Here is a 58,058-nt window from a genome sequence, read left to right on the forward strand (position 1 = left end):
ACTCAAAACCAGCTTTCCCTATGTGATATGGAACCTTGTAGTACAATTTCATAAAGATCCATACACTTACACACAAGTTATTGTCCTGAAACTAGAAAAATGCCTGTTTTTTTGCCCCTTTTTGCCCCCTCATTCCTACAATTTTGAGGCAATTACCCCCAAACTCAATTCCAGCTTTCCCTTTGTGGTATGGTACCTTGCAGTACAATTTCATTAAGATCCATACACTTACACGCAAGTTATTGTCATGAAACTAGAAAAATGATTGTATCACCCCTTTTTTGGCCCCTTATTCCTAAAATTTGGAGGCAATTACCCCCAAAATCAATCCCAGCATTCCCTTTGTGAAATGGAACCTTGTGGTACAATGTCAGAGAGATCCATACACTAACACACAAGTTATGTCTGGAAGTTACAAAAATGCTTATTTTTGGCCCCTAATTCCTTAACTGTTGGTACCATAACCCCCAAAATCAATCCCAACCTTCCTTTTGTGGTATTGAACCTTATGGTAAAATTTCATAGAGATCCATTCACTTAAACTAAAGTTAGAGTGCGAACACCAATGTGTCTTTGGACGACGACGACGACGACGCCAACGTTATACCAATATACGACCGAAATTTTGCTGTAGTATTAAAAGAGTGGGAATCAACTTAGATATATTAATACACATGTTGACCCAAATTTCATTGAACAATAACTTAAACAAGCATAAGATACTAATATAATACTTTCAAAATTCTTATCAACTGATTCAATTGATGTACAAATACTTTTTTCAAATTAATTCATAAATAGTAAATCATTATAAATTTTGATTTACAAAGGAACTATATGCAAGTGTACATCTAAAAGAAAAGGGTTGTTTGACCAATCTTTTCTTAATTTAAGGGCAAATAACATGTCAAAAGTTGGCAGTTGATGATTAAAATGGTGTAGAAAGTTTCTGCAAGTCATAAAAACACATAATTAGTTTCATGATATGTCTTCAACTTAGTATTCTGCACTATCTCCAAAACCAGAGTGATCGCATAGATCCAGCATGGCTGAATCAAAAATTACTTGTTATTTAGAAGAAAATAAAAATTTTGCAATTTTTCCATTTATAAAGGGGTATAACTCTAGAACGGTTAAAGTGACGCCACCAAAATTCAAACTTGATCTGTGTTTTGTGGTAATAAGCATTGTGTATAAGTTTCATAACATTTGGTTGAGGCAAACTTAAGTTAGAGAACGGAAACTAAAAATTTTGCAATTTTTCCATTTATAAAGGAACATAACTCTAGAACGTTTAAAGTGACGCCACCAAAATTCAAATTTGATCTGTATTTTGTGGTAATAAGCATTGTGTATAAGTTTCATAACATTTGGTTGAGGCAAACTCAAGTTAGAGAACAGAAACCAATTTTGGGAAGTACAGACGGATGTACCTAGGTACGTACGTACAGACGGACAAGGGTAAAACTTAATGCCCCGACCGCTACGGCGGGGGCATAATTAACCTCTTAAACGGTGTATGAATTATCTCAAAACTATGGACATCTGTTTGGATTGAACGGTATAAATTTGATTTTTGTTTTGAAAATCATATAGATTTCTTATGATAGACCATTGTATTTATAATTACATTGTTTTAAATTTAAAAAAAATAACATACAGTTATATCATCATATGCATTAATACATTGATATATATATAAAATATTAAGTGAAATTTACTAACGGCTGCTATTCATAACCCATATTGTATGCCGTGTGAAATCTGAGCATTGAAAAGACCTTGGCTATTAAGGTTTGTTAAACAATTTCAACACGTGTATTCTGTAATAAATCTATATTAGCATATGCAAATTACTTACAGGATCCAACATAAAACCATTGACTCCATTTCCTATAGATAAAACAATCATAGTAGCACTTCCATACAGAGCATAACCAGCTGCCACCAGTTCTGTTCCTGGTTTAAGGGCATCAGCTGTGGTCACTGGTTCATCATCTGTCTATAATTAATATCAAATATGAAAAACATGGCCATGAGAGATTGCATATCCTTCCCCACTCTTCCAAATACTGTAGATTCAGATATTATTGTGTGCATTTCTTATTGTGATTTTTGAAGAATGGACAAAATACGAGAATTACCTATTGAGATTTCAGGAAAATCTGCATTTAGATATCAGAATGTGAGTTCTTATTATGGCGATACTTAAGCAGTTGCAATATTTGAATAACAAGAATGTGTCTATAGTACACGGATGCCCCACTTGCACTATCATTTTCTATGTTCAGTGGACTGTGAAATTGGGGTAAAAACTCTAATTTCGCATTACAGTAGTACTTTCTTGCAGTCCTTTTTGTTGTTGTTCAGACTTCTTATTCAATCCATAATTATAACCAAAGTAAACTATACTACATTTTGTGATAACCAACTTCTGTATATTTAGAAATGGTAAAGTCTGTGTTTTGCATTTTGAGACCCAAAATAAGTCTGAAAAATAGAGGTTGATAACAATTAACATTTTGTTTAAATTCTGTCAAGTCTAGTTCCATTCTGATGTAAACTGTTGCATATTTTATGCTGACAAACTTTAAAATGTGTTCATGTATCAATGGTTAAGTTAAATGTTTTGCAAATGTATATGAAAAAATAATGTTTACTTCCATCACATTAAATTTGTATTATGCTGAAACCTTACCTTCCTGTAGACTCCAAATATAGATCCTATGGAAACCAAACAGTCAATGTTTGATGAACCATCTAATGGATCAAAACATACAATGTATTTTCCCTGGAAAAATTTATTCATTGAAAATTTAATTACAATACTTTTGAATTAAGACAGTTGTCATTTGGAAAAGATTTACAATTTATTGTTGATATCAATAAAAATATTTATGATAAGAAATAAATTAAACAAAAACCTCAACATAAATTCCTTACAAATCTGAAAATATTCAATATATTGCAATCTAGAATATTTCATCAAACCAAATAAAGGTTCTGATAAATACATTTACTGCTTTACTTTTCTAAGACATTGTATCTGTGAACATGTATATATATGACATGTGTATAAAGATTTGCACATGTATACAAACATGTATATAGTATTCCTGCAACACATTAACGAGACAGGCTTTTTTACTTTTATCCAGATAATAATTTTATTTGCTAATTTTCTTTTCTTGACCATACCTGTTTCTCTGGTTCCACTACAATAGTTGTATCGTTTTCCTCTGACACTAACAAACTGGTTAAATATGAAGATTTTAACATATTAATGAACAGATCATTAGCTAAGACATCCAACTTCTTTTGTTCATCCCCTGATGTGTTTGCTACTCCAGAGATTCCAAACCTGAAAAAAATCAAATAATACAATAAACACTGCTTATACTTATATTGTAACTGTAATTAAGCTCAATCTTTGAAATGAAAAATACCTTATATTAAACCAAAGTGATCAACTACAGCTTTTTATGTGTTACTTATCAACATCTATTACATTTTTGTTTTTTTGTGTTGTTAGGTTGCTCCATTTCTCATTTTTTTTTTACTGATGTGTACTACCCCAAATTTCAATTTCTCTCATTCATAGTTAAATTCCTTAATTCATTCACATACATTTATCAAAGATGATCATGGAAAAATGTGCTTCTTTAGATAAAATTTCGAAATTATTTTACAGTAAAATTCAGCTGGAATAATACTTCTTTGACTGTGATAATGTGTGCAGGGTTCTTTCCTCGTGTGTGTGAGGATGAATAAGCCATCTTCATGCCTCATTATGTAAGGATGGCCATCATTATTTTGCACCAACAGCTAAACTTTGTATTTGTCAATAATGTACCAAATAATAAAGATAAATGGTATACATTTCATCAACAGTCATAAACCCATCAGTTTTAATGATGAAATTTTTGCACAGGTAAAGTAGTCCAAGCCAACAGTCTGGGCTTGAACTACTTCCAATTTGAGAGGAGAGGCCTTCCTTAGCTGCATTGATGAACAAATTTAATACATGAATGCCTCACTGTTAATTGGGTCAATATACGTAATGGGCCTCAAAATGAGGAACACAAAAGTAGTGTTTTAACAAAAATCTCTTTGCAGTGATATTGGACATGTTTCAATTTTTAACAAAGTGACTGAACTTAACCATTTGTGCAGATTTAGAGAGCAAAAGACCACAGAATAAATTTGTAAAAACTATGGAGTTATAAAATGTATGCAAAGAACAAAATCTCGAGGTAAAATCTCTTTTTTTATACAGAAAAAAGAATATAATATATTTTAAGGGAAGGAAGGATATATACATGTATTTATATTTGCTTGATAATATAAACTATAAATTAGATTTTACGTCTACCATTCAATTTGCTTGATGGTATAAACTATAAATTAGATTTTAGCAGACAAGTCCAAATACTTGTACATTTGCTTGATGAATGACATATTTGTTGCAACCTTTATAACTAACTTTTAATAGCCAATTATTTCACAATCAAAACACTGCAAATGGGATATATTTTTATAGTACACTTGTTTCCAATCCTTTGCATGATGTGAAAGGGTATTTGTAATATGATAGTCCATAAAAAAAAATTCAGCAATTTTTCCATTTGTAAAGGGGCATACCTCTAGAATGGTTAAAGTGACGCCACCAAAATTCAAACTTGATCTGTGTTTTGTGGTATTAAGCATTGTGTACAAGTTTCATAACATTTGATTGAGGCAATCTAAAGTTAGAGAATGGAAACCAACTTTGGGACGTACGTAATGACGGACGTACGTATAGACGTACAGACGGACAAGTGTAAAACTTAATGCTCCCTCTGCTACGGCGGGGGGCATCAAAATAAAACTTTGAAAGTGCTACATACCTTAAAAATTATTCCTTTTTAGTCGAAAATATACAAAATGAGCTTATGTCTTAACTAAATTCCCAAAAATGTGTCAACTGGTTTTTATGTTCAATTAGACTGAATTTTACATAGCTTTACCAAACAATACATGGTAAAATTCAGTGAAATGAATTTTAAATTAAGGAAGAAACCAATCAGCATACTTCATCTGTTTTTGCATGTGGGTGTTCATACGTTGTACTGGTTGAAATTGTTAGAAATATTTACATGCTTTATAATTTTTATGTGAAAAACAATATCAATACAATTTTCAACTAACTTCGTGAAAATAAAATCATTATCTTGGCCTGCAAGTGCATCACATAATCATTTTTCAAGGTGACTGATTTAAGGGTATATTTCTAGCGATATTGAAGAATACAAATGAATGAAAAAGCACAACGTGATGATATATCACTTAATGGAAATTTAATTTAGTTTCCGTAGTTTTTTTGTCTTTGGTGCCTTGAAAAAATATCTGATTTATGGTAATAAACACTTGACTTGGATATATTATCATTGGAATATTACATTATCCAGTTTTACTTTAAAAAAAATTAAATTCTTTATATTTTTGTAACTCTTTATACAGTAATGTTAGTTATCTTCAATAAGTTTGACATAAGTTAACCAAGGATTTTTAAAACTGACTATCAAAATCCGTGAATTAACACACATTGACATTTGTGCAATATGAAAAGGATATGGGAATGATATCCTGATTAAAATCCGGATCATTTTAATCTTATCACATGTGCACTGCATGACATTTGTTAAATGACATAGTAAATAAAAGAGAAAATATAAAGATTGTCAAATTAATATAAACATGTGTTTAATTTTCACAGATGATCTTATGTAGAAACTTACAGTCTGTGTATTCCTGCTTTTCGTACGGCTGATGACACGGCTTTCACTGCAGTTTGGATAAAGTTCATAAGAGCTGTAAAATCTCCAGTTGCATGGGGATGTTTCTTCTGTTCAGCCAAAATGAACCTAGTTAATGTCAAAGGTTCAACATCAATCGCTTGACCAGACGAATTGCTCATCTTGACAATTTCTATTCAGCTTGACTGTGTACAATAGTTTTGAGACTGCGTTGTGTTTTTACCAGAACGGCCTTGACCGGATGATTGACGAATGTTATGTTTTGATTCGTTAAAAATGACACACCTCCATGGACTGTTCTAAATGCGGAACACATCCGGCCTTGAACTCAAAATAGTTTATGATAACGGACTGGACTTTGAGGGAAAACGGTACTATTACATTTTCCTAGCATTAGGTTGGCCTTTTGTGTACCCAAGGCAGGTGAAGGAAGTCAGCTTAGGAGCGCTGTGATTAGATGTAAGGGTACAATATATTTTTTTATTTATCTATGAATAACTGCAGTGTGTATATTTACAATATAAATTTTGAAACCCCTTGAAATATTTTCTAGAGAATTATTCGAAAAGACTTCCAAAATTTCATAAATTTAATGTAAAATGACGGTGGGCATGGATAACATAAACAAGCTCCGTTGGAAGTTGGTCATGATACTATTTGGCTGCAATTTTTAAAACAGAGTAATAAAGTACTAACACCACACATAACTGTTTTGTCCAGGTTTTTATTATAAAAAGGGGTAAATTTAGAAAGCGTTAGTATTGTCGACTATGGCAGAATAAATAGTACCGTTTTCCCTATACTGAAGATAGCAAGGGACATCAAAATCAATCAGACTTCAGTTATATTACACTATTTTGAAGCTTTTGATTAATACGTTTGATTTTTATCACCAAGAATAGAAATTTTTCACTGAGACCAATACTGTGTTGAGAAAAGTGCTGAGTCATCATAATAAGTCAAATTGATGGGTAATGATATAAAACTTCATTCTAGGATTTCAATATTAACTATATTGTATAAAATGCACCTAACTCTAGTTCTTTTGTATTTGTTTTCACCTTTCGCAATGATTAATTCAATTGGAAACACCAGAATTCAAGTCGCGACAAATATTTTTAACTGAAATATTTGCCTTTTTTGCTTTGTAATTCCCTAAATGTATCCCTTGGGTATTTCTCAAGACATAATCTATTAAATTGGGAAATTGTCTGGTTAAGTTTGTACTGTTTATGGAGTAAGGCAATATTTGGTCACAAAAGAAGCATTTTCAGTATAAAATTTGTCCATCTAAGAAAAAAAGAGGCCCAATTGAGGCTAAATTTAGGTAGATTTTATATTCTCCTGTGTAAAGAATTGATCACATTCTTGGCAATTCATGCAGCAAATGTTTGAATAGTGCTTCATTTTGTAGTTTCTATCTTTTATTATATCAAGCATATATAATTTTTCATTTTCTACTGTTTGAAAAGACTTTTGTTGGAAATGAATACTCCCAAGGGACATAATTCAGCTTTTTCATAGACTGATACAGGCAAGAAAGGCAACTTTACAGCTGAGTATTTTGCATATTTAATGTTATAAGTGTCTAATATCTTTGTTTTTATCAGCCCAAGACAGAATAATGGATTTTATAACAAGTTCTGAAATTTAGAACCACAATATGGCATATACTAAAGCATGGAATGGAGATTAGTATGAAAAATCTTGAATTTGTGCTTATGTTGTAAATTTTGGATAAATGGAATACAAATTGAATGGAATTGTCATTTTTATCTGTTTGAATGGTACTGTTTATTATTCTTTTTAAATAAGATAAGATATGATTGGATACAGGTTGTTTATTAAGCCTTATCTGAAAGAAGTACAGAAAGAGGTAAACCAGCATATAGGGGTGGGGACATGAAATGGTCCATGTTTCTTTAGGTAATGGGGACATACAAGAATTTATTATAGCCAAGGTTTTCACAATAACCCAGTATAGCATTAATGGTGTCATAAGAATTCTTTATATCCTTATGTCACAGTATAGGGAAAACGGTACTATTACATTTTCCTAGCATTAGGTTGGCCTTTTGTGTACCCAAGGCAGGTGAAGGAAGTCAGGTTAGGAGCGCTGTGATTGGATGTAAGGGTACAATATATTTTTTTTATTTATCTATGAATAACTGCAGTGTGTATATTTACAATATAAATTTTGAAACCCATTGAAATATTTTCTAGAGAATTATTCGAAAAGACTTCCAAAATTTCATAAATTTAATGTAAAATGACGGTGGGCATGGATAACATAAACAAGCTCCGTTGGAAGTTGGTCATGATACTATTTGGCTGCAATTTTTAAAACAGAGTAATAAAGTACTAACACCACACATAACTGTTTTGTCCAGGTTTTTATTATAAAAAGGGGTAAATTTAGAAAGCGTTAGTATTGTCGACTATGGCAGAATAAATAGTACCGTTTTCCCTTTGAACATCCCCGTATTTACTCACGGTAGGTATAGTGTCCGGCGTGGATCGTTGTTTTCGAGTGAATCTGTCCATTTTTTTCGAGTGTAAATCGGGCTTTTTCGACTGATAAAACATGCGATCAGGTCAATTAATTACTATATAATTCGTAATTATAGTAGTTTTTTACGTGACTACCCATCTTATTTTGAATACTATACATGTTTTGAGTAACAAAGAAGCACAATTTCCTTGTATTTAACCATTAAATTCAGTGTTTGGTATTGTCCGGGCTTTTTCGAGAGGAACTGTGAAACCGTCCGGGTTTTTAAACAAATGGTCCGCGTTTTTTAACGAAAATTTTAATAAGAAAAAAGTTATTTCTGACTTTAAAAAATTACTTTTCAAGTATATAAATGTAATTTAATGAATGAAAGCAAGGATTTGTATAGTGAGAATATACAAATCCTTGATGAAAGTATCATATATTCTCAATAAATCACCAAAACATATAACTACGTTGATCAAAATTAACCTTTTTCAATTTAATGCAATTTTTCTGTTCGGAAAACGTTCTATCACAACTTTCCAGTGTTAAATTAGAAATTATTGGATCCTTTATAAAAAGGTCTTAAGAACATAGTGCAGAAGACTCATAATCTTTTCAACTTCATTTTATGGTATTTTTGTTGTCACAGTTATTAATATTTTTCGTGGTGAACCCCGGAGTTTTTATACGGAACGTATTATGGTATACCGTTGTCCGTCCGTCGTCAGCATGTCGGACAAAACTCAAAAACGCTGTAACCAATTTACATGAAACTTCGTTGATTTTTTTTTTCTATTGAGTTATCCTCCCTTTCGAATTTTATAAATTTCAGATTTTACGTTTTCGAGTTATAGGATTTTATTTAACAAACTAGAGGCTCTAAAGAGCCTGTGTCGCTCACCTTGGTCTATGTGCTGCAGTGCATATTAAACAATGGACACTCTTCTACATTAAAGACAAGAATATAATTCATGACAAAATTCTGTGTTTTGGTGATGGTGACTTGTTTGTAGATCTTACTTTACTGCACATTCTTTCTGTTTACAGTTATCTCTATCTATAATGAACTTGTTCCATAATTATTAGAGGAGAAGATTTCTGTAAAAAATGTTTGCGTTGCACATGATCCGCTATCTTTAACATTAAAATACAGTTATTAAGCTGCTCAGATTGTGATCTGTTCAACAGCAATTAAAACTCTAGACGTATATATCTGAGCATCACGGGACGACACAATGTAAAGTTAACGGACGACGACGGACAACGACGGACGCCAAGTGATGAGAAAAGTTCACTTGACCCTTTAGGGCCAGGTGAGCTAAAAAGGGGTGATTTTACAGTTTTCGGACAATATTTTTAAAGTGCTTTGAGGAGTTTTCATGAAACTTTGGTGACTGCTTTATATAGATTAAGGTTACCTCCCTTTTAGTTTTTTTTTTATAAATTTTTTATATGACATTGAGAAATTATTTATAGGTTTCATAACGAGTGATAATGGATATCGCTTGATATCAACTCGAGTTATTTAATATCAATATAATATTAAACGATGCTCCGGCGAGTTTGATATCAAGCGTATCATGCGCCCATGGCGCAGCTGTTTATTAAAAAACGGAGTAAGAAACCTACTGGACAGCAGAGAAGAATCAGAAAAATGCATTTGTTTTTGTTAGATGTATTTCTATTTGTATCCATCTGATGAGTTAAGCCTTTTTCAGCTGATTTTTATAGTTCGTTCTTATGTTGTACTGTTACACCACTGTCCCAGGTTAGCAGGGGCGTAGTCGGCCTAAAATAAAGTGCAAGCATAAGTCTTGTATCGCCGAGCGGAGCGATGCGAAAAATATTTTGGGACCTTTTTATGCAGAAAATGATAATTTTTCGGTCATTTTCCAGGTATGCCATGCTTATGAAATTCACATTACTCCTTATTAACATGGTTGTTTTCAAATATAAAATAAATTTTATAAAACGGGAAGATCAGTCGACAAGTCAACCGAAGCGTTTATCAATAGAAGGGCAATCAATGGACACATGACCAACCCGGGAACAGATAAGACACAAAAGAACAAACAAAAACATTCAATATTGAAAACTAAATACAGATAAAAAAAAACACGAACCCCGAAAAAAAATGTGGCGACCTCCAGTGCTCCGGAAGGGTTAGCAGGTCCTGCTTCTTGCAAGACACCCGACCGTAGCGTTTCTCACTAAGGTCATTTTCGAATCAAAGGAGCCTGAGGTTTCTACGACAACGGTAGAAGGTCACTTGGGACACAGATACCCAAGGTGAATTAATAGTCTTTTGGACGAACGGACAATGGGAATACGAAATCAAACGGCGACTTTTAAGTCTTGACTTATAAGTGAGGGATATAAATCTTAGATGTTTTCAAGGTTATTGTATTGAGCCTGTATTATTAAATGTTAATACTCATGTAAGACTTTAAGTAAAGTTAATATCCAAAGTCCATATATCTATTTTTTGCCAAGGCAAAAGATTGCAGAACTCTCTCGGTGTCGATATTCATTTCTCTGTGAACATGTATGAGCGCCAACGAAGATAGTCTGTCCTATACCATGGTTGAACGGGGATAAGTTTTAAGTCGCCGTAATGCACTAAATGACCGTTCAGTTGTTGATGTAGTTACTGGCATTGTAACTAAGATTGACACGATTGCAAACTATTGAAGGATATAGTTTCTTTTTAGTCACTGCTAGAGACGACATCAGAGATTTGGGCTACTCCATAACATCTGGACCCGACCAGCGTCTCTGCCATCTCTTTACCTCGGAGTTGAAGGTTTCTTGATTGTCCTTCAAGTCGTGTCTAAATGTTTCGTATATTTTGTCTATACACTCTGCTGTCAAAGATTCCAAACGTGCAGGTATTTAATTGAAATTAAGGTTCTGGCCTTGAAAACGATCAGAATTATCCAGTAAACGTCCTGTGAGTTCTTCAATGAAATAGTCAAGAAAGGAGAAATACAAGGCTCGCTTCCAATATTGACTTGGAGTGTCAGCTGGATAGTTAGCCCGGTTGACCTGTCTTCCTACTCATTCGTAATTTAATTTCAGAATTATTTTTTTTTTGTGACAAAATGTGCAAGCAAATGATTTTTTGCGTAAAGGCAGCTACGCGCCTGGTTAGGGGGAGGGTTGGGATCCCGCTAACATGTTTAACCCCGCCACATTCTGTATGTATGTGCCTGTCCCAAGTCAGGAGCCTGTTATTCAGTGGTTGTCGTTTGTTGATGTGTACATATTTGTTTTTCGTTTATTTTTTTTACATAAATTAGGCCGTTAGCTTTCTCGTTTGAATTGTTTTACATTTGTCATTTCGAGGCCTTTTATAGCTGCCGATGACTATGCGGTATGGGCTTTGCTCATTGTTGAAGGCCGTACGGTGAGCTATAGTTGTTAATTTTTGTGTCATTTGGTCTTTTGTGGAGAGTTGTCTCATTATCTTCTTTTTTTATATGTAATACAAAATATTCTACTAAAAGACACTTTATCCGACCAGTTTTTATTCCCATTGACAATAACATATGAATTAAATTTCATATATACTAGTAGTTAACAATGAAATGAATAATTCATCAGCTTAATTCACTCTTTGTACGTACGTCTCACTCAAAATTGTCTATGCTTACATTAGATTGTTGACATCATGAATATATACTGTACATGTAATTTATTAGATGTGACAAACAACAATATATACAGATGGCTGATACTTGTTTATAAAGTCTAAGTGTTAGTACACCTTTATTAAACTGATGAATGCATTGGTTTCGTGCCTTAAAAAGTACACAATTTGAACCCTTTTTTATTGTTTTTAAACGTAAATACACTGACACACAACATTCTAAGCTATAGGAAATTTGTATAATCACTCGCCGATAAAACACGGACGCACTCGAAAAAGCCCGGACTGCTCTCGAAAAAACCCGAACACATAGAAATGAATTTAGTCCAAAATATCGTTTTTCAATGCAACAACAAGAATTTTTGTAAAGTGTCTGTATATCTAAGGATATATGGATTCCAGGTATGCATTTCCATCGACGTTTTCATTGGTATGTGTATAAAAATGGCTTTATTCTGTTTTTTGGAATAAACGCATTGTAAGGCTAAATTCAACTTTTTGAACGAAAAATAATGTCGGATTGATAATATCTTTTTATCTCAAATACTAACACACCTTGTATATCCTTGTATATTAAACTCAAGCTTCTATATCACGTCTTTTCAGAAAGTAAGTCTGTTTGTTTACATTTTTGATCATATTCACTCGAAAAAAAGTGGTCACACTCGAAAAAACCCCGATCAAATCACTCGAAAAACCACGATCCTAGCCGGACACTATACCTACCGTGTTACTTTGCCGTTGTTTAATAAAAGATAGTGATATGTGTTTTCTTCAGCCTATTTCTTTTTTACTTATTAACCCATTTCTCTGACGTCAGTCTATTGTTCTTACTGCAGATTATTTTTTAAGAATCCACTGACCACAGTATTAACTTAATAGAACTTATATTATAACTTTAAACCTTTAACTTACGATCTTTTATCCTCTCAAAAACGAGTGGCATGTGTAGGATTCGAACCCGCGCGTAATTTCTTCATAATCAATAGAGTCTTCAGTCTATGCATGATACCACTAGACCACGATGGCTGACATCAATCATTATATGAATAGTACTCTTAAAGCGCTTACTTGTCAATACATGTCATTTAACTGTATTTCTGTCTCATTGATAATTCGCTTTTGTAATCTAATGAAATAAATATATCTTGGTGTGTTCATGTTTATTGAATTTGTTTTATTTTGGGTGTTATTTTTTTTTTAAGAAATGGGTTAAAACTACTTCTTTGACAGTAAAAACAGAAACAAAATCATCGCCATTGTATGAAAATGAAATATACAATACTTCTACATGTTCTAGGATTCAAACAATATTTTGGTCCAGAAAAAAATTACAATGAAAAATTTCATTCCGGATACAAGGTTCGAACTTTGCACTGTTAATATCACCGTTATGACGTTCGTTACCAACGGCTAGACGATCACGTCTATGAACAGCTTGAAGGTAAGTTTATAAAATTAGCATAATTATTCATTGTACATTCGTAGCAAGAGCAATTTTGATGGGGATTCAGAATGCGTACAACAGATAAAACAAGTGTATTGACCGGTGAACGATATATGCCAAATGTAATAACGTTAAAATAATCTTAACTAAATGAAACGGAAACAGTTTAAACATAATTTAAATATAGTTCATTTTAAATCGTAAGCACATAATTTTAATACTTTAGGAAAGCAACACGAATTTGAGCATTAAGAAATGGCAGATGTATGGCACCAACGCTAATAATATTTATTTGACTAAGAACGGCTTAACGGTGTTCAGTCTTCAATATACCAAATCAAGTTGCTAAATATTATATATTTAGATTTTGAAGGTTCTAAATTTTGGTAATTAAATTTTTTTAACTTTTCAAAACAAGATAAATAAATTCTGTATATTAATATATGTCTTTTTGAATAAATTAAATATACCAAAATCTATTCAATTTAAATAATTTGTAATGATTAAACATTAAATGAAATATGTTTATACAAAAATAAAATCTGGTGTTAAAAAGGGGAGCTTACATCCCATTTAAGTTATCTTAAACTTATGTTAACTTGTCAAATGTCCAAATATAGATGCGAACCGTGTGGATATAATCATTTCCAGCTATTATAGAATAAAACAGACAGTCGTTTTACTAGAAATGGGTTAAGATAGAGAATTGATAAGAAGTAGTGGATTCGGAAACGATAATCAACTTGCGACTAAAGTCGCTCGTTGATTATCGTTTACGAATCCACTACTTCTTATCAATTCTCTACTACATAATTAATTTTAATAGTTCTTAAGAGTTTTATTTATAAACAGATTTTATATCTCTCATTTTCAAATGGGGAATTGGTGGCAAATAAAGCCAAGAATTTTGGAAAAAAAACCCACAGACTTTATTACAGAGATTTTCGTTATAACATTGTAAATATGGATTATTACTTGTTTGTTCATGGTGTGCTAGCATTTATTGCCTACAAATAGTCTTTAAGTAAAACAACATTTACAATAAAAAAAAAACTCGTGTTGAGTCACAGAAGTCGAGCGCACGTTAGGAGGTGTACTTGAATAAGTCCATTTTTGTCGAGCCTGCGACTTCTGTCGCAGAAAGCTCGACATAGGGATAGTGATCCGGCGGCGGCGTTAACTAACTTCTTAAAAGCTTTATATTTTAGAATGTTGCAGGATAGTCAACCAGTTGACGGTGGCCGCTTACTGGAAGAAGAAGAAGACATGGATGCTTCATACTTTTAGAATAGATGCCTTATGTTATGAAGTTTCCGTCTGTCATATGTCCAATGTCCTTGACCTCATTTTCATGGTTCAGTGACTACTTGAAAAAAAGTTAAGATTTTTTGTAATGTTAATTTCTCTCTTATTATGAGTAATAGGTTAACTGTATTTAGTATGCGCATACCTTGCAAGGTCCTTGTGCCTGTCAGACAGTTTTCACGTGACGACTGGCGAGCTGCCAACATTGTACCAGTCTTCAAAAAAGGTGAAAAACACAAATCCTCAAACGATCGACCAGTCTCATTGACTTCGATCTGCTGCAAACTATTGGAACATATTGTTCACAGCACCATCATGGATCACTTTGACCACCACCAGATCCTATGTGACCATCAACACGGTTTCAGAGCAAAAAGATCTTGCGAAACCCAACTCCTGATAACACTAGATGAAATTGGCAAGAATTTAGACCAAGGAGAACAGACAGACATCATCCTGCTTGACTTCTCCAAAGCTTTTGACAAAGTGCCGAGGGGGCGGACAGGGGGGTACCTTTCTCCCTTCTCTCCTTTCTCCCGCCCCTCTTCTCCTTTCTCCCGCCCCATTTCTCTTGACTCCCGCCCTAAACATGAAAAACTAATGTATAGGAAGCTCACTTTAAAAGAAATCGATCAAATGTCTTGTTTTTTATGGCTCGTCCCGGTCTTATCCTTTCACAAGATAGAAGTGTTGTTTCTTCTACTTCAAGAACCTCAATAACTTTTTCACTGACTTATATATTTACGTTTTATGTTTTGGTCTGTTTTTCTTACACTATAAGCAGTAGATCAACTATATTTGGTGTATTGAATGATTGTAAGGTGTATATGTCTGTCTGGCAGGTATCATTGATCTTGACCATATTTTCATGGTTCATTGGTCATTGTTAAGTTTTCTTGGCTAAATTTGTTTCTTAGATACTATAAGCAATATGTCAACTATATTTAATGCATAAGATTGATTGTAAGGTGTACATGTCGGTCTGGCATGGTTCACCTGACCTTGACCTCATTTTCGAGGTTCATTGGTCAATGTTAAGTTTTCCTGGTTAAGTTTGTTTTTAAGAAACTATAGGAAATAGGTCAACCTTGTTTGGTGTATGGAATGATTGTAAGGTGTACATGTATTTTCGGTTTGGTTTATCTGGCCTTGACCTCATTTTCTTGGATCATGTTAAGATTATGTGATACTTGAAGTAAAGCTTTTTATCCTGCAATCAGCCAACTATTGTACAAGTAACAGGTATACAAATAATTTTTTGCTTTATCTTGTACAAATAAAGTCTCCTGTTACCCCTCTTCCAAGTTGAGCAAGCGGTAATGTGGATATTTCTTTTTGCGTACCAGTTCATTTTTGGGTCCTCTTCGCGGTCCGCGTTTAAACTATGTCGATTTCTTTGAAAAATTAGAGACAATGATTTAGATTTTAACAACTAAAGTTTCAAGTGTTGGATGTAAATTTCAGGATAAAAACAATATATGTACATTGTCGGAAAATATAAAAATTATTTGTACTCGCTGCGAAACAGGAGAAAAGCTCGGCGAGACTCGCTTTTCGTCCTGTTTCTAAAGCTCATACAAATAAATTTTATATTTTCCGACAATGTACATATATTGTATATATATTTAGGACTATCAACATAAAATCAATGGTCAGTAAAGCAGACGAGACATTTCAGCATGTGCACTCTTTTGTTATACTTATTTTACTAAAAAGTTGCTTTCTTTAAAAAAAAAGAAATGCAATCGTGAACCTAAATGCATGTTTGGAATGAAAGATCAGATAATAGAGGTAGCTTCCTTGCTGAAGTCGAAATGTAACAGTCTTTGTTGTAAAGAAGTTTAATGAAATGAATCATGATTATTAGTTTTTGTAGCCAGTTTGAAAATAGTTCAGACAATATTTTTGTTTACTTCATATAAAAATAAGAAGATGTGGTATGATTGCCAATGAGACAACTCTCCACAAGAGACCAACTGACACAGAAATTAACAACTATTGGTCACAGTACAGCTTTCAACAATGAGCAAATCCCATACCGCAAAGTCAGTGATAAAAGGTCCCGAAATGACAAATGTAAAACAATTCAAACAAGAAAACTAACGGTCTAATTTATGTATAAGTTTTAAATAAATAGAGAGTCATCACCTCAATTAACTCCAAAAAATATCACTCAGTGTCTGTAAATCATTTCATATCTATAAAATTATTTTATGGACTCAAACGCATATTCATTTATGAACTGTTTTGATATGACATATAATTTCTGCATTTAACACACCTAAATGGTGCCTTTAAATTTTGTCATAATTTTCAGGGTTGACTAGTATTTTAAAATAAGATTAAGTATAAAAAAGGAAGATGTGGTATGATTGCCAATGAGACAAATCTCCACCAGAGACTAAGTGGCGTATTGTCACCATACGGCCTTTAACAATGAACAAACCCCATACCACATAGTAAGCTACAAAATGCCCCGAAATGATAAATGTAAAACAATTCATACAAGAAAACTAACTGCCTGATTTCATTGTGTTGTCTTTTATTCTAATTATTGCCTTTTTTCCCTTATTTATATTTTGATACAAATGTAGAGCCTTAATTAATATAAATAGAAATTCATTATCTTATCTCTGACTGTATCTATCATCACTCAGTCCCTATAAAAGACAATCTTTATTTTATCTCTGACCCTGTATTAATATTTCACTCCTGCTATTGCATAATTTATGCATAATCAACTTTTCTATTATCCAAAATCTCAGACATCAAGTCCTAAAATTTAATTATTCTTTCAAATCATCATCAAACTGCTAAAAATATTTAATAAGTTAAATGTTTATTAAAAAATGAAATGTTTCGTTGTAGCATCTCATATCTGCATTTTACACATCTCAACAATTCTTTAAATTAAGGTTCATAGATATAAGAAGATGTGGTATGAGTGCCAATGAGACAACTCTCCATCCAAGTCAAAATTTATAAAAGTAAACCATTATAGGTCACAGTACGGTCTTCAACACGGAGCCTTGGCTCACACCGAACAGTAAGCTCAGTTTGTTTTTCTTTAATATATTGTCTTTTTATTTCAATTTGTATTATGATAATGATAAAAGATATGTTGTTCCAATATTTTACCAATTAAATAATATGATTATAATAATTCCATTTTTGCTATTTTAATTAAAATAGGAACAATTTTTAAAAACTCCTTAATTACTTCATAAACGGACTTAGCTCTTTTTTAATTTCGCTAAAATGGCTCAGTTTTAATATCTTAAAAACGCCTAACCATTGACAGTAATTTTTACGCTTTAAAATCTAATGTCTAATGTTTACACAATTTGTATTTCAGAAAACTTAACATATGCGACTATAATTCAATTAACTACTGATGTAAAATATCAATCAGTCTCGATTAACACTTATCTCTTTAGCGACTGTAAGACGCTTATACATATTCATTAGGTCAATTAATTACCTATTATGCAGGTGGCCACAGAAAAGAACAGATGTATTCCAAAAAGACAATAGGCATTTCGGGTATTCCGAAAGACTACAACATCAATTAATATATATGCGTGAACCCTCAGGGGTTCATGCAATTACTTTATTCATAAACCGGTACTTGTTTAACTGTTAATTAAGCACCAAATTGTCAAATACAGGAGTACAAGGGGAAAGGCTGTGGATTTTTTTATATAATTTCCATATGTTTAGCATTGATACAAAAAAGGGTACAGTATCCTTAATGTTCAAATACAGCGTAGTATAATGTACAAAGACTGTAAAAGAGAAAACAAATATGTGATAAATTGAATTAAACTCTGGTTTGCATGAAGAGGTAATTGACAAAACCTTCCTCCCTAAAAATCTTTTACAGATCTGAAATAAAACTTTGATATAAATTCATAAAAATCTGACAAGTAATGTTGACTTGAGAGCACTAAATATTCAATTTCCATTTCCATAGGACATAACTCAAATAAATTGAGAAGTGCTGCTTTTTTTTTTTAATTCAGCCCAAACATTGCTTATAAAAACCTTTGATATCAATTTCATTACAATCCTACAAGAAATGTAGATTTGAGAACACTTACAATACATTTTTCCTGATGATTTATATTTCCAAGGGACATAACTCTTAATCAATTAAATAAAAGCTAATTAACATTTAATTAATTCTTCCAAAACATTGCGGATATAAAACTTTGACATACATTTTATAAAAAACTAGTAAGAATTGTACATGTAAGAGTGCTTACAATACAAGAAAAGACTGAGGAACACCCAATATTGCTATGTCCCCAACATGGGTAGGTGACAAAAAACTCTTAAAATTTATATTTTAACCCAAACAAGAGACTCTCAAGAGCCTGAATCGCTCACCTGTAATTTTTTGCTTAAATCTTTCATCAATGATTATTTTTGCTTTTCAATATATATTAATGAGTGGCTTAAAAATGCCATTTAAATGTTCTTTGTATCTGTTATATTTTCTTCAAAAGCAAAAAAATGCATTTTACCCCTATGTTCCATTTTAGCCATAGTGGCTATGTTTCTTGACATACAAGGAAATAAAATACAAAATTTAAACAAGATACTCTGAAACTCATTCAGCCCAAGTTTGGCTAAAATTGATTCAGCAGTTTCAAATGAGAAGATTTTTTAAAGTAAGCAAACTAGATTAGATTAAATTGTCTTTAAAGAACAATAACTCCTTAAGGGGTCAATTGACAATTTTGGTCATATAAAACTTATTTGTAGATCTTACTTTGCTGAACATTTTTGCTGTTTATCTTTATCTATAATAATATTCAAGATAATAACCGAAAACTGCAAAATTTCCTTAAAATCATCAATTCAGGGGCAATAACCTAAAAATCAGATACCCAATTTGGCTGATAATTTCAGGGCAGGTAGACCTTGACTTAATAAATACTTTAACTTCTTGTCTGATTTGCTCTAAATGCTTTAGTTTTTGAGATATAAGTTAAAAACTGCATTTTACCCTATGTTCTATTTTTAGCCATGGCAGCCATTATTTTTGACGAAACAGAAAATAAAACACAAACTTTATTCTAGATACCCTAAGGATCATTCAGCTTAAGTTTGGTTGGAATTGGTTCAGTAGTTTCAAAGGAGAAGATGTTTGAAATAGTTTACACCGGACAGACGTCGACGCCGGACATCGCCGGACGCCAAGTGATGGCAAAAGCTGTCCCAATCATCAACATTGTGCAAAGAGGTCATCCTCTCCTGAAGCATTCAGTTATTAAGAATTATAGAATTTAGCGTTTTTATTGTACAAATCACTTGAAAATAAAACAAAAGTGCACATGCTGAAGTGTCTCATTTGCTTTACATATTGTTATTGAATTTATGTTAGAAGTCTGGAATATGAATGTTTTACTACAGGTATCACATACATTTAATATTATTTATGGACATGAGTTCTAGGTCATATCCAGTCAGATGCCAGGCAGACATGTTCAACTTTATACAATAATACCATACATCAAATATAGTGAGTCTATTGTTTATATCATCTAAGAAACAGACCTAATTATGAAAAGTGAACATTGACCAATGAACCACAAAAGTGGGGTCAAGGTCAGATGAGCCCTGCCAGACAACATGTTCACCATGCAATCATTCCACTGTGACACCAAATATAGTTGACTTATTGCTTATAGTATCTTGGAAGCAGACATAACTATGAAAAATTAACATTGATCAATAAACCATGAAAATGAGGTCAAGGTCAGATAAACCCTGCCAGACAGACATGTACACATTACAATCATACCATACACCAAATACAGCTGATCTATTTCTTATAGTATCTGAGAAAAAGACCAAACCACAAAAAATTAACATTGTCCAATGAACCATAATAATGAGGTAAAGGTCAGATGAAACCTGTTCACTTACAATCATACCATACACCAAATATAGCTGATCAATTGCTTATACAGTAATATTTGAGAAACAGACCAAACCACCAAAACTTAGCTTTTATCAATGAACCATGAAAATGAGGTGAAGGTCAGATGAAACCTTGACAAGTACACCTTACAATCATTCAATACACCAAATATAGTGGTCTACCTATTGCTTATGGTATCTGAGACACGGGATTGACCACAAAAACTTAACCTTGATCACTGATCTATGAAATGAGGTTAGGTGAACTCTGTTTGACAGACATGTATACCTTGCAAGGATCCCATATACCAATTATAGTGTTCCTTTTGCTAATAATAAGTGAGTATTTCACATGACAAAGAAACTATAATTTTTTTTCATTCAGCAGCTGAAAAATGAAAATGAGGTCAAGGACAATGGACATATGACAGACGGAAATATCGTATCATAAGGCATCTACATACTAGGTATGAAGCATCCAGGTCTTCTACCTTCTGAAATATAAAGCTTTATACAAATAGTTTAGACTGCCAGATTGTAATCCCTTTATCTCGCACTCAGCAATTTCGTTGCAGGCGAGACAAAAAACCATGATCCTCTCATAGTGAATTAAGTTCAATGAAGATTGACAAAGTGATTAAATTTACCACAATATGCCTTAGATTAAGGTTATAACCTGCACATTTGATTTATGTCTGATACCTTGTTCAGTATTGAAGATGCACACATTTGAAGTATTAGTATGTTGATGGGTTGGAGATATTTCATTGTTGTGTCATTTATTTTGTATTGCATTATTAATAAAAGTTTGACAAACAACCTACACACACAACTTCAATAGGGTCTATACAAAATTGAAAGATTTGACATTTTCATTACACATTTCACACAAGTTCTGAGCTTTTCCTCTTATCTGAATATTCATCAACACGAGTTTTCCCCCTGACAAGTCCTCAATTGCCATTAAGGAACTTATTCTGCATAAACAAAGTTCAGGACCACAGTAAAACTTCAACAAATGTAATTTTTTATAATAATGAAATATTAAAATGGATTTATAACATGGTAATATTCATTGGTGAATGATTTTTTCTAATATCATAAAATATTTGATTTAATATTAAATAGCTTAAAATTATCAAGGTTATTGAGTGAAATGTATGTATTTTCTTTTTTTTTTGGTACAAATCTGTTGTTTAGATTTCAAGTAATTTGAAAAAAAAACAATTAAACCAAATGTCCACAATTTACATAAAATTTCGACTAATGCAACAATGCTATGAATCAGAGAAGTATGTTTACTCACTTTTGTCTTGAGAAGGTATACAATTCAAGATGGTTAACAATTTTTGATGATTTTTAGTTTATTTTAATTTTTCCTCAGACATAATGTTTTTCTGTACAAATCTATTATAATCATATACCACAGCTCTAGACTTCTTTGAATTAAACATACCCTAATTAAATCCAGTAATAGTTTAAAGAGCTTGTAGATACATTAATTAGCTGATTAAAGAAGTTCTTGTTTTGTTTTGTTTTATATTGTAATATACAATGGACAAGGGAAATAAAATTTGATGTTTTGATTCAAATTCAATGTCTTGATGACAATGAAGTTATGAAATATGTAAAAATAAAATATCAAAAAAAGTTAAATATAATGATTACATGTTGTAAATGTCCATTGTTAAAGACCAACCAACTATAATGAAGAGCAGCAATAAAAGCCTTTTTCCTTTCACATGTTGATTGTTTCGAGGCATTTTTGTCTCTTGTATATCAACCCTATATCCCTTCTTTTTCAAGAATGCCGTCATGCCACAATACATTTTACAATTGTGTTTAGAATTTCATGCCATATTTCCACAAAAATTCACCTTGAAATGGAGTATTGTGTGATAAGAAGCTATTGCTACCACTGGGACAGTTTAAATCAAAGCCACACAGTAACAAAAACATTTAAAGAAGGATCATTCTTTTAGCAATACTAAGTGATAAGGAAGTAATTGTTCTGTTTTCAACATTTTTCATTTGCAAGCATTTTAATGTTGTAACTTTTATTAGAGTCTTGCATATAAATATGAGGTAAATACATTGTAATAACTTCCATCTCAATTTTACATGTTTAAATGAATCACATATAATTTTTCCATGACTGAAAATACTGTTTATATGAATAAAAGGAGATTTTGCGTATACTATAAATTCAAAAATTTTTGCATGCTTTAATTACTGTTGAACAACTGAAAAAATGGGAGATTAATTATTGTGATTTCAAGAAACACTGTATACAAATAACGGTTTCAAAAAAACAAGTTTTTATTTTTACAAAACATATACCTTCACAATTTTTGCATAAAAAAAAACATTGCAAACATTTCTGAATTTACAGTACAATAAACACTGAATACAAATAATACTTTCAGAATTCAAAATGCAACTTTTTATTTTTGAAAAACCTATCCCATCACAATTTTCACAGTTATAAAATGATACCTCAATGAGATAGCAACAGAGGACACCAAAAACTAAAAAATGGGCATCAATAACAGACAAGTGTCTACATCAAATCATCATCATTAATCTACTTTCAAATATCATAAAGAATGTATATATATCTTACATAAAATATATAAATCACACCTAGCTTTCTTAAACCTATGAATTCGCAAATTTTATACTTTGTTAGTGCTATACTAAAATTAACAGTATGTCATGTCAGACAGAATTATCATCTGCTCTATTTTCAAATCTTCATACAATTGTACATGTACCATAATTACTCGTTTAAAATCTTACAGCAGCTGTTTTAAATTTTCAAATATTATACAAATAAACTCATCATAGATACCAGGATTGAAATTTTGTATTTGCGCCAGACTTGTGTTTCGTCTAGAAAAGAATATAGCTGCCAATATCATAATTTAGTATGTTAATAATCATTTTCCATCATTTTTGAGTCAATAAACTAGCTTTAGTTTTATTTTTTCTTCTGTTTTGCTCTTCCATCATTTTTGCTATATACCGATCCTGTTTCTTTTGAATTTCTAGTTCATTCAATTTCTTCTTATAAACAACCTCCTGTTCTTTTACTTTGCCTTCCAAAAATTTTAATTCTTCCGTTTTTGATTCTAAATCATCTTGCTGTTTTTCACACTGTTTTGTTACATCTGTAAAAATAAATTTGAATGTTAAACATATCATCAACTTGTGTAATAATCATTTAAGATTTCTACATACAAGATACAAGAAAAAAGTAAAATCACAAAAATACTGAACACCAAGGAAAATTCAAAACAGAAAGTCCCTAATCAAACGGCAAAATCAAAAGCTCAAACACATCAAACGAATGGATAACATATTCCTGACTTGGTACAGGCATTTTCTTATGAAGAAAATGGTGGATTAAACCTGGTTTTAAAGCTAGCTAAACCTCTCACTTGTATGACAGTCGCATCAAATTCCATTATATTGACAACAATGTGTGAACAAAACAAACACAATAGGTAAAAATGTCACAAATAGGGGTACAACAGCAACATGAACCCCACCAAAAACTGGGGGTGATCTCGGTGCTCCGGAAGGGTAAGCAGATCCTGCTTCACATGTGGCACCCATCGTGTTGCTCATGTTATTACAAATTCAGTAAATAGTCTAATTCAGTAGGTCACATTCGTGAAAAGGGAACGGGATTGTAGTTACGAAAAAAGGAACAGATCCGATATCATCTGTGAATGGGTATTCCATAACGGTCAACCAACTCGTAATGGCGTCCGTAAAATTTACGAAGTGATGATTTCAACTTCACCATTTGGAACTAAAAATGGAAAGGTCACAATTGGGAAGCTAAAATCATCTCTTTTGTCGTAAAGTTTTGTTTTTAACCGACCCTCATTGTCAATTTCTAGATGTAAGTCAAGATATGAGGCAGACTTAACTGTAAAACGGAAAGTCCCTAATCAAATGGCAAAATCAAAAGCTCAAACACATCAAACCCATGGATAACAACTGTCATATTCCTGACGGTACAGGCATTTTTTTATGTAGAAAATGGTGGATTGAACCTGGTTTTATAGCTAGCTAAACCTCTCACTTGTATGACAGTTATTCCATTATATTGACAATGATGCGTGAACAAAACAAACAGGCATAATAGGTAAAAATGTCAAAAATATGGGTACAGCAGTCAACATTGTGTTATAATCTTAATCACTATAAAAACAAACAAATATGTAACAAAGAAGCACAAATAGGCATATATCAAATTTAACAACTCATTCATTGCTTTTTTATTATACGATTTTATTTATCTATGTTAAATCCACCCATAAAGGATTGAAAGATTTTAAGTACTGGAACCGAATCCTTACCATGACAGGCACATGGTTAGGTTAACATTAACTCTGACGTAGAATTGCGCATATGACGTACATCAGTTGATCAGCATGTAAACGTCACACAGGTAGAAATAAAATAATTTTGTCGTTCAAAGTATGAACAGAATATAGTCTATAGTTCTTTTAGGCATATCCTCTGCAGAATCTAAATTAAAAGTTTCCCTTGTCCTTCTTACCACTTGTCTATATGCTTATTATGAATTTCTTATAAAAAAGAGCCATGTCATTATGTATCAAAGAAACACAAAAGGGCATAAAGACAAAGCATTAGCAAATATGAAAGACAAGAATACAAAAATTATCATAGAACAATAACACAATGGCGGGATGTATAAGTACAGAGCCACGTCATATGTATCAAAGAAACACAAAAAGTCATATAGACAAAGCACATTAGCAATAAACTGTTAACACAGAGATATGTCTCTACTTTTTGTTATTTTGATAATGCAAATGTTGAAATTAAAATAGCAATACTTTAAAATGTAAGTTATGCAAATATTCAAAGTCAATGAACCATGACTGAAGGTACAGGGCTTAACAATCTCCATGGAAATGAGATGTGCCAATGCTAATACAACTGCAAACCAAATACCATTGACTTCTCATAAGTCGTTCCCTTTAAACAAACCTAAACACAAACATTAACTTGTAAACTATGATAAAGTTTCAAAGTCAATGAACCATAATAAGGGGGTGGGGCTATATAATCTCCATGGAAATGAAACTTGCAAAAGCCAATACATTTGCATACAAAATATCATTGACATAACATTAGTGGTTCATCTTAAACTGACCTAATCACAAACTAATACATATAAACTAAGCAAAAGTTTCAAAGTCAGTAGACCATGACTGAGGGATAAGGACCAAATATTCTCCATGGAAATGAGATGTGCTAATGGTTATACAACTGCATACCAATTATCATTGACCTACCACTAACGGTTCCCCTTAAACTGACCTAATTACAAACTAATACATGAAAACTAAGCAAAATTTTCAAAGTCAATAGACTATGAATGAGGGAGCGGGGCCAAATAATTTTCATGGAAATGAGATATGCCAATGCTTATACAACTGCATACCAAATATCATTGACCTACCACTAGTGGTTCCCCATAAACTGACCTAATCACAAACTAATACATGTAAACTAAGCAAAGTTTCAAAGACAATAGACCTTGACTGAGGGAGCGGAGCCAAATAGTCTCCATGGTAATGAGATGTGCCAATGCTAATACAACTGCATACCAAATATCATTGACCTACCACTAGTGGTTCACCATAAACTAGACATAATCATAAACTAATACATTGTTGACAACGCCGCTGCCGCCACCGCCAGAAACAGCATACCTATGTCTTGCTTTTTGACTCCGTCAAGGCAAGACAAAAATGAAATATAAGAATACAAAAATTATAGAACAATAACACAATGACGGGATGCATAATTACAGAGTCACATCAAATGGATATCACCAACAACAGACTAAACAGTAAAAGTAATATTAATAGACAAATAAAAGAATACAGGTTATTAAGATGATAAACAACGTCAGTACGCAGAATCTATACTTCAAGACCAAGATGTTTGTTTTTTGACAGAGGGCCCAATTTAACATAACAGGAAAAAGACAAGCTACATAATAACAATGCCACAATGTTACATAAGTCATTGACAAATTTATTTATTATTGGATGAATTTTTATTTGTATAATCTGTTGACATACAAGAAAAAGTGTTCCCTGTGAACTAAGCACATGGACAGTGATTAATTGCATATACACAAAGATAAGCAAGAACAGCTGCTTCAGAACTAAAATAAATGGGGAATGTGTCCATGGGACACAGATGATGCCCCCGCTTGCATATCATATAAAGTTATAAAAGGACATAATTGAAGAACGGTAAAAGAAACGCTTCCCAAATTTGTACCTGATCTGAGTTTTGTGGTAATAAGTATTGTGTATAAGTTTCATAACATTTGGTTGAGGCAAACTTAAGTTAGAGAACGGAAACAAAAAATTCAGCAATTTTTTCCATTTGTAAAGGGGTATAACTCTAGAACGGTAAAAGTGACACCACCAAAATTCAAACTTGATCTGTATTTTGAGGTAATAAGCATTGTGTATAAGTTTCATAACATTTGGTTGAGGCAAACTTAAGTTAGAGAACAGAAACGAAAAATTCAGCAATTTTTCCATTTGTAAAGGGGTATAACTCTAGAACGGTAAAAGTGACACCACCAAAATTCAAACTTGATCTGTGTTTTGTGGTAATAAGCATTGTGTATAAGTTTCATAACATTTGGTTGAGGCAAACTTAAGTTAGAGAACGGAAACCAACTTTGGGACGTACGGACGGACAAGGGTAAAACTTAATGCCCCCTCCTCTACTGCGAGGGCATAAAAATATGTCTGCTGACAGCATAACTTTAATGAGAGTATACACAATACACTGTTAAATAGTTTAGATTTATACATATCATTATTTGACAATTACTTTTATTATAGGATTAAACTCATTTTTGCAAGGTGTATTGATGTGTACACTGAATTTATTTTTGTTGTTGTTTAATTATTAGTTGATATCAACTGTTTTGAAAATGTGCAAACTTCGAACACAAAACTGTTCCAAATGCTCTTGTTTAAAACATATTATCCAATTTTCTATCCCTTACTAAGCTGTCAATACAACCGTGAGGGGTCCAAAAGGCCAAAGTTCAAACTCAGAGGCAAGATCAATGGTAAGCAATGAAACATCTGAAGATGATGCACCTAAATACCAAACAACATAAGTCAGGTGAAAATATGTGGAAGTTCTGGCTTGGACAAGTTTGTACAAAAAGTAACTCAGTATATTTATAAATATTGTAACCTTATTCTTTGATCTAATGACCTTAAAATAATCCAATTTTTCTTTTTTCAAAAGGGCATTACACTAAGTTTGGTCAAAATTGGATGCACGCCTTTAAAGATATCTAACCTAAAACCAAGACTTTCTCTATTTGGCTAAGAATGATGAATGGTTATTTTGCCCACATTTTTAGGATTTTTCATTTCTTGTACCTGTAAGTAAACTGTTCGGTGTCAAAAATTAAATTGACAATATAAAAGTTTCAAAGATTCATACAATTAAACATTAGACTGGTGAAATGGTTATAAAACATTATAGTTTCAATCAGGGTTTAAGCTAGGATTTTGAGGGCTTTAGTCACTTTTGTGTGGGATGAAAATCAACCTTATTTTGGGTTGCAGTAAGGGACCTAGGATGTATATTACTATCTATACATCTTTGTCAGACTTTGAAGGACTTAGGCATACTAGGCAGTTACTGCATGATTTGACTGATGTGGCACTTTAATACGAAGATTAGGATATAAGATCTAGAAATCTAGTTCACAATTTCACTTCAGTTAGTTTCAGGGTACATTCCTAAGGGAGCCACCATTTGATTTTTATGGGGGGGGGGGGGGGGGGGGGCTAGGATGAAAAATTTTGTCCTGCCTTTTTATTTTTCCCTCTATTCAGTCCTGCCTTTTTATTTTTCACTCTATTCGGTCCTGCCTTTTTTTTTAATTTATCCTGACTTTTTTATTTAACTGGCATCCACTAGATATATAAAAGTTAAATCTATTTTGCATATCAGAAAGATAAAATCTTTTTTTGAATATGATGGGCATTTTTTTTCCTTCCTGCAGAAGGTGTAAAAATAAACAAACACCTGAATTGCATTTGATACTGTCCACTCAGTTACTACCTTTAACTCACCTATAGATGTGTAGATATCTATTGTCCATGCCAATCAAGGACAATCAATACAATACAAATCAGTTGTTACCTGAGATGGAGCATCTCAAAGTTATATCCCAACTTAGTTTATTTTTACACCTTCAGCAGGAACGGAAAAAAATGCCCATCATAATCCAAAAAAGATTTTATATTTCTGATATGCAAAATAAATTTAACTTTTATACATCTAGTGGATGCCAGGCCTTAAAACTTTCCAAACTGAACAGGTAAGCCTGTACACAGAGTAGTTTTTGAGGTGAAAATACGGCCATATTTGTCCATTTGTTATGATGAACCTTAATTGTCATCCTGCCTTTTTTTTTGCAAATACTCTCATCCTGCCTTTTTTTTTACTCAAAACTCTTGTCCTGCCTATTTTTTTCAAATTTCATCCTAGCCCCCCCATAACAATCAAATGGTAGCTCCCTAATCAGCAAAAGTTGGTATCCATTTTTTTTTTAAACCAGGAATCACACCATTAACGAATTTGTAAGGACTATTTCACTGCATTATTCATACTCATTATCCTTAAAAACATTTTAAAGCGATATTTATAATTAATTCTATATGGTTGGAACCAAGGATTTGTACAAATTCTTATTGGAACAATTCTAATGACTTTAAATTGTAAATTTATCATGAATAGATCACGTTTACTTTCGATTTAGAAATGAAATTAAAACGGGAAGTGACAAGTGGATAATAAATTCAGAATGAATCCGGATTCATTTACGGATTGGTTCGTGTTTAAAAAAGGCACGGGAAATTATCATTTTTTAAATTAAATTTGCTAAATAAGAACTATATTTGTCTCTTTCGTTTAGTTTGATACTTTATTATTTCGTATTTTACGTTTTAGTGTCGTTATAAAATTCATAAATATACTTTCGCGCATGCGCAGTTCATCGTAAAAGAAGCACCTGTTTGACTCATGAAAACATTTCTGAATGTTATGAATAAAGTTCTATCTTTTTAATCGAAATTGTCGAAAGTTTTTGATTAAAAGTTATATCAAATATGACGAAAATACGTTCATTTGACGAAACTACGACAAGCGAACTGCAAATTGTGATCGTTTGAGAAATATTGAAATTAAAATGCGAACTGTCCGAGGGAAAACTCAAATGACGAAACTACGACAAACGAACTGCAAATTGTGCTCGTTTGATAAATATTGAAATTGAAATGCCGACTGACTGATTTTACTGGGGAAAATAATTATGATAATCAATTATGAGGTTGATAAATAATTAACAGATTAGTGACCCATCCGATGGCGATAAGCGGATTATCTGTAATCACAACTTATAACACCTTTTGTAAATGTTAATTAGCTGAGGATCATAAACTTGTCCGAAACAATAAGACAGGTAGAATTATAGTATTTTCATGCGAAAATATTTTTACTCTTTCCAAATTTAAGTGACGAAATTGATTTGGAATACTTTCGTCATTTTGAAAACCGTTTCGTAAATGACGAAAATGACGAGCGCTAACAAAATCACTGGTTTCAATGATTAAAACATAGCAAAGTTAACAATAGTTTTATAATTTCCTGAAAATAGGAGTTATTGAATTATCACACTCACTGACTACTTTTAAAGTTCCTGCATCATCTTACCTGTATATTTGCGTTCCAGCTTTATTGACTTTGATGTTTCTTGAATGGCTTTGTTCTGAACTGTCCCAAATCTTTAAAAAAAAATGTTTGAGTAAATCACAGTTTCATTGTTCATGAACCTCTCCCAAGTGGGGAACTTCTTCTTCAAAACTCAATATTTGTTTACCTTTAAGCTAATTTGATGTTGATTGCAGAAATTTAAATGTCTTTGTCAAATTTATATGTATTCACAACTTTTCTAGACATGCAGATTAAAGTGTGACATATCCCAGATCAGTTTTTTTTCGTATGTGTTTAATTTTCATATTGTTCACAGCAGCTAAAAAAAGTGAGAATTGACCAAGTTTAAATTTCAATTCATGTTGACAAAATTATATAAAATTAAGAAGATGTGGTATGATTGCCCATGAGATAACTCTCCACCAGAGACCAAATGACATAAAAGTTTACAACTATAGGTCACCAAACGACCTTCAACAATGAACATAACCCATACTGCATAGTCAGCTATAAAAGGCCCAGAAATGACAAATGTAAAACAATTCAAACAAGAAAACTAACGGCCTGATTTATGTACAAAACAATGAAAGAAAAACAGATATGATATACAGCAACAAACAACAACCACTGAATTACAGGTTCGGACTTGGGACAGGCATATACAGAATGAGGCTAGGTTTAACTAGTTTGTTGGCGCCAAACCCTCCCCCTAACCTGGGACAGTAGTGTAACAGTACAACATAAGAACAAACTATAAAAATGTTTGCTTCTAGGTGTCTTGATTTTAAAGTGTTGCTGTCTTGCTGACTCATTGAATTATAATTATATCCTGTTTCTCCTCTTGTACATCTTTTATACAGAATTATTGTGAAATGAATTCCCTTAACCTTAACCTTAATTCTCTCCGTGCCAGAAGTCGCATAAGGCCTCCACGCTGCTATTCCACCCTTTTCTATCTTTTGCCGCTGTTCTGGCTACGTTCCAGCTTGTCCATCCTTGTTGGTTCCTTTCTTTCTCTGTTGTTCTTCTCCATGTAGTTTTTTGCCTTCCTCTAGTTCTTCACCCTTCGGGAGCCCATTGCAGCGCTACATAACTGTTGTTGTCTCTTTAACGCCTTAATATGTGTCCTATCCATGTCCACTGTCTCCTTCTGATTTCACAACTGATGTTTCTGGTGTTAGCAATTTCGTTTACTGTTTTGTTTGATGTTTTACTTTGCCATCTTATTTTTAGGATCTTTCTTAGGCATTGGTGTTGTGCAATATTCAGTTTCTTTTCTTCAAGGTTTCTGAGTTTCCATGTTTCACATCCATACAATAATACAGGTCTAACTAATGATTTATACAGGTGTGAAATGAATTACGTATATATACACACCAACAAATTTACTTATCAAACTTGTGCTCTGTATTCCATTTCATCGTCTTGTAAATATGAAAAGCATGATACAAATTTATAATATTCATATCTACTTTCAATTGACAATAGTTTTATGTAAATTTGATCTGTAAGTCATTTTATACTCTGATTTAACAAAATAAGCTCCAGATCTACAGGCATAACAAACAAATGTTTGTAGCAATACAATTTTCAAGTAAAATTTTCAAGGGCCATAGTTCCACTTAAATTCAATCAACCATAAAGAAACACAGAGAAGATATGTAAGTCATCTTCATATGAAACTAAAATCAGCTCCAGATCTACAGTCATTACAAAATAAAGTCTGTTTGACAAAACTTAATTGTGATGAAATTTTCTATGTCCAAGGGCCTTAATTCGGTGATGTCAAGCAATTGGAACAACACACAAACTTGATATGTCAGATATCATTATTACAATATTTATTTACCAAATAATCAGCTCCAGATCTGCAAGCATAACAAAAAAAGTCCTGACAGGAACATTTTGCATGAATTCCAAGGGACATAATTCAGCAAAAAGTTAATCAACCAGAATGCAACACAAACTTGATCTGTAAGTCATCATTATACACTAATGTACTAAAAATCAGACCAATATCTGCTGGCATCAAGAAAAAAGTCTGACTACTGTTTGATTTCAGATGGACAGAATAATGGATGGACAAACATAGGTAACGCTATATGCCTTGGCCACTTAGTGGCAAATCTTTAAAACATCATTATAATTACCAAATAAATGACTTAAAAAGTTCTTACGCTTTCTGAAAAGCTGCCTTTTCTCTTTCTATCTGTTTAGTTACAACTTCTATTTCTCCTAGTGCAAATTCCAGTCTGTCAGATACATCATTCAGTTGTTTCTTGGTATTTAAATGAGATAACCTCTCCTCCTGATAAAATTTATAAGAGTTAGAATTAAGATCAGTAAAATATCTCGCATACATATGAGATTTAACCTAAAACAAATTGCCATAGGTCCACAGCCTACTTATAATTCATAGTAACAACAGTTATAATAGTAACATAAGTAGAATAAGATAGTCTATATAAATAAACAACCACAGGTCCATTTCATTGGCAGTTGGTTAAAAAAAAACTTTTATTGAAAAAGACCTGATCATTGTGACTGTTTTAACCCATTTATCTATTTTGATAAAGAAGAACTGCAGATCAACAAAACAAATGTTTAGTGTGAATGCCCTGTCATTTGGTTAAAACAATCTTTTGAAAATAATTTAGTTGTTAACCCATCATACCCAACTATATCAGTCCTATTCAGGACCGATAACTCTGTCTATAAATATTGGCGGGTATACAATGTTGAAATGTATGTCTCATTGGCAATCATACCACATCTTCTTATAACATATTTTTGTACACAAGTTAAAATTTCAATATTGATTTTTTTAATGCCTGGATTTTGCTTAAAACATTGAATTAAAAATTAAACGACAAAAATCATATGCAATGAAGTCTCATTTAATTTTCTATGAAATAAAAAAATCTATTGATTATAAAATTTGAATTAGAGTATTTTTTTTAAACAATTTTCGTGAAACATTAATATTTGGTTATTTTTTTAAGCAAAAATCAACTTATCGAAGAAGTTCTTTATGATATATATTTCTTCGGTAGTGTAGACGGGAAAGAGAATTATATATTTGTACATTTTAGAAAACTTTTGTATATCACTAAAATTAAACTCTGGAAATACATGTGTAGACGGGATGTTAATGTCACCTAATGGCTTTTGGTTTGACACGATTCCTTTGCATTACCTGACAATTTGTTGTTATGTAACATTATAACTTAAATCTGAGTTAACCTGTTCGTATATTAGTCATATTGGTCATAGAAACTTTATAAAGGGACATTAACTTTAATAGGTACAGAGCATTTATCTTTTGTTGTGCATGGTTTTTTTTTCTCTCCAGACGAAAATATTTTTTTTCTAAGAGAATATATTATTTTTCTATATACCGGTAAAGATAAATCATACAGAAAAAAAAAAAAAAAAAATCTTTAAAAAAATGAAAAATATTTTTTTTATAAATTTCAGTGGTAACCATTTTTTCACTTCACACTTGAAATAATTTATTTTTTATCAAGATGTTTAGAAATCAAACATATCAGAATATCAACGAAGAAAATAACAGAAACTGCACAAATTCTGCATGAAAAATACTAGGTGTTTAAAAATACATGCAACACTTCCAAACACATCCGCCATTTTGAAAAATCCTGAAAAATTCACTTTTATACATCGATGTGGGACGTAATTTCCCCTCGATTTAAACTGTTAAAAGTAGCCTCTTTTGCTAGATATATGCTGTGATATTTTCAATATAGCTGCGAAGTATTACTTTTATCTACAGAATTTGTGAATTTGATGTACAAGTAGACATGAGATTGCTAGATTTACTACTGAGTCAATGTGGAAATGATGAGAAAAAATACAATTTTTATGAATAACCGTAATTTAATAAAAAATTAAACTGTCAGAATCAACATTTTTAGGTAGAATTATGTTCGAATACCAAGGATGTAGCTGCAAAAATTAGAAAACGGGTCAGATTAATGAGAAAATTAAACTTTATTGAAGCACTTATGCATTTTATATGGGACAAAATGACACAAAATGGTGGCTCGCTACGGCACCAAAGTCATGTGATGTCTTATTTAGTTGGATATGTTCTCTGTTTTAATAGAGAAGGGATTTAGTGGGTCAGCAGATCAAAAAACATATTTTAGTGGGAATGTGCTATGTATTGTTCAGACAAGAAATAGAATTGAAAGAAAGTTAACAATTTTTTCTTCTTTAAAAGATGATTTTCAAAAAGTGTCTCTTCTAAAGTCAAGACCTCAAGATGGCAATAACTCATACCAGATTTGAAATAGATAAGCTTAAAAATTCAATTTATTTTCAAGAAATGAGGCCATTAAATCTTCATGAAAACTTAGCATAAGCAATGAAAATAAAAGAACACTTCTACCTGAAAATAAAAGAACACTAAAAAATTATACATTTGATTTTAAGGTATATTAACTGCCAGTATAGTTTCACAAACTGTTACATAACAACATCTTTCAATGAGTTAGTTATTTTTTCCTATAATATCCATGTGTGTAAGTATATCACTTGTTTTCTCAACCATTTTCCTATTCCCTATCAATACAAGAACCTGAATAATATCAGACTTTGAAAGAAAATATATTCAAATATTAGTCTGATGACACAATCATTCTGTATCAAAACAAGTAACTTATATTTAGATGTGACAAAATACAAATTCACCTGTAAGTCATTCTCTGCTTCTTCTAATTTACTTCTAGGAACATAGTCATCTCTAATACTTTTCTGAAGAAGAAAAAAAGTTATCACAAGATAATCCTATCTGGAATTTATCAGGAACAATTTATTTTTTATTGTGAATATTTAATAGGAAGGCTTTGTTCTTTTACAATACCAGTTGGCTAAAATTTGTTCATTTGAAAAAAATTTGTACAACAATGTTTAAAACTTGATAAGAAAAGGGCTAATCTTAGTTGTGTTTGTTATTGCCATTACATATACTAATGGCTGTACAATTATCTCCCCTTGATATCAGAACATTGGTTATCTTCAAATTACAGGTCAGCAGACATTTTTTTATTGTTAAAAAATAAATCAACAACTTATTGCCTCATAAAATTTTGTTTAGAATTTAAAACTACTTAAAAAATGTCTTTATGATACAGATAGAAGTTTTCTTTTTAGATTCATTCTTTTTTCAAATGGTGTTGCTGAAATTGACTATCTGTCAACATTCTAAAACAAAAAGACAGAGTCAATCACTGGAATTGTATAGTAAAATGATTTTTATTACACTGTTCTTACTTCATACTAACAGCCTTTCACTTGTAATGGGCTTAAACTTTTTACAAGTTGATTAGTTTGAAGAGTGTTTCTATTAAGCACAGTTATGGTGTGTGTGTAAAAGGTTCAGAGTAAAAACAAGATTTTTATGTTGTATTCTCATAATAGATAGCATATATTTAAACATTTTTAAAGGTAGAAAATGCATTGATAATGCTTATTCTCAATATCAAACTCTCTTTTGTATAAAATCACTCAAAAGGCTCTTATGACTGTGAAGCGTCAAGCATAGAACCCATTCTGCCATTTTATAACCATTAACAATTACAGTGAGAAAATTCACCAACCTGTAGGTTCTTTAACTCTTCTTCATATATGGACTTTGAAGCAAAACTTTCTCTCATGGAATCTTCATGACTGGACAACTGAAAAGAGAAAATATATAAAGGATACACATAAAAAAAATGGAGTCAATTACGGTTATTTGAAAAAATAAAGAATTTCACAAATTTAAAAAGAGAGGCGAAAGATACCAAAGGGATATTCAAACTCATAAGTCGAAAACAAACTTGACAATTCCATGGCAAAAAAAAAACAAAACGAAAAGACAAACAACAGTACACAAAACACAACATTAAAAAACTAACGACTGAGCTGCACAAACCCCCCCCCCCCCCCCCCCCCCCCAAAAAAAAATGTGGGTGATCTCAGGTGCTCAGGAAGGTTAAGCAAATCCTGCTCCACATATGGCACCCTTCTGGTTGATCATATAAGTACAAACTTGGCGATAAGTCTAATTCAGTAGGTCACATTCCAGGAAAAGAGGGTGGACAATGGTTACCACAATTGGAAAATATCCATCTTCATCTGTGAAACAGATATTCCATAACAGTCAATCAACTCGTGATGGCATCCGTAAAATTTGCTAAAGGATGATTTCAACTTCATTGTATGGATCTTGTATCAATAGCTTCCTTGTAAGCAGCAACCCTCTATCAAGGAAATCATGATAGAAAATGCAAGCTCTGGAATATAGTATCAACTGGGAGATATATACTCCATATGCAGGCTCTGTCTGAATGTTGCTACATAGAAATGGAAATTTCACAATTGGGAAGCTTAAATCATCTCTTTTGTCGTAAAGTTTAGTCCTCAACGAACCCTCATTGTCATTTCTAGATGTAGTTGTTTGTTGAAAAACATGTCCTCCAAACATAACAAATATGTTGTCAATCATGAAATCAAGCATCTTGCTTATGTCAATTTCAGAGAATTCATTGTTTGATTCAGAGTGAATTTTTACAAAGTACAATTTATCCCTCCCTAAGACAAGATACTTGTATCTACATTAGCCTTTTTTTTTTATGAAACAAAGCAGGATCAATTCATTCAATTGTCCTTTATTTGGAATGGGGAATACTTGCATTGTGAAAGGGTAGAAAAGTCAATTGTGTTAATACTATTACAAGAAGAAAGAGACTTAGATTGGATGTACTCTAACAGATATCTGTAATTTTTAAGTATCCACATCTGATTAAAAAAGCATCTAGAGTAGGTAGTTTAACAATAACCGTGAACCCTGGCTACAATGTATGATTGCTGATAAAATTGATATAATAATTTAAAAATGAGTGAATGGTGTGTGATGCAAATGACTAAGTTACAGTTGGATCTTGTTATAACTGTTCACGATTGTTTTCAAACTGTTTAAATGTATCAGTAAAAATTAATCAGGGCGAACAGGTATTATGACGAACTGACCTAGGTTGAACAGGTATTAGGGCGAACATGAATTAGATCGAATGGACCCCAATTCTCGCGACTAGATAATTAAAGATCTTATACATCATGACAAGTCTAGTGCGCAGTCTACAAAACGATAGTGGTGGACAATTAAGTGTGTTCAGCATGTAAGATACACTACTTGTATTATTGTACCTATAACAGACACAGGTAACGTCTGTCTCATATTATGTAAAAAGAGTATTGACAAACAGACTTTCTGTTTAACAATAATCAAGAAGAACTGCGAATTTCGGACGGAATTTGCTACTCGACCAGTACTGAAACAAATACAAATGTAACATGTATTTTAGCCAGACGTAACATCAACTGGATACTTAACGCACATCTTGAGATAACTTTTCGATCACATTCTTTTGAGTTAGAATAATGTCTTGCATCTGATTTTGGACCAAAATATGACTTGGTAAATCTACTGTCTCAGTAACAGACACGGAACGTTCCATCGTTGTGAGTGTCAACAAATTCTTTCAGTGTCATTTAATTTCTTGTATGTAGTTGTAAACATTTGTTGTATCAAACGTCTTAAAGAGTTGGAGAAAATTAACACTAAATTTAAAATAGAAAACTGATCGAGGGCTTTCTTATTATTCCGTACTTACTAAATGAATTTTGTTTTACTAGAGTGTATCCGTTTTGAGTTAACCAGAATTGAAACATAAGTTTTTGAAGAGAAGAGACTTAAAACTACATTTTTATTGAAGAGAATATTGAATAACGACCAAAATTTATCATGGTCAAATTAAATTCATTGCCAAAACGGTATTGCTTTAAAAAGTTAGTTTTATAACTTCCGGTTAGCAGACGATAACCACAGACTGGAGAAATTTAGTTATATATTGATCCCTTTTGCTGAGAATTAAACATATGACAATGGGACAACAGATGTGCAAATTTAAAATCAAACGATTTTTCTGTATGAATCTATTTTTAAAACCTGTTATTCCAATAAAATGTTATTCAGTGAACTATAGTATATATAAGTATTTAAAATTTTGTGTAGCTATATACTTTTTGTGTGACATAAAAAGAATGTAAGTTTTAAAAATTTTAATTATATTAATATGACTTATTTAACTATGATATACTTAATCAATTAAATGTATTATAATTTCATACGAATCATGTTGGGTGAATTTTGGTAAAAATGTCATAAAGTAGTTATTTAAAATTAACAAATGCCTTGAAATGAGTTTAGCAGGTTGGGATACACCTTATTGCTATTTGTCCACCATTACTCGACATCACAAAGGTCAAGTGGCTCATATTCCCAAATAGAGATAAGGTCTATTATTTCCCAAATGGGTCAATATAAATATGGATAATTATAGAATAACTAATCCAAAGATTCAAATATAAAAAAAACATTTACTCACTAGTAAATGTGCTTTGAAAAATATTCAAAAGTTGAAAATTTTTCGATATTTTTTTATATTTGGATCAGTTGTCTTTTTTATTACATTGACCATAGACTTAATGGAAATAAAGAAGAAAATGAAGGGAACTTTAATATCTTTTTCTACGCTTTCTCAACTGCTTAGATGCAAAGTCATCGACAACGTCTTGACAACACTCATTGTTGTAAGACGTCAGAGGAGTGAAATTATCAGATTTATTTCAGATGTAAAATAATCAGTTTTTATTTCACTGGGAAATTGCTGTAATTTATTGCAACCATTGTAATAAATCAGCTTTATTTAGAGTTGGTATAGTATACATAAGCAAGCCAAGGACATAACATATTAAGCTCTATTAAGCTTTTAACCGATATTTGCAATGATAATTCATTTGGGAGATAATCCCCAACCTGTTGTTGAGGGCACACTCGGCACATAGGCTCTCTAAAAACATGAAGAAAAAAAAATGTTTTGAAGGTACAATTACAGCCAACTTTATTTATATACAATCCATTTTCATTTCCACTTGAAAAGGAATCACAGGCAAGCTTTCTTGTATCTTTTCCTTTCTTGTGAAGCAAAAAGTATTGTTTTTTCCCTTCACTCAATAAACATAATTTTACGTTTCTTAATTTACCGTCCAAATTAAGCCATTAATTATTGATTGACTCTGTAATTTCAGATGATTTGAACATAATTAACAAATCCCATGGAAGGAAGAAAGTTGAAAGATCACATTATACAGTTATATCAGTCAATAAAACAGGTAAAATTGGCTTGTCTGAATTTAAGATACTTTTCCTAAGAAAAAGATTGTTTTAGTAACTATTTCATGTTTTGTTGTTAATTGTTTTAGTATAATGATTCTCAGTGGAAGATCAGTATGGTAATTTATAATTGGACAGATGTCTTTTATTTGTGTAAGCTTACTTATCAAGAGGTAATGGTATAAGTAATTTTTTAACAAGTAATTTCCAATGAAATTTTTTTGTTAATGGCAACTAAAAGAATCACTGATAAATATTTTTTTTTTGAATGGCAACTAAAAGGATCACTGATAGATAAAGTCAGAATAAAATGTAAATGTTTTTTTTTTCTCAACATAACTGAAATGTCATGTATTTTATTTTGGACTTTACAATAATAAAATATGCATTTCCTTTTTGTCATTGACAGGTACTTTCAAATGAAGAAAGACAGTTTTTATATAAATCCTTAAAGGAGTATAAAGGCTGTCATGATACAGATAAATTAGCATTACAATTGTGTAGACTCTGTACTTCATCAGAAAATGTAGAGATAGTCAGATTTGTGTGGACAGAAATAATCCATGGCCAGTCAGCAGAATTTGACCAGATTTTGAAGGAATATCCAGTCGAACAATTTCAGAATCAACAGATCATATTGAAAGCTGATAATTTAAGAAGAGAAAAACCTTTTAAATCTCATACAGGTACATTGCTTTGTGACATAAAAAGAAAACAACAGATTAAATTGCTTTTTAGTTGATTTTTCAGTCAGCTGATACCTTATAATATCTATATTCAAACAATTTTTGGCTCTTATTCATCATTTATTATTTGATGATTAATTCCTAAAATTGATTATAATTTAATGAAATTTGTTATGTATTGAATTTTGAATCATCTGTTGCCTGTTCATATTAGATGATATCAGGTAACATGTTGGATTAACAATTTTATATGTATAGGTATCTTCAGTCTAAATGTATAAACATGTAAACAGAAATTGATTTTAAGAAAAAGATTTTTTTTGTATTTTTAAATGACGTAATACTTCAGAGGATAAGCTATTATAACTGTTTTAATTTTTTTTATATATGAAATTAAGGTGAACTATAAACAAATGTAACTTTTAATTTGTCCTGAGTTAAATGGTGAAAACTTTTCGAAATTGAACTAAAAGTATCACAGGTGACATTTTAAATCAAGCCAAAAAATGTGGGTGAGACATAAATGTACTTTTACCCACCCCTTCATCTCTCAGGATGTAGTCAAGTTCTGGGTGTAAGTTAATATTGCATAATCCGTTAACATATATTACAACATTTTAGTCACACTGATCTACATTTAATGTTTTGATGACTATGAAAAAATTTTGCATTCAGGTTCCTTTCTCACTAAACTATCATTCATTGTATGTATATATATATAAAAATGATAATTGATGTTACAGTTTCCTTAAACATTCCAATAGATTTCTAAAAGTTTTGGTCAATTTCTCATATCAGGGACTTTGGTTAAGTGTTTATGTCCATTTTATCTGAAATCTTTGATGGTACATGTATAATATTTTTCTGCTATGTATACAATCCTTTAAGATAGTATGAAATAGTTCTGAAAAATCAGTCATCAAGACATATTTTCTGCTTTAGTGCCTTTTCTTAAGTTTTTTATGTAAGTCCATATCTCTGAGCTCAAACATATATTTCACAGTAACAATGATATCATGTTATATAATGCAAAACTATTCCATGGCATTAGGATCGCATGACCTACTTTTTATGCTTGATTGCCCTTGATCTATATTATAAACATCCGATCTGATATCGGTGATATCTTACAAATAGAACTTTATTTAAGAATTAATGCAAATTTTGAGGGCCATGCATTTCTCTGACTATACGATTTATCGAAATACTTTGATGTCAATCGGATAATAAAAAGATGACTTGTTAAATCAAGTAAAATTTGGCAATTGATATTGTTTGGCTTAGAATAGATACAAACTATAAAACTTGGTCTGTATTTAGTATGAGGGATGTGTTACCCATGTAAATATTTTGTACACTTACATTTGTTGTTATTTAAAAATTTCATCTGACTTCACATTATGCTCATAAGAATACCTAAAGAAATCTCTCTTCATCTCTCCATTTATCTAAAAGTTATCTTTTTTTAGGAAGACTATTTGATGAGGATAGTCCAACTGGTAATCTGCATCTAATTAAGATTCATAAAGCAGAGGACAACAATATTGGTTTCTGTATCAGAGGTGGACTGGAGCATGGACTTGGGGTCTATGTTAGTGGAGTTGATCAAGGTTCAGCTGCAGGTAAGAAGATTGGTTTGAGTTGGTTCTGTGTCAGAGGTAGACGGGTGCATGGACTTGGGGTCTATGTTAGTAGAGTTGATAAAGGTTTAGCTGCAGGTAAGGAGATTGGTTAAAGTGGGTTCTGTGCCAGAGGCGGACTGGAGCATGGACTTGGGGTCTATGTTAGTAGAGTTGATAAAGGTTTAGCTGCAGGTAAGGAGATTGGTTAAAGTGGGTCCTGTGTCAGAGGTGGACTGGAGCATGGACATGGGGTCTATGTTAGTGGATTTTATAACGGTTTAGCTGCAGGTCAGTTTGAATGGGCTCAGTGTCAAAAAGGATTGGCTTTAGCTTGAGGTGTTAGTAGATAATAATAAAACATTCAGTAGCTGATAAGAGAAATAAGTTTGAGCATGTTCTATATCAGAAAGGGTGCACTTGCACTTGATCTTGTACTTGATATCTTTTGAATTCAAGATAAGAAAAGGTTCAGTAGCAGGTATTGGAGATAAATTTGAGCGGACTGTATCAGAAAGGGTGGACTTGCACTTGACCTTGCACTTGATATCTTTATTTTCTTCTGATAAAGGTTCAGGTTATAGTGATAAAATTGTCAGTGAGTTCAGTATCATAAATGGAATGTAACATGAGCTGGGTACTGATATCAGTGGGGTGGACACATTGCACCATATATTAATGCATTATTGAGATTTGGAAGGTGCCCAGACTTTTAATGCTGGGGTGTATAAATGATTTAAATAGAAACTGAATATCTTTGTTAGAATAAGGCAATTAATTTATTTATTCAACAATCAGCCTACTTGCTGAACTAAGCATTGATTTATAGTGAACAATTAAATTTATATCTGCAATTACTTGATTATTAAAACAAATGATATAATTTTTTTGACTATCAAACATTCTGAATTAAATTTTTTCTTTTAGCATGCTCATCTAAAGTGCAGGAGGTTAGGATGGGTTCATTTCCCTACTGAATCAAACTAAAGTCTTCGAAATTGGTATTTGCTGCTTTTCACTTAGCATTTTGGAGTTAGTTGCTTACAGTCCAAATGATGTGCTTGAGTTGTGTGACACATCTTCTTTTGAACTGTTACTTTGTTAGCTAGCATGTTAAAATAATTATTTGGTGTGTTATTTAAGTACAAATAGGGGTATATCTATATGATATTGAAATGTTTTCATTTCTGAAAAAGCATGTAATAATTGCTGCTGGACTATAAACATCCATCATTCAATAAATCAACAATGCTGTGTACCTGGTAAATTTTTCCTGATATCTTAAATCATGTATTCATCACTGCCTGATTCTTAAGAAAAATAATATTTAGCACTAAGAGAGTTTGATTTAGAGGAGTATAATATATTTTTACACTTTCAGTGACCAGTTCAATAACATGGGCATTTTAATTTTAATTTTCAGAGGAGAGCACTCTACAGATTGGAGATAAGATTTTGGAAGCCAATAACATATCTCTTCAAAGACTACCATCTAGTTCTGCTGTAAAGGTTTTAACAGGGAGTAACCAGTTGAAATTATTAGTAGAGAGGACAGGCATGATACCAGAATGGAGATTGTCTAGGGAAAGGACTGTTTGGTATTTATGTTAAATATTTGAATCTGGCACTACGAGAAACTTTTCCATTGAATACCTGAATCTTTAAGCTACCATACCACAGTTTTTATTTGAAAAGACTTTTTCATTGTTATAATTGATCATGTTTTTGAAATTCAAAATTCTGCTTGTTTTCATTGAGAAAATGTAATCTGGTTACAAAATGTCTTAGTTACTATAATACAATAAAAAAATAAAATGTAGTTTTCTCAATTGAATTGTTTCATATTTTTCATGTCAGGGCCTTTTATAGCCGACTATACGGTATGGGTTTTTCTCATTGTTGAAGGCGGTACGGTTGCCTATAATTCCTTACATCCACTTTATTTGAACTTTGGTGGATAGTTGTCTCATTGGCAATCATACCTTATCTCCTTATTTTTATAAGACTATTTGTACAGTCTCTTTTTAGCTCACCTGGCCCATAGGGCCAAGTGAGCTTTTCTCATCACTTGGCGTCTGTCGTCATCGTCGTCGTTAACTGTTTACATTTTGAACTTCTTCTAGAGAACCACTGAATGGAATGAAACCAAACATGGCATGAATGTTCCTTATGAGGTGCTGACCAAGTGTTGTAACTTTGAAGCCAATCCATCATCCAAGATGGCCGCCAGCGGGGGACTAAGTTTAACATAGGACCCTACGGGAAATATTTACAAATGTCTTCTTTTAGAGAACCACTGAATGGAATGAAACCAAACATGGCATGAATGTTCCTTATGAGGTGCTGACCAAGTGTTGTTACTTTGAAGCTGATCCATAATCCAAGATGGCCGCCTGCGAGGGACTTAGTTTAACATAGGACCCTACGGGAAATATTTACAAATGTCTTCTTTTAGAGAACCACTGAATGGAATGAAACCAAACATGGCATGAATGTTCCTTTTGAGATGCTGACCAAGTGTCGTTACTTTGAAGCTGATCCATCATCCACGATGGCCGCCAGCGGGGGGACTTCCTTTAACATAAGACCCCATTGGAAATACATACAAATGTCTTCTTTTAAAGAACCACTGAATGGAATGAAACCAAACATGGCATGAATGTTCCTTTTGAGGTGTTGACCAAGTGTTGTTACTTTGAAGCCAATCCATCATCCAAGATGACCGCCAGAGGGGTATTTATTTAACATAGGACCCTATGGGAAATACATACGAATGTCTACTTTTAAAGAACCACTGAATGGAATGAAACCAAACATGGCATGAATGTTCCTTATGAAGTGCTGATCAAGTGTTGTTACTTTGAAGCCGATCCATCATCCAAGATGGCCACCAGCTGGGGGACAATGTTTAACAAAGGACCCTATGGACAATACATACAAATGTCTTCTTTTAGAGAACCACTGAATGGAATGAAACCAAACATGGCATGAATGTTCCCCTATGAAGTGCTGACCTAGTGTTGTTACTTTGAAGCAGATTCATCATCCAAGATGGCCACCAGCTGGGGACAATGTTTAACAAAGGACCCTAAGGACAATACATACAAATGTCTTCTTTTAGAGAACCACTGAATGGATTGATACCAAACATGGCAGGAATGTTCCTTATGAGGTGCTGACTAAGTGTTATTACTTTGAAGCTGATCCTTCATCCACGTTGGCTGCCAGCGGGGGGACTTCCTTTAACATAAGACCCCATTGGAAATACATACAAATGCTTCTTCTAGAGGTGCACTGAATGGAATGAAACCAAACATGGCATAAATGTTTCTTATGAGGTGCTGATGAAGTGTTGCTGCTTTGTTGCTGATTTACTGTTCAAGATGGCCACCAGGATTTTTTATTAAATTACAGGGCCAATATTAAACCAAATTTGGCCTCACTCATTATTAGGGTATCTGTTATGATTTTAATCTATTTTAACATGATTTCCAAAACCAAAGTAGAATCAGGTGAGTGACACAGGCTCTTAGGAGCCTCTATTTCTTTTTTTTTAAAGTGAACAAGTCATTGAAAACCTGAAGATATATGTAGTAAACAAGTAAATAAAAATTTCAGTGTAATTAGCATAAAGACTTCAGGGTCTAATTTCAAGATACATTTGTAAAATATTAAACTGCCTTCTTACAATGTGAAAGTTTAAAACTATGAATTACAAATTAGGTATGACTGTCAGATGAAAAAAGTAACAAATGGAGAATATGAAGAATATGGTGCTACAAACTATTTCCGTGGTATAGATGTAGACATACCAGAACGTTGTGTCACTTCGTCAAATGTTACAGATGAAGAAGATCTGGGATTAAACATCAGAGGAGGAAATGAATACAGACTTGGTATTTATGTATCAATGTAAGTAATTTCTGTAGCTAAATTTTTAAAAGATGGTATTAATTTTTAACCCAGATCTTTGGAACATCACAGAAAGTTTGCAAACCTATTAATGTTGTGTGCCTTCCATTATGGACTTGTTTAAAGTATTTTTCCCATTTTTCCACTTTTTATTTCCTTAAATTTGAGAGTTCAGTATAGACCATTGTCTATGAATTTTTTTATCCATTTTTCATCATTTTTTCGATAAAATCCACAAATAAAGTTCACTTACAGTAGAAAAGAGAATTACATTTTACTATTTCATAAATAATATCAGTGCTTAAAGTAATATGTATTCTCTTACTCAAAATGTTCTCTTTGGTATCAATATCATCTAAAGCTTCAAAAAAACTTATTTCAATAACTTTTAAATGTCATCCAGTAGTCATGTGAGTGACAAAAAAGGGAGCAATAAGATGTATTTATGTTTGGATCATATTTGTTCATTGTAGTGTTACAGATAAATTTTGGCTGTGAACATTTTATTGCTCTTTGGTCGGGTTGTTGTCTCTTTGACATATTCCCCATTTCCGTTCTTGATTTTATTTGTGTACTGCATCAGGCATGTTATTACAAATGTTATTTAAATCTTCCCTTTTTATAAAAAATCTTGTTTTTTAGTGTTGAAGAAGGCAGTAAGGCAGATAAGACTGGTATACAGATTGGGGATCAAATTATAAATGTTAACGGAATACCATTTGATAATATATCTCATGCTCATGCTGTGGAGACATTGAACAGTGACACACATCTAATCATAACTCTAAGGGTAGGTGTTAACTGGCAAGAGTGTGACAGTGACACACATCTAATCATAACTCTAAGGGTAGGTGTTAACTACATTTCACTGGTTAGAGTAAATAACATTTTAAAGAGGGGGGATGAGGTAGAGTCCCATATTGAAGGAGGGTACTGACTTTGTGTTTGAATTTGAAAACAAATACAGTTTGAATTTCTTTATATGAGTTATGCAAATGGAAATATGAATATAAACACTATCTGGATGGAGTATAAAAGCCAGTGCTGAAAGGTTTATGGACTTTATTGCCCTTTTAGATATAAGCTACGTGATAATTGCCATGCTCTCACTTTTGCAATTCTTGATGGATTTTTCAGAAATAGATGTGCAAGGTCTGTATAATGATACCCCCATACAGTTAATAAATAAATGGTAATGCAATTATTTCATGGGATTAATGACCATTGGAAATGTAGAAAAATTTCTGTAGTTATGTCCCAATGTAATTGGAATTTTAGCTTGGTTTACAATAATCAAATAACATTGTATGCATATTAATTACTTGACTGTCAACTACACCATGTGGCAGGTTTTATTGAAACACTGTTCTTTTTTTAACTTGTGTCCAATTTTGAGGTTAATCTGAGGTTTTCACATATTATTTGCCATGATTGATAATTTCAGCAAGAAGATTCTACATGTAATTGAAAATTTCTTCAAAGCAAAAATGCTGTTTGAAATTTCTAGTAAGAACAGTATGTTTTGGCAGTCAAGATTAAAGGGATTAACGATGACTATTGGGATTAAGCAAAAAAGCAATAACAGAAAACTTGGAAATTTTCATGCAGGTTTTTTTCACCTTATTTTGCAATCACTGAAAATGCATGAAATATCCCCTGCGCAAATGGTTTTTACAAAGCAGCAATAATATAAAAGGCAAAACTTAATGTTCATTCATGAATTTAATCCCCACACAAAAAGTTTATTGATTGAAATCGTAAAAATATCCATATTTACAGTAATTTGCTAAAGTCAGATTCAAATGCATTTATTTCCATTAAATAACAGAGTAAAAGCTCTGCTTTGTATTTTCAATAGATTTTCTGTAAATCTTACCATTTCTTATCATTACTGTTTTAAACGTAAATTTGCTATAAGCGTGTTCATTATAATCGAGTTTTACTGTAGTTGTTTTTCATTTTATATTATTGACATAAATTAATTGATTATCATTTTGGAATTTTTTTTTGTGAGCTGTAGAAGTTATATTATCTTAAACCTTTTTACCATAGTTTTATATATGGTATATATTTGTTTTGTTTTAGGATGTGGGAAGATTTCCAGTTTACAAAGAGATTTATGCAGAGTACACTTGGACTGGAACATCAGCTCCTGAGGGGACTGGAAGTAAATATTATATTTATACTTTTCACTAATGTTCTTTGAAAGGAAGATATTGGATTGATGTCCACTAGACAACATCAGATGAAACTTATGAAATATTCTTCAATGAAACATCACATTATTTCATTTTCCAAGATTTTTGAAAGGTTTTCAACATGAGTAGTAAAGTCTGTAACGTATTAGTAGATCAAAACAATATGTAAATTTTACTTGGGTAGAATGATTTGAAAATCTTATAATTAATCAATTAACATGTTTTGAAATCACACAGATATTATCATTTGTTGCCAAACTAAGATTTAACTCAAAAATTTGTCTGTTTTTATTGATCATTTTATTCATGAAATACTGTGGTTTGCAGAACCTGTTTTGGTAGTAAATTTTACTTGCTTTATTTATTTATTTCATGCACTTCCTTACAGTCATTATCACAGAATTCAATACAGATTTCAGAAACAAAGTACAATTGGTATTTAGAAATAACTGTAATTGAATAAAAAGAAAACCACTGTATCCAAATAAAAAATTATTATTAAAATGTTTAGAAACAGTTAGAAATGTATGGCTTACTGAGCAATTCTATCCTGGTTTATGCCAAGCACATATCAAAATAACTTTCTACTCAGAAAATATTTGTTATGAAAATTTTGAATTTGTATATGAAGCTGATCGATGATGTCAAAATGTATGAATCTGTATTCCTTTCCACCATCATAAAGAAAATGTTACAAAACCATTTTTAATGTCAAAAAGAAGCCTATACACAGTCATTCTCTGCTATTTTTCACCTCAATACATTTTGAATGCTCAGTTAGCACATCTGGTGGACAAAATTGTATTCTGGTCTCATCATGATTTTCTGTTAAATATTTGAAACTGGAAAATTAATAATGATATTTTTATTTGAAAGGTATTTATGGAGGTGAAAAGCTGATTGAAAGAAAACTTCCAGACACATGGATAGAGCCTGATGGACATAAGAAAAGAAAAAATTTACATCTTAGGGTGCCAGTAGAAGTGATATCTACTCATGATCAGCATGATGGAACAGATCCATTACATCAAAAAATTTATCTTCCAGAAGGTGATGAAATATCACATGGGTACCAACATGGTTCCTCTTCAAACTCTGAATCACAGTCCCTTATCAGGAGTGATAGTATTGATATGAAGCCAGTAGACACTTGGATCAGAGGCAGTGGCCATACTAATCCCACATTCCAGCCAGATGATATGGGAGACAACTCTAGTGCTAGTTCTGGTACTTATGGAGACTATACTGTAACCATGGAGGACATTATAGCAAAGAACAATAACAGAAAATTAAATATTTATGAAAGTATGCATCACAAAAGTGAAGATAATGTAGATGGTGGTTCGATGAAAAACAGTGGTAGGAAGTCAGTAGAGAAGTATATTTTTGATGATGATTTAGAAAGTCTGACAGGGACAGGATCTAAACAGGGTAGTGTAAGGCTTGATGTAAATGACGATGATATCAGATCAGAGACAATTTCCCGCCATTCTCTGGATATTGACGATGATGAATCACAGAACTATCTATCTAGTTCTACTTTCTCATCCTTTACTCAAAATTCTCAACAAAATAAAATGATATCCCTTACCGATTGGAAACAATCTGTAGAGAGTATAGTTCCACACATGGAGGCCGATTCAACAGAAATGAGAGAAAGTCATTCAGATGATATTGATGAGAAAAGTGATCAGAGTTCAAGTGATGATAATGAAAAGGAAGAAAATTTCTCCATTTCAATAGTCCCTGGTTCAGCATATAAAACAAATGTTAAAGAATCACGCTATAGAAAGAAGGAGGACAGCAGGCCTAAAAGTTCTAAGTTTAATTTTAATATTAATAAGACAAGATATAGTTCCACTGAATCTTTACAGCAAAAACAAGGGCAGATGACTATGTATGGTATCACATCAGAATCAACAGATGACCCAAACAACCAAACAACTAACAATCTGAATGATGAAACAGCTAATAATTTTATGAATTCACTACATTATAGAGACTTTCAAAATGACAATGAATTAAGCCAAGGTGTAAATAACATTAATATTATTGATTCATCAACAAGAAAGCAAAAAAGGAGTCATGGTACTTCCCCTGTTGAGAATTTAGACCAGGGTGAACTGTATGAAACAAGGAGTCAAGATGATATAAATAGTCAGACAACATTAGTTCTCCACGATTTTGATCGTCATATACAGAATCTTGAAGACAGGAAAAAAGATTTGGGCATGTTTGAAATGTCCAATCTGACAGCTGAAGAAAGTGAGTCAAAGGAACCTTCAACGAAGGAAAGGAGAGGTATAAATAAAATAATAAATTGCAAAAATAAATTGGAAAAGTATTTTTAAAATTTTTCACAAAATTACCAGATTTTTGTGAAACTTCCCATACGTAGGAAACAGGGTTTGTCTGTTAAACTCATAAAATTATATCATCATATAATTCATATGGCATGCAGGGGCTTGAAATTTGTCTGTAATGTGTCTTACCTGAAACAAACATAAATATAGAAAAATTTTAGATTATATCTGACATGGTGTTTAGGCACATGCTTAAACTTAAAGTGCATTACAAAAGCCATATTAGGATTAGATGCTATATATATATATAAAGTGCAGAAGGAAATAATCTTTATAATTGTTTTAAACTATCCCAAAACAGCTCTTGTCATGAAATTAATTTTTTCATTTTGGTTTTTTTTATAAATAGGGTCATTGTTTAAGATAGCAAGAATGAAGTCAAAAGATATGGGTGCTAAAAGAAGTTCTTGGAAGATCATTAAAAATAAAATAAGAAGTGGTTTATTCAAAAAGACAGCTCATGGTAAGTTTTACTTCATAAAAAACCTTTTAGATGTGTTGTAGGGCTATTCCAGGAAAAAATGTATAAGGGGGTTTGTAAGTCACCTTTTTCGAAGTCTACCACTCATAAAAAAATCAAAGTTTATAATTTAAAACTGTACTGAACCTGGGGCATCACCAATGTAGTTTTATCTGGAACAGCCCTTAAATAAGAAGACTAACTTCTACAAAGAATTGAAATTTTGAGAAAAGAAAGTGATGTGTTCCCTTTGTGAGGCATTTGTATTTAACAAAATGCCTGCCTCATAAAATTTGCCACATTAAATACAATCAAATAAACTGGTTGAATTAAAATCTAAGAGATGTTACATTATACAATTTGTAATACATATTTCACCTAAAAAATAATTCATACTAAATCTTTAAAAAGGTACACCTTTCCAAAGTAAATAATGACAGTTCAAGAATTTCAGCCTTACTTTTCAAGAAACTAATTTGTAATATAGATGTTAAATTTTAATCTCAGTAATTATCAAACTTTTGAAGGTGATAATGAGAAAAGAGCTGACTTTGTATGGAGTAAATATAATCCTAATACATATGATGAGGATGGAATGGGACAGTTAGAAAAATCAGCCAGAGAACTGTTTGATCCTGATGAAGTTGTTGCCATTATTAAATATATCAAAAATGTAAGGTTATTTTTATGCTTCTCTGGATTATGTACCAGTCATTCATCAATTTGTGCTGTTTGACCAGGATCAACATTATGAATATTAACAATGATATATTGGACATACAAAATAAATTGCTTATATATTTTTTTAAACTACTGTTATCTTTATACAAAGGTCAAGCAACTGCTTTTCAGTTTTGTCATTGCATTGGTGAAATATTGTAAATTCAGGAATTTTTGTGTCCAAAATGATATGAAAGAAAAGATGTTCACCAAAGGGAAAAGAGAATGATACTAGAACAATAGTGCTAGAAATAGAAACAATGAGTAACTAAAATATCAGACACTGCAATAAAATTAATAATCAACAATATCATATTTAATATATATCAATCAAATATGACTCTGCCACACAATAGCCAAAAGTTCCGGGTAAATTATTGTCATTTCAGGAAATGTAACTGACATACACATAATGCTATCAAAATTTAAATTTAAAATGGGAATTTTTATTTTTGCAAACCTATCTGTCAAAATATTCACAATGATAAAAACTCTACATAAATTTCTTAATTCACTGTAGATCATTTCAAGTCTCAATTGCAGACTTCAATTTTGGTTCCCTTTAAACTGTATAAAGAAATAATTATTGTAGGAAAGGTTCTTATTTTGAACTACAGCTGATTTAGTGTTGTTAAAAAAAACATTATATTACCATGATTACTGCAGGTATAGAATTTAATTATCATTGAATTTGGTTATAACCATATTTGTTTGTTTGGTTACAGTACCACGATGACCATGATGTTGACAGCTTGGTGGAATATTTAGTGGTGCATATAGACATACCAGAGAAAATTCTCTTACTTAAAGATGTCAGGTACTTTTCAAAAGATTGATTATGACTTTGTGTGACTTTTTGTTGCAAAGAATATTAGAATTTTTACTTGTTTATTCAATGCTGAAATGCAAGAAAGTTATTTTAACAATCGTCATATAAGTGCTATTCCAACTTAATATTTTTTTATTGCTTGGACAGCTTTTTGTTTAAGAATTGAATGCTTCTTTTTATAATTTTATTGTGATGTAAAAGCGTTGAACGAAGCACATTAGTATGAAGCGTGAAAGCGCTTCATACTAAAAATGTGTGCATGATCAATGCTTTTACAACCCTATAAAATTATAAAAAGAAGCATTTAATTTGTATAAATACATTTTTATGCTACAACTATGAAATTAAGAGTTATATCAAGCTTATTGTTTGATTTTCTATGCATTGTCTTAACATTGTCACGGATGGCACGTGCAGTCATTATGCAGCTGTTGTATTTTATATGGAAATAAAATTTGATATTGGAGTGTCTCACGATATTTGTAAGCTAATCAAAATCGCATATTCTAATGAAAAATACATGTAATGAAATTATGTGGTAATACATGGATGATGGGATACAAGATTTTCTTACTATGTAATTAACCTTGAATGCTACTAAAATATTACAGCAGAGCGTCATAAAAGGGTGCTGTTTTGAACTCTATACAAGTGCACAAAATATTTTTTTTTAACTTGACTTTCAAACAGTTTCATTAGAGAGAAGATTTTTTTATTTTGAATACCCAGTATTTGAAATATTAAGTCAAAGCTAAAACTATTTAAATGAATGTTTAAGTTAGTATTCAAGAAAAAATTCTGCAAATTGAAATATTTAGATTGATGATAGATAAATATTTATGATTCAGTTTATATTAAATTTTTCATATTTAGCTTTAATTCATTAGCACCTTATATATAGCAGCCATTATTTAAAAAAAATCATTTTGTATCTAAGAAGGCCAAGAATATATCAAGAATATCTATTATGCCTGAATTTCATTTTGAAGTAGCATCATTTTGCAATCCATTTATTTGGTTTCCATTTATAATTTACCAGACAAGTTATCTACAAGTTTGACATGTACCATTTTGATGAATTAGTAAAACAGATTGAAATAGAGAACTATGAGAAGCTGTCATCCAATGTGCATCAAAAGCTGAACCGTGAGAAGAGAGGAAAGCCTAAGAAACATATACTACACCCTGAAACTGGTAAATAATTATTGAAAATGAAAGGGAGGGATTTTTGTTCATCATCATTGAATTAAAGCAAATTATCTCCCCTAGTGACGATGCTTACATTCAATTTGAAATCAGCATTACTTTGGGTTACCAACTTCAATGAAAAATGTATTCTTATTAAATGATAGAATGGAATTCCTTAATCCCATCTTGTAATTCAGGAAAGATTGAAATTACTTGACAAGTACTGTAATGATGAATCAAAGAAGACTTGTATTGGTAACCTGGAGAAATATGTGGTGTTTCTATTTTCTTATTGTATTATTTTCGTTTTATATGGAACAAGGATTTTTTATTGTTGGTTATTGTCTGCTGTTACTATTTTATTTATTGCAATAGTATAAATCAGACTATTAGTTTTCTCTTTTGAATTGTTTCTCATTATTTATCCAGGGGCTTAATACTAAGCTTACTATACAGTATGGGTTTTGCTCATTGTTGAAGGTCATACTATGACTTATAGTTGTTTACATCCTTTTCCTTTGGTCGATAGTTTGAACAGTCAATCCCCAATTGTTCCCTTAGAAATCATTTTAAGAGATTTTCCCAAAAATAACCAGGATATATAAACATTAATCACTTAGGATATGCCTTGAAGTTTTGTACATTTGTTATTTGCTATTTTTTGTTACTCAAATTTCAGATGAGTTTGGACACTTTTACATTAAGCCAACTAAACAGAATGAGTCAAGAGAACAGGAGATACAGAGGCAAGTTATAGACATAATGAAAAATGAAGTGGAGTATGATCATCAGCCACATGTAACGCTTACATTCAACTCGGATGATCTATCCTTGGCACGGTTTGTACTAAACCAGCACAATTTTTCTGACTTTTGGGTGAGGTTGACCACAGCATTATTTATACATCATGCACCCTGTTACCTACCCTGACACAACTGTCTTCCAATCTATTACCCTATACTTTACTCATCATTTTGTTAGTTAAACTGTTTTCATACATTAATTTCAGTCTGAGCCAGACCATTAAAAATTGAAACCCACTACCCTATATAGATCTTTGTATTTCTGTGATCTAAGAAAAAAAATTATTTAAAAAGCAGCAGTTTTTAAAAAAGTTTTCCTTGGTAATAACTGAAGATTGTTTTATCAAACAATTAGATAAAGGAGAAGACAATATGTATGTGTCAAGGTTATATGTATGATTACAGTAAAAGCATTCCAAAAATTACCTCATTTGCAGCATAGAATATAAAAGTATTTAGCAATCATTGGATTAGACCTGTATGTAACTAATCATTTTCAAGAAAATCATATTTTTGTTTCAAATTCCATTCATGTACAGTATTGAAATGGTTAAATGAGTTACTACCTCTAATCTATTCATATTTGTTTTTGATCTGCCATATTTATAAGTGTTTGCTATTAATTCAGTCACTTATTTGCAGATGAAAACAGAAATATTTGTATTTTGAGCTAGTTATATATATTAGTTGTTTACAATATATGTGGCAACATCCCCTATTGGCCTAAAAGGGAGAAATAGTTATGATTTATAAACAGAAAATTCTCTCCACTATGATATTGGACATCTGTCTGATCTTAAGAACTATTTAAAGTTTAAAGGACCAATGAATCAAGATGTAAAATGTATTGAAAACTTGTATTTATAAAAATGTAATTTTTTTGGAAATTTTACATTCGAGATATCTCCTCTATTTCACTTATGTCTCTGTTACAGTAATGCTGAAGATGATAAGTATATAGAGAAGTATGGTAGAGATATAATTGTATCTCATGTCTCCAAACAAAAAGACATGCTCGGTTAGTATAGACATATGATTAAGATTTACCTGCATTTACCTTGTTCGTCTGCCCATCCCTATGTTCATCAATCCATAACTTTAGTTACATATAACTCAGCTTCTATACTTTGGACTGATTTGATATTTGGTCTGGAACTTTAAAAAAAAAGAGGAGTATAAGCAATTTTCAGATCTGCCTGTCAGTCACTTCCTGTTTGATGATACTTTGAATTTATATTATACCAACTGAGCATGTAATTTTTCTTTGAACATATGTTTCTGTATTAAGGAACAATTTTATATTTGGTCTTGAACTTTATACCGATGAGTTTATTGTATTGTTTAAGTAATTTCACATTGTCCAGGCTGTCACTTCATGTTTGACATACTCAGCATATGTATTCAGGAATCACTTTATCTTTTGTCAGGAACTTTAGAATTTTAAGTTGTACTGTGTAACTGATTTTAAATATTTGTTATATTCACAGCATGTAATTTTCTGTCAAATTCACCAATAATTTTATATTTTGATATTTGTACAGGTTTATGTGTGTCTGGAGGTGTTGAATGTAAACGACAACCTCAGATAAAAGTTGAGGAAGTTTTAGAGGATGGAGCAGCAGCTGATGAACCTAGAATTCAGGTATCCACACTAAATTATCACTTGCTCAAGTTGCTTATATTACTGTAAATACAGATATTTTGTGTCCATTTATTAATTTGATCATTGAAAAATGGACAAAAACACAAGATTAACTATTGTGATATTCAATATTGGTACATTTATTTCCCTCACTAGGAGTTTATTTTTTGCACAGCCAAATTAATCAATAAATGATTGGTTTTTCAAGTAGAAATTCAAAGTTCCTATTTGAGGAACTCTACAAAGAACAATAGCTATTGTATTCATTCAATTGGACAGTTCCCTTTGAAAAAATTTTAATAGTTAGGTAAAGACCAACTGTCAAAAGCTTTAGAAATTTTTTAAGTTGTACACGATTTTGAATATTTTTTTATATTCACAGGATGAAATTTTTTGTCAAAGTCGCCTATTATTTTTTATATTGATATTTTGACTTTGATTCAGGGGAAGGTTTAATTTCCCTCACAATACTGTAAATTCAGAAATTATTGTGTGCATTTATTATTGCAATTATGTCATATTAGACTAAAATGCGATTCTAATTTTTGCGATATTGAGAAAAATCCTGTTTAATTCATATAAAATATTTCAAAATGCGAGTTTAAATTATTGCGATTATAACCCTGTCGCATTTTTGCAATAATAAAAACATCGCAATAATTTCTAAATTTACAGTAGTTATATCTTCTTACACCTGCTTTATACTTACTTATCACATGTTGATTGGTTTGAAGCAATGAACTCAAACAGGAACATGACAAATATTTTTGACCATTTGAATTCTTAAGGCCCAATACCTTTGATAAGCAGTAATACAGAATTTTATTTTATTTTAATAGCAAAACAGAGATTATATTTTTTATGTAAATTAATGTCTTATCTATTTTCTTTTGGTGCAATTAATGAGTAAGGTCAGTAAAATGAGCTTGCAATACATAGTAGGCTCAAGTTGATTGGTGGAACCCATATGATCACCTCTGACATGTTAATATGTTTGTTACCTTGTTTCTGATTAATCAGATTTACCCCATATCTAGTTTCTCTCACATTGAAGTTTCAGGATGAACTTTTAGAATATGTTATTTCATGTTTTTACATTAATAAAACTTTTCATCTATACTTGATCAGTTCCATTGTCCTTGTAATTGATTGTTTTTAGTCAATTTGGATTGTTACTGAATGATGCTGTTCATATTTTCAGCCAGGAATGATTGTCCTTGCAATTGATGATACAGATCTAAGAGAAGCTACTCACACAGATGCTATACTGACACTGAAGAAATCGTTTAAAGACAAGAAAAAATCAACAATGACAATTATTCTAACAGATTCTGTTATGTGCTAAAAATCTGATTAAACTTTTGTCATATAAACCTGTTTTTATTTCTAAATTTAGCAATCGTTATCATGACACAATGCTAGCATAGCTTTTCTACGTAGAAAAAGTAAATCGTAAATCTAAGGTGAAAGTCTGTTGCAAGTTGACCTCTATGTCAAGCATTTCTTAATTTGTATTTAAGGGCATATCAATCAGACATGTTTACACTTGTAGGCTGATTTCAAACAAAAAAGTCTGATTGAATTACTTAGTCATATGAACCTTCAAATTTAAAACAAAAAGTTTACGATGTTTTATATACTTTTAAAATGGCTAAGTCTTACTATAAAACATGTGAACATAGACTTTCTTTTAAAAGGGAATCCTTTATCTTGTCCATATCTTCAGATATGTACTGCTATTGAATTATGGTCTTCCTGTACAACATCTTTTTTGTACGCAGTGACCTTAACCATAAACCTCTCGTTAGAAATTCGATAACTGCATAGCACAAGTGTGAAGGGAAAAACAAATAAATAAAAGGTAAACTATCTTGGAAAGAAAATAGTAGATCAATTATGGAAAAAAATAATACCCCAAATCATTTAACAATTGTTATGACATAGTTTGATTAACAAATGGAAG

The 58,058-nt window shown here is 31.7% G+C and overlaps 3 protein-coding genes across 5 annotated transcripts in view; 1 reads left to right on the forward strand and 2 right to left on the reverse strand.

Moving 5' to 3' along the window:
• LOC127734462 (fructose-1,6-bisphosphatase 1-like) overlaps nucleotides 1–6,045 on the reverse strand; it is a 10,549-nt gene extending 4,504 nt beyond the window's left edge. The window contains exons 1-4 of the mRNA XM_052244348.1: nucleotides 5,778–6,045; nucleotides 3,199–3,361; nucleotides 2,699–2,791; nucleotides 1,862–2,002 (exon numbers count right to left, since the gene is read on the reverse strand). Of these exons, the coding sequence (XP_052100308.1) occupies nucleotides 1,862–2,002; nucleotides 2,699–2,791; nucleotides 3,199–3,361; nucleotides 5,778–5,956 (576 nt within the window). The 5' untranslated portion in view covers nucleotides 5,957–6,045. The remainder of the gene's footprint in view (nucleotides 1–1,861; nucleotides 2,003–2,698; nucleotides 2,792–3,198; nucleotides 3,362–5,777) is intronic.
• Nucleotides 6,046–22,635: 16,590 nt separating this feature from the next.
• LOC127734464 (spermatogenesis-associated protein 24-like) lies at nucleotides 22,636–37,991 on the reverse strand. The gene is made up of 6 exons (XM_052244350.1): nucleotides 37,838–37,991; nucleotides 36,056–36,133; nucleotides 35,148–35,210; nucleotides 32,612–32,742; nucleotides 30,435–30,505; nucleotides 22,636–23,791 (listed from the first exon to the last, which is right to left on the reverse strand). Exons 1-6 carry the CDS (start codon nucleotides 37,955–37,957, stop codon nucleotides 23,571–23,573), a joined length of 684 nt encoding a protein of 227 aa, XP_052100310.1. The 5' UTR covers nucleotides 37,958–37,991; the 3' UTR covers nucleotides 22,636–23,570.
• A 321-nt stretch (nucleotides 37,992–38,312) lies between these two features.
• On the forward strand, nucleotides 38,313–57,468 carry LOC127734453 (uncharacterized). 3 transcript variants are annotated; one of them, XM_052244327.1, is made up of 17 exons: nucleotides 38,313–38,427; nucleotides 39,591–39,674; nucleotides 40,085–40,361; nucleotides 41,831–41,983; nucleotides 43,404–43,578; nucleotides 45,704–45,892; nucleotides 46,535–46,682; nucleotides 47,978–48,059; nucleotides 48,967–50,391; nucleotides 50,803–50,916; nucleotides 51,441–51,586; nucleotides 52,359–52,450; nucleotides 53,502–53,656; nucleotides 54,330–54,489; nucleotides 55,389–55,471; nucleotides 55,995–56,095; nucleotides 57,297–57,468. In XM_052244327.1, the coding sequence occupies exons 2-17, from the start codon at nucleotides 39,618–39,620 to the stop codon at nucleotides 57,438–57,440; spliced, it is 3,501 nt and encodes a 1,166-aa protein (XP_052100287.1). In that variant the 5' UTR covers nucleotides 38,313–38,427; nucleotides 39,591–39,617; the 3' UTR covers nucleotides 57,441–57,468. The 3 variants fall into 3 exon arrangements, with proteins under 3 accessions (XP_052100287.1, XP_052100286.1, XP_052100288.1); XM_052244326.1 differs by lacking the exon at nucleotides 38,313–38,427 and adding an exon at nucleotides 38,455–38,545; XM_052244328.1 differs by lacking the exon at nucleotides 38,313–38,427 and adding an exon at nucleotides 38,455–38,545 and having other exon boundaries at nucleotides 54,330–54,396.
• Nucleotides 57,469–58,058: the final 590 nt, after the last annotated feature.

This window comes from Mytilus californianus, unplaced genomic scaffold (assembly GCF_021869535.1).
Source record: "Mytilus californianus isolate M0D057914Y unplaced genomic scaffold, xbMytCali1.0.p SCAF_3, whole genome shotgun sequence".
Classification (NCBI taxonomy): domain Eukaryota; kingdom Metazoa; phylum Mollusca; class Bivalvia; order Mytilida; family Mytilidae; genus Mytilus; species Mytilus californianus.

Coding starts and splice junctions, on each gene's coding strand:
- LOC127734464 (XM_052244350.1), bottom strand. CDS start 37,957: ATGGAACGTTCCGTGTCTGTTACTGAGACAGTAGATTTACCAAGTCAT. Junction 36,134..37,837: donor TCGAAAAGTTATCTCAAGAT/GTGCGTTAAGTA, acceptor TTCTCTTTTCAG/TTGTCCAGTCATGAAGATTC. Junction 30,506..32,611: donor AAGGCAGCTTTTCAGAAAGC/GTAAGAACTTTT, acceptor TTTTTTTTAAAG/ATTTGGGACAGTTCAGAACA.
- LOC127734453 (XM_052244327.1), top strand. CDS start 39,618: ATGGAAGGAAGAAAGTTGAAAGATCACATTATACAGTTATATCAGTCA. Junction 48,060..48,966: donor AGCTCCTGAGGGGACTGGAA/GTAAATATTATA, acceptor TTTATTTGAAAG/GTATTTATGGAGGTGAAAAG. Junction 50,392..50,802: donor TTCAACGAAGGAAAGGAGAG/GTATAAATAAAA, acceptor TTTTATAAATAG/GGTCATTGTTTAAGATAGCA.